Source organism: Nicotiana sylvestris, chromosome 9 (assembly GCF_000393655.2).
Source record: "Nicotiana sylvestris chromosome 9, ASM39365v2, whole genome shotgun sequence".
Lineage (NCBI taxonomy): Eukaryota > Viridiplantae > Streptophyta > Magnoliopsida > Solanales > Solanaceae > Nicotiana > Nicotiana sylvestris.
The window spans coordinates 118,277,531-118,349,619 of NC_091065.1; the positions used below are offsets into that span (position 1 = coordinate 118,277,531).

At 37.5% G+C, this 72,089-nt stretch overlaps 5 protein-coding genes and 1 long non-coding RNA gene across 16 annotated transcripts; 4 read left to right on the forward strand and 2 right to left on the reverse strand.

The window, feature by feature from the left end:
* The first annotated feature begins 2,665 nt into the window (after positions 1–2,665).
* On the forward strand, positions 2,666–23,993 carry LOC104214472 (uncharacterized). 10 transcript variants are annotated; one of them, XM_070155791.1, is made up of 9 exons: positions 2,667–2,950; positions 16,484–16,780; positions 16,875–16,956; positions 17,036–18,260; positions 21,577–21,620; positions 21,787–21,830; positions 21,967–22,105; positions 23,432–23,544; positions 23,662–23,842. In XM_070155791.1, the coding sequence occupies exons 4-7, from the start codon at positions 18,176–18,178 to the stop codon at positions 22,034–22,036; spliced, it is 243 nt and encodes an 80-aa protein (XP_070011892.1). In that variant the 5' UTR covers positions 2,667–2,950; positions 16,484–16,780; positions 16,875–16,956; positions 17,036–18,175; the 3' UTR covers positions 22,037–22,105; positions 23,432–23,544; positions 23,662–23,842. The 10 variants fall into 10 exon arrangements, 6 of the variants coding, with proteins under 6 accessions (XP_070011893.1, XP_070011892.1, XP_070011891.1 ...); XM_070155792.1 differs by having other exon boundaries at positions 2,666–2,950; positions 21,586–21,620; positions 23,432–23,842; XM_070155790.1 differs by having other exon boundaries at positions 23,432–23,842.
* Positions 21,093–25,493, reverse strand: LOC138876830 (uncharacterized). Of its 2 annotated transcripts, XR_011402094.1 has the most exons (3): positions 25,251–25,452; positions 24,684–24,745; positions 21,093–21,664 (listed from the first exon to the last, which is right to left on the reverse strand). It is a non-coding gene; the product is annotated as an uncharacterized lncRNA (long non-coding RNA). The 2 variants fall into 2 exon arrangements; XR_011402093.1 differs by lacking the exons at positions 21,093–21,664; positions 24,684–24,745 and adding an exon at positions 23,848–24,075 and having other exon boundaries at positions 25,251–25,493.
* A 581-nt stretch (positions 25,494–26,074) lies between these two features.
* Positions 26,075–26,587, forward strand: LOC104214474 (arabinogalactan protein 23-like). The gene has a single exon (XM_009764144.2). It carries the CDS (start codon positions 26,153–26,155, stop codon positions 26,339–26,341), a length of 189 nt encoding a protein of 62 aa, XP_009762446.1. The 5' UTR covers positions 26,075–26,152; the 3' UTR covers positions 26,342–26,587.
* Positions 26,588–41,082: 14,495 nt separating this feature from the next.
* On the reverse strand, positions 41,083–49,346 carry LOC104248341 (uncharacterized). The gene is made up of 5 exons (XM_009804589.2): positions 47,673–49,346; positions 46,735–46,919; positions 45,396–45,566; positions 43,632–44,084; positions 41,083–41,787 (listed from the first exon to the last, which is right to left on the reverse strand). The coding sequence occupies exons 1-5, from the start codon at positions 49,162–49,164 to the stop codon at positions 41,344–41,346; spliced, it is 2,745 nt and encodes a 914-aa protein (XP_009802891.1). The 5' UTR covers positions 49,165–49,346; the 3' UTR covers positions 41,083–41,343.
* Positions 49,347–59,014: 9,668 nt separating this feature from the next.
* LOC104227443 (uncharacterized) lies at positions 59,015–60,015 on the forward strand. The gene has a single exon (XM_009779694.2). The coding sequence runs from the start codon at positions 59,026–59,028 to the stop codon at positions 59,896–59,898; it is 873 nt and encodes a 290-aa protein (XP_009777996.2). The 5' UTR covers positions 59,015–59,025; the 3' UTR covers positions 59,899–60,015.
* A 3,471-nt stretch (positions 60,016–63,486) lies between these two features.
* On the forward strand, positions 63,487–64,973 carry LOC138878119 (uncharacterized). Its single transcript, XM_070157779.1, has 3 exons — positions 63,487–64,043; positions 64,142–64,477; positions 64,679–64,973. The coding sequence occupies exons 1-3, from the start codon at positions 63,487–63,489 to the stop codon at positions 64,971–64,973; spliced, it is 1,188 nt and encodes a 395-aa protein (XP_070013880.1).
* The last annotated feature ends 7,116 nt before the right edge of the window (positions 64,974–72,089 follow it).

Consider the following 72,089-nt stretch of genomic DNA (forward strand, 5'->3'; position numbering starts at 1 on the left):
CCCTGTTCCAGTCTCGATTCAAAGAGTTCTCAAATTCGGTCTCTATCTCACACATTCATACTTCTTACTTCGTTTGACTTACTGAGAACTCGAGGTGTGTGCTAACCCCGAGTTTACTCGTATACAGACTGTCCCCTCGTTTCTCATAGAGTTACTTTGCCGAAACGATGGGAAACGATAGATAAGCCTCGGTTCCTTCCTTCATGCATTACAACCGAGACGACGAATAAGCCGAAATGTCTCATCAGTCGGTTGGCCGCCTCCGAATGTGAAACGTCGCATATTGATTACATTTTCTCTTATAAAAGCTTCGACCTTTTATACTTCTTCCACTTTCAAATCCTAACCTTTATCTTTGAACTCTCTAGCGGCAATCAACTCTTTCAAATCTTCATCCTTTTACCTTTGATCTTCAAATCTTCATAACTATTCTGAGGTTTCTACCCAAATCTTCATCCTACCTTCAAACCTTCATACTTTTTCCTTCAAACCTTCATATCTTTCCTTCAAACCTTCATATTTTTTTCTTCAAACCCACATATCTTCCCTTCAAATCTTCTTATTTTCCAGATCACGATGGCTAAGACTTTCAAATCAGTTCCTCAGCAGGATGCCTCTTCATCTTCCCACCCGGTCACACGTACCGAGGCGGCCATTCCCGAGGTGATTTCTCTCGAGACGGCTTCTCCCGAGGTGGTTGCTCCCGAAGTGGCTGCTATCGAAGCAGCCCCAGAGCCCCCCCCACAAAAAGCTTTATTCCCGGGGGCTGTTCAATCGCAGATGACTTTAAAATCGAGAAGGCCTCGTCCAAACAAGACCGAGGTGAAGGGGAATCGAGATATATATACTCCATTACCGAAGATAACATTCCTAAAGTCCGAGAGGACTGTAAATGGGGAGGTAAGGACGTGGTAGTCCCCGGGTCTGAGGACGATATTACCACTTATGTGGAGGGGTATATAGTCGTTTACACTTACCCCTTCACGATGGGCCCGGGAGACCCGGTAGTTTCGGCCTTTTGCATGAGATACGAGGTGTGCCTTAGGCAAATCCACCCGTCTTTTTGGAGGATCGTGATCCTCCTATGTTATTTTGTGAACAACACTGAATCTCCTTGGTTCACCCTCCACCACCTACTACGTCTATACAGTCCCCAAATTTTTCGAGGGGACTAATCAAGCTCACTCGCCGGGAGCAAGGCTCCCTTTTCGAGCATCGATGAGGATCGAGATCGAGGCTGGCAGGGGCACTATCTCACACGTTCATACTTTTTACTTTGTTTGACTCACCGAGTACTCCGGATGTGTGCTGACCCCGAGTTTACCCGTATACATTTTAAAATTAAGAAATGAATATCTTCTCAATTTTGATTACTTTTCATTCATTTAATCATTTAGCTGATTCTTATTTGAGTCTCCTTGTAAGGAACTTCTGATCGTTTCTTGCATTTTCTTTTTGGTTTCTCTTCGGTCATTGATAATCTGAGGGGTTGGCACTTGCTGGGTAGCTGGGAAGGTAGGTGCAAGAAAATGATTTATTTGCAATAAGGTATTTACACCAGACAAATAAACGTATACATGGCACATATCTCACAAACATACTTATCACTAAATTATAATTAAGTTATATATTTTCTCATATTAATTTATCACCTAACCATAGTAATTTTTACTGTAGGTGCAATAAGTAGCGGACCCAAAATTTTCCACAAGCTGGTTCAATAAATGATGACGATAGCTAATAGTATAAGCGTTGTCGATTATGACAAGCCATGATTCGATAACTTTTTTCTTTTTGTTCTTAACAAAATCTCAAAATGAATCCATTTTAAAGTTGGCACTCTAAAATTTTGACAAAGTTAAAAATATTTTTAAAAAGGTACAACAAATTTCTCTACTTTCTATTTAATTTAACAAAAATTTATTAACCCTAAGATATTTAAATATTCTGTTATTACTAAGAAGTTGTTATTTGCAGAAAAAAATAGAATTAAATTGCTAAACCAATAACTAGTGAGAAAAGATACACCAAAGCAGAATATTTAGTATAAAACAATTAAGAATTAATAATTAAATTAAACTAACAGAGTATAAATGATTTTAATATATATACTTGCATGTTTAAAAAAATTAAGAAAGAAATAACCAAAATTCACTTTGTAGATAGTTTTTTTTTTTAAAGCTGATTAAACTTATGAAATCAGTAGTTTTTATTGTATTCAAACAAAGAAAATAAAGTGAACAGAAAAATGACTAGAAATGACATGAGAGTAATATTCTACTATATTAAAAGTGGGAGTGAAGCAGCTGAGGCAGACATCACTTCGTCGACATGCCAGCTTATATCAGAAGTGGGAGTGAAGCACCTGAGGCAGATATCACTTCGTCGACATGCCAGCTTATATCAGAAGTGGGAGTGAAGCACCTGAGGCAGACATCACTTCGCCGACATGCCAGCTTAGGCTGCTATATTTTTGCCACTATTTTTCTATTTTATTACGTTGAATGCCATAAGTGACTTTTAGAAAATAAAGGAAACTTCGTGGGCATTAAAAGGGCCAGTTATATAGGTAAATAAATGTGTGGGCTTTGCCTCTGTTGCTGAGTCAGTGTATTAACAGCAGAGCACGTGCACTTTTCCCTTTGACAGCTGGAGGTTATTTTGGTGCTAATCTATCTGAAAATTTGCCTTTATCTTTTGCCTTTTCTGGTCACTTTTCGTTTGGAATTAGCTACATTCTTCCTACTGCTTTCCTCACCACCTGTTACCAAAAATTCCTTCTGCTTTATTCATAATCTATCACCAAACGTTCTCCAGTAACACAATCGATGTTTGCAGTGCTTATTGGTTTGAAAAGCTCTTCTCTTTTCCCCTGGTTTAACTCTTGATCCATTTACCCTCTAATATTCTCAAGTATTGTTGGGTTTCTATTGTTTCCTCCGCGATTCAGGTAAATTACATATTTGTGTGTTTGTCGAAGCTAAATTTTCAGTCTTTAGGCTGTAAAACGAACATAAAATTGGCAAGAAAAAATCCAACCTTTGGTTTTGTGTTTCTACAATTTCTGTTTGTTCCTTCTCCATTGTGTTATCAAAGCAAAACTTCAGTCTTTATAGAAGCACAAAATGGGGATATAACACCTGAGATCATCTTTCAACTTTTGTTTTCAATTGTCGCTTTGCATTTAAAATTCTTTTCTGCTGTTGCAATTTTAACTTTACATGAAGAAGTAAAATCTTGTTAACAATATGTAGCTGTATTTAATTCTATCCCTACAGTTGCAAGGTAATTACTTGGTTAAAACAACTATTTCTTTTAATATACGATGTTATGTCTATTATGGAGATTTTGATCAACGCTTTCAAATCGATTAAAAGCTACAACAGAATAGATAATCTATCTTGAGCATGCTTAGTAGCTATATTAGCAGATACTACGCTGCTGCTTTGATATGATGAAAAGAGGAGAACCAAATTTTTGTTGCTGCTATTTAATATATTAATTGTGAAATTCATTAACTTCTCAAAATCATGTTGTCCGCTGCATTTGGGATCAAGTTTTCGGCTGCCTTGGGTTGATATCAGTGTTTTGGAAAGCGTTAAGCGCAAAAAAGCGACGAGGCCTAGCTTCACAGAAGCGAGAAACACGAAGCGAAGCGCGCGCTTTTTTCATGTGAAGCGCAATTTAACACGTAAATAAAAAATAAAATAGGCATAGATAAATGGCTAAAAACTCATTAAAATAACATATTAAGCAAATGGCTTGATGCCATTGAATAATCAAATTAAATTTACTACAATCAACAACCCAAAAAAAAATAACAATTAATTCACTGATAAATTGCATAAAACAGAAAACAAGCATAAATTGCAGAAAACAGAGCATACAACAGCATAAAATAGAGCACTTTTAATAACAGAAGAAGAAGAAGTCATTTAGGACACAAAATGAGCGCTTAAACAGTGAAAAAAATTGAAAGAAGAAGAAGAAGAAGTGGTCGTCGCTGGAGTTCGCTGGAGAAGAAGTCGCGTATGTTTGTTTGTTCACAGATGGTTTATTTGCCAAATTTTTTTTAAAAAACCCTAGCTGATGCCTTCTGCTCGCTTAATGTCACGACCCCAACCCCCGTTCATGATGGCACCCAACACACTGCTAGGCAAGCCCGACCATTCAATAACATTATCCCAAATTTTTATTCAGATTATAGATAAACATCACAGAGAATTTACTAAGTCATTACATTCAAGTGTATAATTAATAATAAAATATGCGAGAAGTTCAATCAAAATACCACACCATAGCCCAATAGAATCCGGTGTCACGAATATGAGCGTCTAATACAGAATATCCACCTATTACAAGTTTGTCTAGGAAAAATACGGAATAAAAGATAGAGATAGAGGGGAGAGATCAAGGCTGCGAATGCCATGCAGCTACCTCAATACTCCCGGATACTGCATGCTCAGCTAAACAATTCCTCACTTAGCCTGTGGTGTACCTGGATCTGCACGCAAGGTGCAGGGAGTAATGTGAGTACTCCGACCCAGTGAGTAATAAATATAAATAAAGGCTGAGAATAAGAAATCATGGAAAAATACAAAGTAAACTATAACTGGCAGTTTAGACCAACAAATAGTGAAGCAACAAGTCAATTAAATCAGAGTACCAAATACTGAGAGAAGTATAACCGATAAAAACAAATGCATGAGTGCAATGCAATGCAATGCATATAATGGTACACTCTAGTACCCACTGTGGCGTGCAGCCCGAGCCATCCATTTATTTATCGTCGACGGCGCTCACTAGGGGTGTGTGCAGACTCCGGAGGGGCTCCAACAGCCCAAGCGCAATATCAAGCCATCTCGTGACATCAAATCTAGGCCCTCGGCCTCATATCAATCTCAGCATAATCACCCAGGCTCTCAGCCTCAATATCAATGTAATCAACCAGGCTCTCGACCTCAATATCAATGTAATCAACCAGGCTCTCGGCCTCAATATCAATATAACACTGTTGCGGCGCACAACCCGATCCATGCTCAGTCCAGAAATCATCATAAGCCCCTTGGGCATTTGTAAAACAGTAGTTTTTAGCCCGAAATATCATTTAGAAATATCATTTAAGTTTTCAAATCTTAGAAAGATGGCTGAGTTTGCAAAACAGTATTTAAAACCTTGGACTGAGGTCAAATGATATGCAAAATATGCGAAAGCAGTGATATCAATCCCTGAAGGATTCAAATAATTGGCAAGAAGCCCAAATGTAACAATTAAATCCAAGTAAGGATGATTCTCAATTTAGTTCAAGTAGAAAACACGGTAAAAACATCTCTCGGGACGGACCAAGTCACAATCCCCAACGGTGCTCTACCCCACACCCGTTATCCGGCGTGCAAGTCACCTCAATATAGCGTTACGATGTGAAATTCCGGGGTTTCAAACCCTCAGGACATCATTTACATCAATTACTCACCTCGAACCGGCTAATTCTCTAGCTCGCGATGCCTTTGCCCCTTATTGATCTCTGAATGCCTCGAATCTAGCCATAACGATTCAATTCAGTTAATAAAAATTATAGAAATTAATTCCATATGGAATTCTACATTTTCCATCAAAAATCCGAAATTACACTCAAAATTCGCTCGTGGGGCCCACATCTTGGAATACGACAAAAGTCACGGAATATGAACCCCCATCCAACCATGAGTCCAACCATACAAATTTTACCAAAATCCGACATCGGATTGGCTTTCAAATCTTAAAAATTCATCTTTAGGGAATTTTAGAAAATCATCCATTTCTCTTCAAATATCATTAATCTAAAGCCAAAAATGAAGATTTAGTCATGGAATATAATCACAAGAGAGTCAAGAACACTTACCCCAAGAATTCCCATAACTTCTCGCTCAAAATTGCCCAGAATCCGAGCTTGAAAGTCCAAAAAATGAAAGAAAGTCGGACTACTCTTTCTCTACACTGTCCAGAATTTTCGGCTATTGTTCACGCGTGTTACTGTACATGGTACTGTTCACAGGGTACTATTTCTGCAATTTTCTCCAATTTTACTAAGTCCGAAATCACTCCGAGACACTTCCGAAACACTCTCGAACCCTCGGGGCTCCTAAACAAACACATACACTAACTCAACAACATCCTACGAACTTAACTGTGCGATCAAATTGCCAAAATAATGTCAGATACCACGAATTAAGCTTTAAAATCCAAGAATTCTTTCAAATTTCATAAAACATCAAATTTTCCATTTTGAGTCCGAAACACGTCAAACGACGTCCGTTTTCAACCAAACATTACAGAAAGTGCTTAAACCATATATAAGACCTGTGCCGGGCGCCGAAACCAAAATACGGGCCCGATACTATCACTTTCTAATCAAATTTCATTTCCATTTTCCTTAAATATTTTCAGAAAGCAATTTTACTCAAAAATTCATTTCTTGGGTCTGGGACCTCGGAATTCGATGATTCTTGTTCCTATGAGTCACAAATAATAATACAAACATAGCCCTTCAGTCGAAACTAAATTCGGAGCTCATTTGCTCAGTTCAATACCCATTCGTTAAACAATTAACTCATGTTTCTTGTCAAAAACCAAATCGCGACTTGATGAAATTAGACCAAACTTTCCAGATCACTCCTATAATTCATTATTTAAATTCTGGAAATCTCGAAATAAAATTTCGATCTCTAGAACTAAAAATGGACCTTTGGATCATTACATGCTTCTGCTCAAACGGCAAAAATCTTCCAAAAACTCTTCCAAAACTTATCCGAGCCTCATGGGACCCCGACCAAACATGCCAACATAATTCATAATATTATTCAAACATCTTCCAATCATCAGAACACCTCAAACAACATCAAATTACCCAAAACTCATCAAATTCAAGCCTAATTTTCTAAAAACTTCCGAAATACACTTTCGATCAAAAACCCGACCAAACCACGTCCGAATGACCTGAAATTTTGCACACATATCTCAAATCACCTAACGAAGCTACAGCAACTCTCGGAATTCCATTCCTACTCTCGGATCAAAATCTCACCTATCAACCGGAATTCGCCAAAATACTAACTTCGCCAATTCAAGCCTAATTCTACACCGGACCTCCAAAATTACTTCTGATCACACTCCTAAGTCACAAATCATCCCCTGAAGCTCACCGAATCATCGAGATTCAAATCCGAGCCCTCTAACACATAAGTCAACGTCTGGTTGACTTTTCCAAAACAAACCTTCCTTAAAGAGACTAAGTGTCTCATTTCCTACTAAAACCAATCCAAATCAACTCGTTCACACCCGACACTGATAATGAAACATAAAGAAATAGGAAATGGAGAAAACAGAGCGGTAACTCACGAGACGACGGGTCGGGTCGTCACATCCTCCCCAACTTAAACAAACGCTCGTCCTCGAGCGTACCCAGAGTTGTACTAGAAGCCAACCAATAGCTGAACGACTTTACCAAATATATACCCGTTGATGATCCCACACTACCCTATCTCGCATAGGTCCGATAACACAACATAGCTGAAATTTCACAATCCATCTAGTCCATAAACCATAGAACCACATTGCACCTTCCGAAATCATACACAAGATTAGAACTTCATATCCATACTCAGAATAAGCCCGAACCAGCTGTAATAACCCATATCTGCAACATCAGGTGCAATTATCTGATATACCACATAACTCAAACACTCGAAATGATAATTTCTATTCACAGTAGCTGCACATAATAATCGAATATCGATAGGAAATCTCTTAACAACTAAAGCCTCATTCCAACACTTTCACATACTGCCAATGATAAAGGAAACACGCAATAAATCATAACCATTTCCTATGTCAACCATTCATGAAGTCATTTCTCTCCTGGTAATTACCATAGCAAATTTTGAACCGAACCTCAATATTTACCCATCACACATACTGAAATCGAATCCGTTCGCATTCATTAATGATTTCAACGATCTCTTCTGACCAAACACACTACTCAGGTGACATGACACATCAATACATGCCTAAGCCACAACTTGCATAATACGTGCACCAATAAGAAACGGTCCGAACATACTCAATTCATGAAAATGACTCAACTGAGAGAGTTGTACCTCAAACTCACCAGTACTGCCACAACACAAGGCTGAGACCTTGTCTCACATCATAGAAACAGGACACACAAATTTGACCCGCAATGTCATGTTTCCACACAGCTTTGCTGCAACGCGCGTTCCTATCCAAATACTACTCCATAGGAAACACCTCAAGTCATTATGCTTGAAATCGACAACCATGCTCAATTGATGTCTGGAGCCAAAGCAAATCATTACACCCATGGTGAAACAAATAACACACACCACGCAAATTTGATAGAACATAACTGGTACGTTATTCACCGAGCAACACCCAATTACTCATCCCGCTCGACTTCCACTACTACAACTTCTATCGGAGCCAGACGATCCGGTGCCCAGCACCAAATTAATACCGAAATCAACAACCTCGCCCGGCGACATGCCTAGCCATATGAAACTCATCTGAAAAGTCCCCCAACACCGGAACTGAATTAATGATAGCAACCTTTGCACTGACATCCATCACGAATGCCCAATTAAGAAAGCAATCCTTCCCAACCGTCCGCTGGTCCTTTGAAATATAAACCACTCTGCTAGAACATAATCCAATGCACTTCATCACTCAACCCGTGGCATTTTCGGTATTGCCCGTAGCGCAATAGTTCAGAATCACTCAACACTAAGACAACCAGTCTGAATTCCGACATCACATCCAAAATCTAACATACCAGCAAACAAAGATCCACTCGAGCCTCCAAATCCCGATTGCCGCTAAACGGTGCCGAATACATACGATCCACCACCACAGCCTAGCCTGTACATGAGAACTCCCATTCTCCAACTCCATATGGCACACAAATCATCATACCTGATTCCAGTTTCCACCGTGCGAATACATGCACACCTTTGATACCCAATCATTCCACGACAGATACTCAAAATTTCCCATTGCTACCAAGCAAACCCGAATACCACCAGTGGACCCACCAAGAACATGTCGCAATACTACCGAAATATCATCAGTTTAATCACATTACCTTTTTCTGAGACATATACTCTCATCAAATCACTTCCAATTAGCAATACCATTTCCTTAATCATCTGAAGATCATTCACCCTAATCATCTGAAGCTCATTTCTCTAATCACCTAAAGCTGCCCGTACCGCCTAAGAATGTTATGAATTTCCATTCAAAACTGAACTGTAACCTTACACACGCAAATCTCAACCCTTCAGTACATATCACATATGCCATACCATCCTAAGGTAACATGAGGACTTCACCTTCTTTCCGAACCATGAACGTTTACGTACTCAACTAGTCCAGAACTTCCATTGATCCCATCTAGAAGAAAAATCATTACACATTCCATGCTCTGCATGACATACATAGGTCTTGTTCATATTCTTACAATACCGATACGACGGTTGAGATCTATATAAATTCATAACACCGCCGAATCAACAATTCATTGGGTCTATACTTCTGGCAAGAACTATCACCTCATTATGAACCAAACAATGGTCTTAGCCCCTTAATTTACTTCATATACTCAGATTGCACTGATCTCGAATTCAATGATCTCGTCTCACCCATTACGAATTGCTCAGGCAATAAGCCACCCCAGACATAATCAAAAGCCGCATATGATGCCCTAATATTCCAATAGGCTACCAATTCGGACGCGATACAAAAAAGAAAACGAACTCTGGAAGGAATTACCAATCCCACGCACTAATACGGACTTTCCTTAGAAAACAGGAAGCAAGGCATACAAAATAGCATGTAGAAAACTATACTCAACATCACACTGTTGCGGCGTGCAACCCGATCCAGATAACATACCCATGGCGGCGTGCCACCCGATCCACACATAGATCTCACATAAGGAGATGCACATCGAGCCAAATTTGCTCATTACAACAAAATACCGAGTATCGGTCGTAAGCATGCTAAGTGCATAATAATATCTCTGAGGGACATATAGCGTTATAAGCTACAAAACTCAAGCACAACTGAGGTGCGATGTACAGTCTGAATTTCAAGAGCCAAGATGCTCATATAACGTCATTCCTACGCGGATTCTCAACACATAGCAATTTCTCAAGCCGTCTCACAACTCACACGGCGCAATGCATCACTACGCGAAATATTTGACAACGAAACATCAACCTAACTACTCCTCAATGAGGACCGCGTTACTTAAATGCACACATCTGGCCTGATATAGAGCCATTATTCACATTAAATCTATCCACCGACTTCAAGCTGATTCTGATCACACTAAACTAGTTTGATAACCTTTTAAAGGTCCATAATAACTCCCATTTTTTTCATAACACACAAGAACAACCATCACAATCGGAGTAATCCTCCCCAGTTCACAACCCAATATGCCAAGTGCCCTCCAGGCATGAATCTTCAATTTAACGACACCATCACAAACTTCATACTTGGTTTACATCTTTAATCAATCAAGTGATCACATGCCACACTTATATAATCTTCCCATGGAAGACACTCCCACAACCTACCACAACAATATCTGGAGCGTACCTCCAAACCACCGGTCGCACCAACGCTGAAGAGCGATCAAGAATCATTAACCAGGACGCAAAACTCTCTTTACAAAACACCGATCTTAGGTCACACTGAAGACAATACCAACTTACAGTAAACATCGAAACTTATCTCCTGCTCATCCGAGCTCATGACATCTTGTCAAAAAATTTCCTTCACTCGTGCCATTCTCGGCCCAATTTCCACAACCAGAACTGATTCACCAGCATGCATCAAATCGGAACTAACATAGTACATAACCGCACAATCCGCTAACCAATAGCAAGCTCCCCAACTTAGCTCGAAGCCATAGATCACAACACACTATACTCATAAACGCATGTACTCTATTGTTGCCTCAATACCATAGTGAGGTTAAACTCAAATCCTCTGTAAGCTTGTGTAAACACATTTCATCTAGTACTTCAACTCTTTGGCAATCTCGCAACAGTTAAACTCACTCTCTTAAGTGAACCAAAAATTTCAAACTTCAACACTTACAATTCATTTGCACATGAGATCTTCTGTCATTCACATGAGGATCACACCGCCTCAGCACACTTCACGGGAGATAACCCACCTGCTTCGCCTCAATATAACATTTTCGTATACCTTCCACCGCCATAAGCATTATGCAGTCACTTGATCTTCCTGAGTCTGTACTTATACCGCAACATGAAATTTACTTCACTCCCAACTAGGAGTCATGAAAAGATTCTTCAAACGCCCATAACTCAGGCTATAACTTGAATCAAGATAGACTTCAAGCTTCTACTAATTCTTCCATCATTCAACAGACCCCTTCTCGTCGCTTCCAATTCATATGGATACGCCTCGTAGTACTAACATACTCCTCACATAGCCACAGCCGTCATTTCCACTAACGGGGACACTACCGAACATATAAGTTCAAAAACACTTGTTTACACAATCAGCACCTCGGCGCTCCAGCCATAGGCAAAGATCCAACCTCAAGTCCTTCAGACTGGCCCACCATAAACTCACAGAGATTACACCTCGCCCCTCGATCGGGGAATCACAAGCCATCGAGGCACATCTGATACTGAGCGTCCATGCGCGCATACGAACGCGTGGAGGGAATTTCAAAAGTTTCTTTTCAAGATGAATCAAGGACGCACGATAAGAATTCAAGAATGTGAAGTTTTCCTAAAAGTTCTGCAGCCTCTCGAGGATAAATACAGACGTCTCCGTACCGATCCGTGAGACTCTACTAAACCGACTCATAACTCGCGAGACCAATTAACCTAGGCTCTCATACCAACTTGTCACGCCCCCAACCCCGGTCATGATGGCGCCCAACACACTGCTAGGCAAGCCCGACCATTCAACAACATTATCCCAAATTCTTATTCAGATTATAGATAAATATCACAGAGAATTTACTAAGTCATTACATTTAAGTGTATAATTAATAAAAAAATCTGCGGAAATTCAATTAAAATACCACACCATAGCCCAATAGAATCTGGTGTCACGAATATGAGCCTCTAATACAGAATATCCACCTATTACAAGTCTGTCTAGGAAAAATACAGAATAAAAGATAGAGATAGAGGGGAGAGATCAAGGCTGCGAATGCCATGCAGCTACCTCAATACTCCCGGATACTGCCTGCTTAGCTAAACAATTCCTCACTTAGCCTGTGGTGTACCTGGATCTGCACGCAAGGTGCAGGGAGTAATGTGAGTACTCCGACCCAGTGAGTAATAAACATAAATAAAGGCTGAGAATAAGAAATCATGGAAAAATACAAAGTAAACTATAACTGGCAGTTTAGAACAACAAATAGTGAAGCAACAAGTCAATTAAATTAGAATACCAAGTACTGAGACAGGTATAACCGATAAAAACAAATGCATGAGTGCAATGCAATGCATATGATGGTACACTCTAGTACCTACTGCGGTGTGCAGCCCGAGCCATCCATTTATTTATCGCCGACGGCGCTCATTGGGGGTGTGTGCAGACTCCGGAGGGGCTCCTACAGCCCAAGCGCAATATAAAGCCATCTCGTGGTATCAAATCTAGGCCCTCGGCATCATATCAATCTCAGTATAATCACCCAGGCTCTCGGCCTCAATATCAATGTAATCAACCAGGCTCTCGGCCTCAATATCAATATAACACTGCTGCGGCGCACAGCCCGATCCATGCTTAGTCCAGAAATCATCATAAGCCCCTTGGGCATTTGTAAAACAGTAGTTCTCAGCCCGAAATATCATTTAGAAATATCATTTAAGTTTTCAAATCTTAGAAAGATGGCTGAGTTTGCAAAACAGTATTTAAAACCTTGGACTGAGGTCAAATGATATGCAAAATATGCGAAAGCAGTGATATCAATCCCTGAAGGATTCAAATAATTGGCAAGAAGCCCAAATGTAACAATTAAATCCAAGTAAGGATGATTCTCAATTTAGTTCAAGTAGAAAACACGGTAAAAACATCTCTCGGGATGGACCAAGTCACAATCCCCAACGGTGCTCTACCCCACGCCCGTTATCCGGCGTGCAAGTCACCTCAATATAGCGTTACGATGTGAAATTCCGGGGTTTCAAACCCTCAGGACATCATTTACTTCAATTACTCACCTTGAACCGGCTAATTCTCTAGTTCGCGATGCCTTTGCCCCTTATTGATCTCTGAATGCCTCGAATCTAGCCATAACGATTCAATTCAGTTAATAAAAATTATAGGAATTAATTTCATATAGAATTCTACATTTTCCATCAAAAATCCGAAATTACACTCAAAATTCACTCGTGGGGCCCACGTCTCGGAATACGACAAAAGTCACGGAATATGAACCCCCATCCAACCACGAGTCCAACCATACAAATTTTACCAAAATCCGACATCGGATTGGCTTTCAAATCTTAAAAATTCATCTTTAGAGAATTTTAGAAAATCATCCATTTCTATTCAAATATCATTAATCTAAAGCCAAAAATGAAGATTTATCCATGGAATATAATCATAAGAGAGTCAAGAACACTTACCCCAAGAATTCCCATAACTTCTCGCTCAAAATTGCCCAGAATCCGAGCTTGAAAGTCCAAAAAATGAAAGAAAGTCAGATTGCTCTTTCTCTACACTGTCCAGAATTTTCGGCTACTGTTCACGTGCGTTACTGTACACGGTACTGTTCACGGGGGTACTGTACACGGTACTATTCACGGGGTACTATTTCTACAATTTTCTCCAATTTTACTAAGTCCGAAATCACTCCGAGACACTTCCGAAACACTCCGGAGCCCTCGGGGCTCCTAACCAAACACATACACTAACTCAACAACACCCTACGAACTTAACCGTGCGATCAAATTGCCAAAATACCGTCATATACCACGAATTAAGCTTTAAAATCCAAGAATTCTTTCAAATTTCATAAAACATCAAATTTTCCATTTTGAGTCCGAACACGTCAAACGACGTCCGTTTTCAACCAAACTTTACAGAATGTGCTTAAACCATATATAAGACCTGTACCGGGCGCCGAAACCAAAATACGGGCCTGATACCATCACTTTCTAATCAAATTTTATTTTCATTTTCCTTAAATATTTTTAGAAAGCAATTTTACTCAAAAATTCATTTCTCGGGCCTGGGACCTCGGAATTCGATGATTCTTGTTCCTATAAGTCACAAATAATAATACGAACATAGCCCTTCAGTCGAAACTAAATTCGGAGCTCATTTGCTCAGTTCAATACCCATTTCGCTCGTTAAACAATTAACTCATGTTTCGTGTCAAAAACCCAATCGCGACTTGATGAAATTAGACCAAACTTTCCAGATCACTCCTATAATTCATTATTTAAATTCTGGAAATCTCGAAATAAAATTTTGATCTCTAGAACTAAAAATGGACCTTTGGATCATTACATGCTTATGCTCAAACAAAAAAAATCTTCCAAAACTTATCCGAGCCTCATGGGACCCCGACCAAACATGCCAACATAATTCATAACATTATTCAAACCTCTTCCAATCATCAAAACACCTTAAACAACATCAAATTACCCAAAACTCATCGAATTCAAGCCTAATTTTCTAAAAACTTCCGAAATATACTTTCGATCAAAAACCCGACCAAACCACGTCCGAATGACCTGAAATTTTGCACACGTATCCCTAATCACCTAAGGAAGCTACAGCAACTCTCGGAATTCCATTCCGACTCTCGGATCAAAATCTCACCTATCAACCGGAATTCGCCAAAAATACTAACTTCGCCAATTCAAGCCTAATTCTACACCGGACCTCCAAAATTACTTCTGATCACACTCCTAAGTTACAAATCATCCCCCGAAGCTAAACGAATCATCGGGATTCAAATCCGAGCCCTCTAACACATAAGTCAACGTCCGGTTGACTTTTCCAAAACAAACCTTCCTTAAAGAGACTAAGTGTCTCATTTCCTACTAAAACCAATCCAAATCAACTCATTCACACCCAACAATGATAATGAAGCATAAATAAATAGGAAATGGGGAAAACGGGGCGGTAACTCACGAGACGACGGGTCGGGTCGTCACACTTAAGCACGCTTTTTCTCGCTTTTTCTATCGTCTCGCTTCTCGCTTAAGCAAGAAAAGCGCACGCTTTTTGAATGTGAGTCGCCTTTTTAGCAGAAAAGCGCTAACCCTGTGCCTCGCCTCGCTTCATCGCTTAAAGCGAGAAGCGAGCGCTTTTAATAACACTGGTTGATATATCTACTATTTCATATTTTTTGGGATAGAACAACATTGTAAATAGAGTGATATAGTAGTATTTGTAGCTAGGTAGATAGTCAAGAGAAAAATATCTTTGTAATTGGAATGAGTAACATCAACTGTGGAATAGTTAACATACGCGTCTAAATAGGATATTTTTTATCCAATAAGTTAAGCAAAATTTTCTTCGCTTATATTGTGAACATAATAATTTCTGGTTGACCATGTTCCCAGAAAAAAGATACTTCTGCGGCAACATTCGAACATTCACTGCGTTGGATATGGAAGGTCCATGTAGAGCTTTCTACTTGATTTGATGTACCTTTCAACACATTGAGATCTCAGCTTCTGTCAAAAGATTCTACTTCTTATTTCAATCTGCTTACTTTTGTGTGATGTCTCAGAAATTAACATAGAAATACGTTGTTCTACAACCAATATAATATCTAATATGTTTGTTAGAAAACTAATACTTCTTTAACACTGTTCCTATCAATCAAAATTCTATATGTAACTGGTGAAATTTGATGGTTCATTTTTGAATCTTCTGCTATCTACTTAAGTTCTTGTCATGGATGATAACGTTAGTAATTTGTAAGTATTAGTGGTGGTGATCATAAGTGCAATTTATTAGAATGAAGTGAAAAGTAGTAGTACTTGTTAAAAGTAGGACCTCTTGCTAATTTCTTGATGTAACATTGAACTCTGCAGTTCTTTTGATTTCAAGGAAACTTGTACGCTTTATTTGTTTATCCTTTTGTTCTTGTTTTTAATTAAGCTACCTATTTTTCTTTCATTACATACGTTGCATAAAAATGGGTGTACTTGTTCTATTTATTAAAACTTAGCAACTTCCTGTCTTTTTCATTTATTTGCTTCAGTTGTAGAATTTGCTCAACTCTGCTTCTACTAAAAATATCTACGTTTTACTTTTATTGCCTGCTAATTTTCTTTATTTTATCGTACTTTACATCAACAATTCGTTAGTTTGTTCTGTGTATCGTCTCTGCAATGCATATGGGTGTTCATTGTTATGTAGTGCATACATTTTATTTGTAAGTTTTGGTTTAATTTATGTGAAACTTTCACAGATGAAATTACCAAGATGTCTAGGCTGGGCAAAAACGTGGACTCAATATGCTGAAAACGCCAATGCTCTGCAGAAAGAGGCACCAAAATAAAACAAAGATGCCGTGAAATATATAGGGCGACATCAGCTGATAGAAGAGAATTGAACTTATTGCAGGGACGATCGACATATCTTCATTCTAGAACGCAGAAGCCAATCAGTAGTTCCACTGAAGTATCAATTTCTTATCAATTTAATGGAGAGTTTGTTGAACAAGCAGTTGCTCTAAGAGAAGGCTCATCTTCTATTTTGAGAACAGGTTTGTAAACTAAGATTTTGTTATCCTGAACTGAACTTTGAGACATTAAACATTTACATATTTAATACGTTCATAACACCTTTTTTTGTCTTAGAAAATATCTCCACAGTTCAGGATTCCCCCTATTTCTAATAATGTCAGAGATGTACGTGATAGCTTCTATATTTTTGAAGTTGGTAAGTGTGAAAGTATGGTATTCAAATATGTAGAATGTTTAAACCACCAAACTTATATGTTTGATTCCTTATATCTTAGGGTCCACATCGGGAACATGCGCTGAACAGAATGATATTACTATGCATAACACTGCAAATAGAGGTTTGGTTTCTTATAACTTTAAAGTCATTTTAGTCATTTATTTTTCAAGATTGAAATTTTTTCCCTTTGGTTAACCCCAAAAAACACAGGTCGTAGATCTAAAAAACTGGGTCAGTCGAACACTATTAACTTGCCCAATAGCCCTTATAGACTGAAAACTGTACCGAATTGTAAATTTTGTAGAGTCAAAAGATTTCAATATGAATCGCTGAGATTTTGCTGTGATAATGGATCAGTGAAATTGATTCACTATGGACTACTTGCTCAACTCTTAAATCTTTATTTAGGAAACTCTGAGGAGTCCAAACATTTTCGCACTTATGTTAGATTGTATAATAATATATTTGCATTTACTTCTGTTGGAGTGAATTATGACAGAGATTTAGCAAGAAGAAATTGTGGTATTTATACGCTTAGAGTTCAAAGGAAAATGTATCATTTCATAAATGACCTCCTACCTTCGAGCCAACCAGCCAAAAATATACAGTTGTATTTCTATGATACTGATAATGAACTAGCAAATCGCATGGCATTCTCTGACAAGCTTAACGAATCGGTTATCAGGACTTTGATGGACACATTAAAAGTTAATCCATACTCTATCTTTTTGAAATCTTTAATAGATATCCTAGAATTATCAAAGTTCTACATTACGCTTAAGTCTGACTCTGGTTTAGATCAAAGAACATATAATTTACCAACATCATCTGAAGTAGCAGCAATATGGATAGAAGATGAAAGTAGTTCTAAGATTTCTCTACCACATATTCGAATTTATACACATAGTAATAAAAGCCAATTGGTAAATTATTACTATGGTTGTTATGATCCATTGCAGTATCCATTGCTATTTCCTTATGGACAAAACGGATGGCACTGTGGTATTAAAAAGATTACTCGAATGAATAATACTATTAGCCACAGAACTTATTGTGAAAATGAACAGCTACCAAGTGTACAAAACATGTGTTCAGTTGACATGCTACTTGACATTGAAGCAGAACTTCTGAAAAAAAAGAAACGAAAAAGAAATACTGTCATGCCGTGAATATTATTGTTACAAGCTCTAAATGAGGGATGGCGAAGAAAATGGAGTTTTACATGCTGGAAGAGTATTCCAACAATACCCAGTTGACGAATTCATCAAGCTTGAGACTCAAAGGTTAGATTTCTATTCATTTAATCAAGATTTATTTCGAATTGATGCGCTAGCGGGGATTCTTGATGTTCTAAAACATGGTGAGCGAGAGGCGTGCAACATAGGCAGACAAAGTTTTTTACCGGCAAGTTTTATAGGAGGTCCTAGAGATATGCGCCAACGATATATAGACACTATTGCGTTAATGCAAAATTTTGGGAAACATGATATACTTTTAACAATGACATGTAATTCATCATGGCCAGAGATAGAAGAACATTTATTGGTAACAGATGAGGTACAAAATAGACCCGATTTAATTAGTCGAGTATTTAGAGCTAAGGTAGAGGAGATGAAAACAGATATACTAAAGAGAAATACATTTGGAAAAGTTGCTGCTTTTGTGTACACTATTGAATTTCAAATGCGCGGTCTTCCACATGCTCATTTTCTTATCATACTCAATAATGAATATAAATTGTTAACTCCGGAAGCTTATAATAAATTTGTTTGTGCTGAACTGCCCGAATCTGATAAGAATGACTAGCTGTATTCACTTGTTACTAAACATATGATGCATGGACCTTGTGGTAGCTTAAATCCTAAATGTCCTTGTATGAAGAACAGAGAATATTGTAAGTTCAAATATCCAAAAGAATTTACTGATCATACATATAAGGGGGAAAATGATACCCAATTTATAGAAGGCGAAATAACGGTAAATTTGCAAATATTAGAAACCAATTTCTTGACAATTCATGGGTTGTTCCTTACAATCCATATCTATTGAGCAAATTTAACTGCCATATTAATGTCGAAGTTTGTTCTGATATTAAAGTTGTTAAATACCTTTATAAATATATTTGTAAGGGACATGATAAAATTGCCTTTTTCGTCCATGCTGACGATCCAAATATTGAAATAGGTGAGATCAAAGAATATCAATCTACTAGATGGGTTTCTCCACCGGAGGCAACTTGGCGTTTATTTGGTTTTTCCATTAGCGAAATGACTGCATCTGTTTACCATCTTCAGCTACATCTTGATGGACAACAATTTATCTCTTTTAAAAGCACACAGACCATAAATTCAATTGTGAATAACCCCATGATCAGAAAAACCATGTTGACAGAATTCTTTGTGATGAATAGAGAAAATAAGGATGCAAAGAAGTTAAATTTACTCTACAAGGAATTTTCAAAATATTTTGTATGGTCCAAGCAATATAAAATGTGGACACGTCGAAAGCAAGGTGCTTTTATTGGACGTATAGTCACATGCCATCCAATAGAAGGAGAAAGGTACTATCTTAGATTGTTATTAATGAACATTAGAGGACCAAAATCATACCAACATTTGCTAACCGTAAATGGAGTATGTTGCACTACATTTAGAGAAGCAGCAGAAAAACGAGGCTTATTACAATGTGATAATAACTTAGTTGATTGTATGTTAGAAGCTGTAAGATATCAGATACCTTATAGTTTAAGACGTTTATTTGCTACACTTCTTGTATATTGTAATCCTGCTAACCCGAAAGAACTTTGGAATCAATTTGAAGATTCTATATCCGAAGACTTCAAGATTTTGCCAAACTTAAACTCAAAACAGATTCGTCATATGGCCTTAAACCATATTAATGACATTTTGCATTCAATGGGTCGTGACATAAATGAATTTACACTCACACCAGAAAGAATATTAGCTTCTTCTGCTGCTAGGGAGGCTCAAGATTCTCATTTTGAAAGAAATATAATTGTTAGAGAAGAAGATTTGTTACTAGAAACAAAATTGAACGATGATCAGCGAAAAGCATATGATATAATCCTCGATAGAATATTTAAGAATAAGTGTGGAGCTTTTTTTATTGATGGTCCCGAAGGAACTGGTAAAACATTTTTATATCGCGCATTATTGGCTACTATACGATCAAAAGGATTCGTAGCTCTAGCAACAACAACATTTGGTGTCGCAGCTTCAATTCTTCCCGGAGGATGAACTGCTCACTCCCGTTTTAAATTTCCTGTTGATATTGATGAACATTTCTCATGTAATATCAGTAAGCAAAGTTCACTTGCATCATTGATACAAAATGCCAAACTAATTGTGTGGGACGAAGTATCTATGGCCAAAAAACAATTGATAGAGGCATTTGATTTACTACTGAAAGATCTAATGGATACAAAGACACTCTTTGGTGGAAAAGTTGTCGTCTTTGATGGTGATTTTAGACAAACTCTTCCAGTTGTTCGGAGTGGAAAAAAAAATTTCATACGAGAAAGTTTATTATGTTCTGAAATTTGGAACCAACTCGAAAAATTGCAATTATCAATAAACATGCGGCAAGAACAGATCCTGCTTTCTGCGACTATTTGATGCGAATAGGGAGCGGAAAAGAAAAACTAAATTCTCAAGGTAAGATTGAAATTTCTGATTGTTTCATGTTCCTTTTATAAGCGAAAAAGAATCATTGAATCTGTTATTTAGAATTACCTATCCGGATTTATACACATCTACTTGTGATATGTCTTCGACAAATTCTCGTGTTATTTTAACAACAAAAAATGATTTTGTTGACGAAATAAACGATATGCTCATAACCCAATTTTTTGGTGAATCTAGAACATATGTAGCATTTGATGAAACTATTAAAACGACTGATCAAAGTCAATATGAAGATTTCTTTCATACTTTACACCCAGCTGGCTTACCTCCGTATAAATTAACCGTGAAAATAAATTGTCCCGTTATTTTACTACGAAATTTAAACCCCTGCGAAGGTTTATGTAATGAAACACGACTTATATGTTGTAATTTTGAGAGGCATGTGATAAGCGCAAAAATTGCAAGTGGTGATTCAAAAAACACGAACGTATTTATTCCAAGAATACCGTTGCTGTCTTCACAAGATGAAAAACTACCTATTCCTTTCAAAAGAACACAATTTCCGATTAGATTATGTTTTGCTATGACTATTAATAAAGCTCAAGGTCAAACATTGGATTTTGTTGGAATTTATTTACGAGAGTGTTTTTTCACATGATCAGCTTTGTGTTGCTTTAACGCGAGCAAAAAACTCAGGTGCAGTGAAAATGTTGATCCGACCACCAATAGCTGATAGCAACGATGATCATACAACACAAAATATAGTATATGATGAAATCATTGAAGCGTCCTTGTTGTGAATTGACAGTTATACTATGAGCAGTCATTTGTTTGAGATTTAACCTACAACTGATCAGTATTCTGCAAAAATTTGATCGTCAATGCTTTAAAAGTTAAGTTATTATCATTTAGATGCTTACTGAGATTTCTCTGTATGCTGAATCCTTGCATGGAGATTCTGAAGTTGTAATACTGCTTGGAGAGAGCATCAGCTGTCAGGTAAATGATTTTCCTCTTGAATAGATGCATCTAATACTTGAAATCTTGCAATTATGAAACACGAATACAGAAGGCTCAATAAATATTGATGATGAGACGTTATTCTATTATTTTTTCCTTCACATAAAAAACTGCCTTGTCTGTTCTGTTTGAATTTTTTTGGAAGCCCGAACAGCAAGAGAAGAATGTGAAAGGAGCAGAAGAGAAGTGGTCAGTGACAAACATAAAATAGAAACAACAGGATAAGTGTTTCACATGTCCACGAACACGATATGCTCTATTTTTGTTCCTGCTGAAAGGGGTTAATATATTTTGATATCTAACCTATTAATCATTAATCTATCAGTTTGTTGGAGCGTTGGGGATGTGGCAGCATACGCTCTTTCCTTAGGATTGAAAATATTTGTTGGTGTTGATGAGACACCAGACCGATGAGAATGAGGCTCTACCTTTGATATTTGATATACCAAATAAGGCTATTGCAGGTACTCCCACAAAATTTTATATTGCTTTATGATTATTCTTTTGTTGGTAAGCTTGTGGTTAATAATATTATATTGATAAATAGTTACTTAATTAGTAGTATTTATAATTTTAACTTGGAGCCAAACAACAAGAAGATGGTTAATGGTAACTGCACTGCACTGCATTTATACAACAAAAATGGAATAAGAAAGTCAGATTAAACAGAATTGAGAAAGTGAATTGTCTGTATTACTTTTCTGAGAGTTTCGAAGGAGGTGTAGAGCATTTTAAGACTTTGCGTTCATCATCTGCATCTATTCCTTTCAACATTCACCTCTTTGTTATTTAGTGGAATCTTTTTCTATTAGATTATGGTGAGCTTTACAACATACCAAAGCCATTGGATTCTGTAAAGAGTACAACCATTTGCCTGAAGTCCGAAAGTAAATTATTTTGTTAAATAATTCTGTTACAATCAAGGTCTGTCAGCTATGATTTCCTTATCCTACTGGAGTTGTCTTATTTATAGAGGTACTATTGAAGATGGCGAAGTATACTAGCAAAATATTACATGTCGAGATGACATATAGTATGTCCAAATTACTGATGATAATTTTTTATGACTTGTACTATATATAAAGATGATGACATTTTCGTTATGTTTACTGGCAAAAATATTAAACTTTACTATTAGTGCTAAAATTTACTTCCATTATCAAACTTGAGAGACAAGGCCAGCTAAAAGAAAGAGAACAAGTAATATGCTTCTATTTTCTAGCACGAACTATTTCCAAAGTATGATATGTTAAATTATTTTTTTGCATTAACTATATTGCTTAATGTTTTTCAACTTTTTAATGCTTCGATATCAGAATAGACTTGTGATGGGCCACAATGGTACAATATGCCTCTGAGAAGGGCAAACTAAATGAGATTTTCATATTTCCTAGGTTTACTTAGATATATATCATCTATTCTTTTCTCTGGTAGAAATTACCAATTCAAGTTAAAACTTTTCTTTCACAAAATTATGCTTTCTGCACTCTTTTTAACATTCAAAATATGACATTGAGTTTTACTGAAACATGTGCTTAGGAGATAACTATCTATGGCTGGTTTGGATGTTTCTGCACTTATTCATCACTTGTTTATCTACGACTGTGTGCGCTACATTTTCTGTATGAAATTAGAATGTCTGCAACACTGGAAAGTTCGCTCTGCTTCTGCTGTGGACATACGGCATTGTTGCTCTGACAGTTTCAATGTTGCAACAGTATGCCTCTATTCCTCGGGCAAACTGGAAATTATTTAACTTACACCTTCTTGTATGATTTGTCGTTTTACAGCAAGTTTTTCTACAGCAAAAGGAAGTGGGCCAAAAAGCTCTGGAAATTCCCCTCTCCATTTGCGATACTATCAATATGTATGGTTTTACCGTTAATCTAGGTTACAAAGAATGGTAAGCTAAAGCTAAAACAACGTTTGGCTCATATTTTTTCTTTTAATTAAATATTTTTAGAACATAATAATTAGATCTGCGTTTCCCGCATATATATCTAATCTTGTATCATCTCAGGAGCAGATATTTATTAGAATCTCAGCAAGTCATACGCCTCTAAAGGGAAAGGCCTACAAACAAATGATGGAATAACTAGGAATTACTAATCTATTTCTTTCTTGTGTTACCTTTAAGACTTAGATCAATGTGGCAATGTTTTGTCTCTTCTCTTAATAAACTACTCTTTTTATCTTACGCATCACCTTTGTATAATTAGCTTCTTCTTTTTCTTCTGCAAACAATGAAGTTGTTCAACATTACTCTAGACTAGATAGCTACCTGATGAAATTTCTAATTTCTTAACTATGTAATCTCAGGACAAATATACAAACAGAATTGTCATTCTTGCAGCAGCTTTGCCCTTATTCATTACTACAAACATATTACACTCCAAGTCACCATGCAGATTTAGAGCTGCCACTCTTTTGACTGCTGCACAAATAGAGACCACTGATAGCATCAGCAAAATCATCTGCTAATCTTTTGTGACAAATCAAAATAAGTTTAGACTACAAATTGTTAAAATTATCTAGTAAATTTAGAAGGGGAAGTTGGTTGATTTGAAAGACAATTTGTCTTCGCCTACTGTATCGTATGGTTAATTTGCACACACGCCGTTTCAAATGCAGACAAAATAAAAAATGGAAATATGCACTGTATCTGTATGGATTCGAAACCGGCTATCCATTATGATTTTGAATCCTCTAGACCGAGATTTTGCTTGGCTTAAGTGGGTTCAAATATTATTTCTATGCTCATCTTTTCCATTTTGAATATAATTTAATTATATACACAATATAATTTTTAAACGAAGCGGATTCAATTAAACTCCCTTGGCACCATGTGGGTCCGTCCCTGGGTGCAATATACATAAGTTTTGGTTCTATCCTACAAGCACTTGATATCACGGTTGTAGACGCATTTATACTTTAGGTGGAACATTTTAACTAGATAATACATTTCATTAACCTCGACGATCATCCTCGTGCAATTAGATTCATACAATCCCTATACTAATAAATTTAGTCTGTAGTACTTACAGTTTCATGTTTATAATTCTAGAAGTTTTTTCCTGTCAATCTGTGTTGTGATCTTCAACTTTCTAAAAACAAAAAGAGATAAAATTAAAATCAAACACAAAAAATATTAATAAATGTAACGACAATATGTCTATACTTTAAAGAATAAAAAGTTGAATACTTTTATCTAGTGGTGGGTCCATCCTCCAGGACTCCGAGTAAGGGTTTCAATATTATAAAGAAGTGAACAGTAAAAATTTAATCGAATGAGTTCTTCGAAATTTGTTGAATCTAAATATAATGTCAAACAGATTCATAAAAAAATAAATCTAAATGGGAATTAAACTATCGTCGAAACTCATGCTAACGTTATGTTGGATTAAAACTAATACATCTGTTTGTTTTGAAGTAATTATTTTCCATAAGTTTATCAAAGCAAATGCAGTAGAAAACTCAATAATTTACATTATTAAAGTCTACAAATTCAAGAATCAAGAAACAACTAACAAGAGTCATTAACCTAAATTAAGAATCAACAATAAAACACTAATAAAATTCTGAAAAAGTTAGAAAGAACAAGGACTTTACCGGGGATGCCAATACCATGACAGAAGAATAGCAAGCAGCGGCAGCGAGGCAGACAGATCGAAGAGAGAGAGAGGGAGTGGAGTAAGGCAACGAAGAGAGAGAGAGATTTAGGAATTTTTTTTAACCCAAAATCAGTCACTTTTTTTGGGGAAAACATATTAAAAGAGACGAAGAGAAACGACATCGTTTCGTTTAAAATTTAAAAAAACGTCTGATGAAAAAAGAACTAGATTGCAACTGACAGGAATTGAACCAACCTTCTACAAAATCTAAACTCCCTTGACCACTAGCCAAACTTTTGGCTTGTGTAGAGGGGGTTCAACATATTATATCTATACGTAAAAACAAAAATTATCCCTATATAAATAATGTAATTTTCCGACGAAGGAATTCGGCCCTTCCGCCCCCTAAATCCATCCCTGCTTTTACCTGACAGAGGAACAATCTTAAAACTAAATATGATAAATAATGATAACATATACTAATATATAGCGGAGACAACTATAAGAACTTATAAAAGAACTAAAATATTATATAAAATAAAATAAAATAAAAATAACAACCCTTAAAATCTAATGAACTCTTCTAATATAAGCGTTAAAAATTTGTCAAAATATTTTCATGTTTACACTTTCTTCTGACCTCAAAAAACAGGACAAAACAAGACCAGCAGAAACGCTAAATTTTAGAAGTATGAAGAAATTGAGAACTCTTGAAATCTAACAAACGATTCTCTAACCATAAACGCAAATGTGGTTCAAATTATCCAAGTAAAATTCTACTAAATATCTCTACACACACCTATATATATAACCTTTTTCTCAACCATATTCAATTCACCAAAGCAACAAATAATCAAACACAAATTTTTAAGAAACACTTTTTTTTTTCAAAACAGAAAAATGGAGATGAAGAAGATTGCTTGTGTCACCCTAATTGTTGCAGGCTCAATTAGTGCAGCTATGGCTCAATTGCCCCCAATTTCTGCACCTGCCCCTGCACCAACAAGTGATGCCACTGCTGCATTACCTGCTCTGGGAACTTTGGTTGGGGCTACTTTTTTGTCCTTCTTCGCTTATTACATGCACTAATTAAATCTGTTCACACAAAGTGAGGGGAAAATGGATTATAATCATGGTGGGGACAAGAAGATCAATTAGTAAGGTAAAAAAAGGGAAGATGATGAACAATTGAAGGAAATTCTCTTTGTGTAACAAATTATATATATATATATATATATATGATTATCACCAACAAAATAAAATCATTATTTTGTGGTATATTATTATATTGTTATTTTGAGTTTTTGCTATGAAATGGTTAACTGCGTTTTATCATTTTGCATTTATTTAAGATTGATGGCGAGATATCGATCAACCCTCAAAACTATCAATGGGATTAATTAAGGTGAATTGTTGTGTCTGAATCACACCCCAAAAAAAAAAAAAAAAATTGATGACCAGAAAAAAAAAAGTTTTTTAAGAACTCTTTGGAATTGCATTGAACATAATTATTCATAATAATTATTTGGTGTGAATAAGTTTTTATTCGCAAGCACTTGTCATTAATATTGCAGATCAAAACTGTGAAATAATTCATGGAAAAAAAAATACCAATAATATAGGGGCCTCTAATTTATTTTAGTTACATAATAAATTAAGATAAAATGTATATTGATTGACAATAATCGAGTGATAAATTTTATACTAAAATACACTTATTTTTCCTAATTACCTATTTCTAAACCCTCTTCACCAATTTTTCCATTTAAAAACGATTTTTGCTTCACTAGTTGCTGACGATACCCCTTCGGTCCTACCCTCACCTTGTGGGCTGGGATATTCCATGAGATTAGCAATTCATCCTTTTTATGAGATAAATAATTCTACCATTTTAATATAAAATAGTTTCTGATCAAATCAATTAACACAAGAATACAAACAAACAAACAAAAAAATTAGTTGAATTCCACAAGTAGAATATAGGGAGGATAGTGTGTACACAGACCTTATCCCTATCCTCGGAAGGTAGAGAGGTTGTTTCTGATAGACCCTCAACTCAGGAAAGAAGAAATAAAGCAGTAACAACAAGCAATAACAGTAGCAAGATACTGAAAAAGACCGAATCGCGTCTCGTCAATCAGTACAATTTCATCCGCGAATAACATACACCATGGCACCTCCCCTTGAATATAGCGCGTTGATGTGTCCATCGCTAAGGCAATAAGAACGGGCTAAAAGCTGAGCCCTATAGTGCAACCCCATCACAACAGAAAAATATTCTGAGTCTACTTCCATAATCCTCATTCGAATTTTAGCTTCACGGTACATGTCCTTAATCACTCTATGTGTGCTACATGAACACCTTTAATCTCCATAGAACCTCCTAGGGACATTGTCGTATAGTTTCTCTATATCAATAAATACCATATACAAATTAATTAATACTAAACCAAATTTAAAATAAAATAATTTTATTATCCCGAAATTGTTATCCCTTAGCTTATCCCACCAACCAAAGTACAAACTAAAATAGAAAAGAAACAATTAAGTACAATTTCCACAGGGAGAGCCTTTTGTGAAGAACAATATTGAAACGGGAACAAAGCATAAATTCGATTGATAATTTAGCAAAACGTGTCAAACCTTACCCTATAATAATATGACACCCATTTCTCCAACAAGAATTCCCACTAGCCATATGGCATACATGCAAATAACAGAATCTGTACCTCTTCTTTGTTGTCACTCTAAAATATCACACAACCATGAACTTCCAAACTTTGTTTCGCTATAAACATACTGCCTTTCTCCAATCTCCATCACTTTCTACCCCAAAAAGAAAGAAAAGAACATTGTCATCAATGGCTTGCCTTAGGGTTTCCTATATTTTTCTTCTTATGATTTTGATGGTTATTTGCTTGAAGATGACGATGGCTCAGGACGTGGGGTCGGAGGACAACATTGCACCTTCACCGGCGATGGTGGCCGGCGATGGTTTTGCGCCGGCGATCTCTGCTGGATTTTTCTTTACCTGCTATGTAATTAATCTCCTCATTATGCATTGAGTTTTACTATGATGTATGGTGCTTCTAAAGTCACTTAATATGATTTTACTCTACCACTTTTACTTATTAGTATTATGCATTTGCATGTTGCAACTTTAATTTTCTTATGTAGTTGTCATTACTGTTTTCTACTTCATGTTTTTCGATCTCCTTTTTCTTAATTAATTAAGTAAGACGAAGTAATGTTTTCTCTAAGTCACGTCTAAATTTCTACTTTCTTGGTCTAACATGAAATGGAGCAACATGTTCAACAAGGATTTCTATATAACTCAATTTGGAATTGAAGTGGTTGTTGTTATACGGATGGAAATATGAATTGTTATTTTTCCAAAGCCTCATCATGGGAACTGTTACGCAACGCCTTCCTGATGATCTTTGGAAGGGCAACGTAAGGCTAAGCAACCGATGTCAGTGCGGTTGCTGTCCGCCAATGAGGTCCTCGCCGCACGCTAGACTAGATTGTCAGTGCCGTGCGGGAAAACCAATGTCGTAAGCAAATTGCGGAAGCTGAGAGAGAATTGGGTTTTGAATGATGATGATGATTTTATTGCTGAATGAAAATGATGATTACAATGATGTGGTGTCGAGGGGGAGAGACACCAGAAAATGCTGATTGAAATGTTTGATTGTTTGGTCCCCCTTAATAATGCTTAAAAAAAATAAACCAACATTACAAGACTAGTCCTAATAAAGCTGTAGAAGCACACTGAAATGAAAATGATGTAAACTAGCCTATGATTACAATGAAAAGGACTTAGATTATTACAAGGAAAAACTAAGTCCGATGGCAGCATCTTTGTCTTGCGGGTCAGGGTCTGCGCGCGCGTTGCTGTGGGCGCGCGCGACACTTGATGTGCTGGCCTGAGGCTGGGCACTGGTGCTTGGCATCAGGGTCTGTGCGCGAGGCGCTGTTGGAATGGGCCTGCAGCTGGGCGCTGGCGAGGCATCAGGATCTGCGCGCGCGGCATTGTCAGGGCGCGCGGCGCTGTTGTCAATGACCAGCCCTTGGGCGCTGGCGAGAGGCATCGGTGGGGCGACAGAGGCACATGCGCGCTTGTCACTTGGCGCAGCCAAGACCACGGGGCCGACCATGGCGCTAGGCATTGTGAGGCTTGCTAGGCCGCCATGGGGCGCGGCCAAGGGGTCATGGGGCATGTCTGGAAAGCAGCCCATGACATTCTCCCCCACCTGAGTTGGCGCCGTCCTCGGAGCCTTATGATGATGATGATGATGATGATGTTTCTGATGGTTGTTGGATGGGAGGTCTGCGCCCTCTGTTCTTTGAGCTTGCTGTTGTAGCGAAGCAATGATTGCATGCGGCTGACATGGAAGACTGGATGGATCTTCCACCAGGATGGAGTTTTGACCTGGTATGTGGACTTCCCAATGCGTTTTTCAATGGGCAGGGGCCCGATGTATTTTTGTTGCAGCCGAGGGTCATGGGTCCTTTCTGCAAACAAGTACTGCTTTGGGATGCGTAGCATTACTTTGTCCCCTGGTTGATGTTGGGAAAAGCAACGCTGTTGTTCGGTGAACCTTTTTGCCCGCTCTTGGGCCCTGGTGAGATAGCTCCGCACTATCTCCATGTTGCGCTCCCATTCGCTCGAGAAGTTGGCAGCTCGAGGAGATTTCGGCATGGTTGATGCATTCACCGTCTGCGGGAGAAGCGGTTGCTGTCCGGTAACAATTTCAAAAGGGCTCTTGTTTGTATGATGGCTCTTTTGAGAATTGAAACACAGTTGAGCAGCATCCAGGAGCTTCACCCAATGTTTCTGTGATCCGGTTGCGAAGTTGCGGAGATATTCCTCCAGCATGTCATCGAACCGGTCTGTCTGGCCATCCGATGGTGGATGGATGTCTGTGTTGTGACTCAATGTTGACCCAAAGCACCTGAAGAGATGGGTCCAGAAGTTGCTAGTGAAGCGTGAGTCGCGCCTACTAACAATGTTTTTGGGCAGGCCCCAATGTTTGACAATGTGCGAGAAGAAGAGTCGAGCTGTATCTTCTGCTGAGATGTTTTGCGGGGCTGCTATGAAAGTTGCATAGTCTGAGAACTGATCTATGACAACCATGATGGATGCAAGATTGCCGACTTGGGGCAATCCCGTGATGAATCTGAGGGAAACACTTTCCCATGGTCTCTGAGGGACATGTAATGGCTGCGAGGGTCCCGGCTGTGATGAGTGATCCGACTTGTCCTTGTGGCATGGCTGACAAGTCTTCACACGATGATGAGCGTCACCAGTCTTTTGAGGCCGATGACATGATGACTGATTGTTGCTGCGAAGGGTAGCCTGAACCTGAGGTTCATGTCTGTTGACTACCTTCTCCAACTGCATGGCCGAGATGTTTTCAGCGGCCATCTTTATGGGAAAGCATGGTATGGTGCAGGGCTTGGCCCCTTTTTCTCCCATCATCAGGAGCATGTTGGCATATGGTACCGGAATGGTGTTGGTTTGCCTCATGAAATCCAAACCCACTATGATGTCGAAGTCATCTATGATTGCGATGCGCAGGTCGATGCTTCCTTTGTATGGGCCAAGTTTCACTGGGACATTTGTAGCTGTTCCACCCAATGTCTGAGGTGGTGAGTTGATAGCCTTGACGCGGCCTTTGCTCTTTTGTACAACAAGACCTAGGCGCTCTACTTGTGTTGATGACAAGTAGTTGTGGGTGGCACCCGTGTCTATCAAGGCGTGAAGGGGCTTGCCGTTCACTTTCAATTCGACGAACATTAGGGTCCTCGCTTGTTTAGGAGGTCCTTCGTCCATCTTTTCTTTCCCTTTCCTGGTGATCGGGACTGATGTTTTCTTAGGAGGAGATGCACTGGTCCCCGCTAAGGCATGAGGGATAGAGCCAACAATTGCATTGAAGGCGCCTACCTGGTCGTCGTCTGATGAGTCTGATGTGTCTAACTCACCCTCGACCGTCTGATGAGCATTGACCTTGATGTTTGGGCATTCATTGTTCCAATGTGCCCCGCCGCAATGACGGCATTCTGAAGGAGGCTTTCTCCCCTGATTGTTGTTGATGGATGCAGCACTGTTGCTGTTGGAGGGAGGAGTCTTAGTTTTTGATGCACTCCGATCTCCCCCACTTTTGCTTGGGCCACCATTGCTGGGATGGTGCCCGTTGGATCCCCCTCGGACAGACGGCTGGGGCCTGTCGTTCTGAGTTCCCAAATGATAGTCGCCAAGGCATTCTGCAGCTTGAATGGCCTTGGGCAGGGTGTCTACCCGTTGTCGCTGTAGTTCCATACGGGCATGAGGTTTCAAACCTTCTATGAATGCGAAGAGTTTGTCTTTGTCCCCCATGTCGCGTATGTTTAGCATGAGTGCGGAGAATTCGCGCACGTACTCCCTCACTGATCTGGTGTGGCGGAGGTCCCGTAGCTTTCTCCTTGCGTTGTATTCCACATTTTCGGGAAAGAACTGCAGGCGTATGGCTACCTTCAATTCGTCCCATGTCTGAAGAGTATCTTCACCGGCCTTGATGGCTTCGTGTTTGACCCGCCACCAAAGTTTGGCATCGCCCTGAAGATACATGGCAGCAGTCGCTACCTTTTTGGATTCCTCCAAATGGCCCACGGCATCGAAGTATTGTTCGATGTCGAAGATGAAGTTTTCCACTTCTTTAGCATCCCGGGATCCGTCGTATGGCTTTGGCTCCGGTATCTTAAGCTTTTGTGGAATGGGGGTGAGGTTTGCTGCACCCCTGATGTGATGGTCGCCTTCTCGAAGTAGGCTCTGTAAGGCAGCATTGACAACGTTGAGCTTGTCAGTCAAGTCGTTTATGGTTTGCTGCATGGCAGTTAGTCTGTCTGCCTCATGTTGCTGATGGGCTAAATCGTCGGCACGCTCCTGTTGGAGGTCCTCAAATTTGCCATGAATATTGGCAGTTTCAATGGCTGCCGTTTGTCGGTCCTCGTCGGAGTCACGACTGATGTTTGCAATGTCATTTTCGGCCTGCCGCATTCGGCGGTCCAGGTCGTCCAACCTTTGCACTAGGTTGTTGCTTTGATCAGGCACCGTTTCTACGATGGGTCGTAATCGGTCAACCGTCTCCTCTAGGGATGCTAGACGCTCCCCATGATTCACCATGGTCAGAAATGGTGATGATGGCAAATGTTTTCCCTCGTCCGATGTCGAGCCTAGGCTCTGATACCAACTGTTACGCAACGCCTTCCTGATGATCTTTGGAAGGGCAACGTAAGGCTAAGCAACCGATGTCAGTGCGGTTGCTGTCCGCCAATGAGGTCCTCGCCGCACGCTAGACTAGATTGTCAGTGCCGTGCGGGAAAACCAATGTCGTAAGCAAATTGCGGAAGCTGAGAGAGAATTGGGTTTTGAATGATGATGATGATTTTATTGCTGAATGAAAATGATGATTACAATGATGTGGTGTCGAGGGGGAGAGACACCAGAAAATGCTGATTGAAATGTTTGATTGTTTGGTCCCCCTTAATAATGCTTAAAAAAAATAAACCAACATTACAAGACTAGTCCTAATAAAGCTGTAGAAGCACACTGAAATGAAAATGATGTAAACTAGCCTATGATTACAATGAAAAGGACTTAGATTATTACAAGGAAAAACTAAGTCCGATGGCAGCATCTTTGTCTTGCGGGTCAGGGTCTGCGCGCGCGTTGCTGTGGGCGCGCGCGACACTTGATGTGCTGGCCTGAGGCTGGGCACTGGTGCTTGGCATCAGGGTCTGTGCGCGAGGCGCTGTTGGAATGGGCCTGCAGCTGGGCGCTGGCGAGGCATCAGGATCTGCGCGCGCGGCATTGTCAGGGCGCGCGGCGCTGTTGTCATTGGCCAGCCCTTGGGCGCTGGCGAGAGGCATCGGTGGGGCGACAGAGGCACATGCGCGCTTGTCACTTGGCGCAGCCAAGACCACGGGGCCGACCATGGCGCTAGGCATTGTGAGGCTTGCTAGGCCGCCATGGGGCGCGGCCAAGGGGTCATGGGGCATGTCTGGAAAGCAGCCCATGACAGTAAGTATGAACAAATTCAGACTGTGAAACTGCGAATGGCTCATTAAATCAGTTATAGTTTGTTTGATGGTATCTACTACTCGGATAACCGTAGTAATTCTAGAGCTAATACGTGCAACAAACCGTTGAGTTTTTGTTTAAGATGAAATAGTCTTAAAATTAGAGTGAATGAGAAATGGGATTTGGATTCGGATTTGGTCAAATGATCGATCGATTGATTAATTTTTTGGACCAAATTTATTTGTTAATAGTGAATATTAACGTGATATAATCCGTGTTTGTAACGGATATTTTCCAATCCGTGTATTGTGTTGCAACACTAAGCAACAATGCAGCCTAGTGCACCTCCCACAATGGTGCAAGTGTTCCTCCCACCAAGCAAGTGTATATACCACCATGTAAGTGCTTTCTCCATGATCTAGTGCTTGTTGCACCATGGAAGGGGCAGATTTCTCTCAAATAACTGCTATAAATAGAGCATAAGTTGGAGAGAAAGAAGAACACATCGGAAAAAAACACTTGAAACACTCTGTATACACTTAATATACACTCTGTATACACTGGATATACACTCTGCATATACTGGATATACACTCTGTATACACTGCGTATACACTGGAAAAACGAATTGCAATTTGATATTCTCTTCAGTAAGAATTCAACATTGGCTATACTTTGCATTCCTTCCTCTCAGAATTTCCATTCGACTTCTGAGTTGTCCTCCTTATTCTGCATTGTTTTTAACTACAAACAAAGCATCCATAAGTGTGATTTGTTGCCGAACTTTGTGTTCGTTGAAACACTGGGGTTTGAAGTACCGCTACACCAGTGTGTAATTCGTTCTATCCTGGGAGGAAATAATCTATAACCTTGGGTACTAGGAGGGGATTAAATTCCTTAAGGAAACACTGTGAATTCAGTGGGCTCGAATTAATTTCTGTTTTTTATTTATATTTACGTTTATAAGCTAACGTTCTAATTTCCAGAATCATTATTTACAAGTACAGAGGAACAACAATCTTAAGGAATTTAATAATTTAATAATTTAATAATTTAATTTCTGTATTTGTGTTACTTTTATTATTCTGGAAACTATAACCTTGTTTCCAACCTTTGTGGTTTTTTGTGTACTCCCGTTTGGAGAGTTAAGCCTTCGTTGCGGTTTGTTGGAGATTAAAATCTACGTGATTTTTACTCCAGTTTTAAAACCTTCGTGGCATTTTGTTGGAGATTAAAATCTACGTGATTTTTCACTCCAGTTTTAAACGTTTATTAAACGTTTGATTGTGTCATTTTTACAGTAAAAATGGCGAATGACGGAAATCAAACTGTTCCGATGATGACTGCCAACGCATCGACAAGTCGAACTCCGGCGTTGGCACCGGCAGAGAAACCCGGAAAATTTTCCGGGATGGATTTCAAGCGCTGGCAGCAAAAGATGTTCTTCTACTTGACTACGTTATGTCTACAGAAGTTCATCAAGGAAGATGTTCCTGATCTTCCAGATGAAACTCCAGAGAATGATAGCTTTCTCGTGATTGAGGCATGGAAGCATTCTGACTTCTTGTGCAGGAATTATATTCTTAGCGGGCTGGAGGATAATCTGTATAATGTATACAGTGGCGTGGAGACGTCAAAAGAATTGTGGAATGCACTTGAAAAGAAGTACAAAACTGAAGATGCCGGGATGAAGAAATTCGTCGCCGCAAAATTTTTGGACTACAAAATGGTAGATAGCAAGTCTGTTATTACCCAAGTCCAGGAATTGCAAGTGATTATTCATGATCTACTTGCTGAAGGTATGTTTCAAATAAATACTGATATTGAAAGTAAATTTTTTAGTAATTTTACTAACGGAATTTTCATTGAAGGTCTTGTCATCAATGAAGCATTCCAAGTAGCAGCAATAATTGAGAAGTTGCCTCCATTGTGGAAGGACTTCAAAAATTATTTGAAACACAAACGAAAGGAGATGTCCCTTGAAGATCTCATTGTTCGATTGAGAATCGAAGAGGACAACAAAGCTGCTGAGAGAAGAGGCCGTGGAAATTCAACAATAATGGGAGCAAATATTGTTGAAGATAACAAAAAGAGAAAGAAGGCTTCTGGTCCGAAATACAACCCAAGCAAGAAGCGGTTCAGTGGAAACTGCTACAACTGTGGGAAAACCGGACACAAATCTACGGAGTGTCGTGCTCGGAAGAAAGACAAGCAAAGGGGTCAAGCAAACATGGTAGAAAAGCATGATGATGTTGATGACTTGTGCGCCATGCTTTCTGAATGCAACCTGGTAGGAAACCCAAAGGAGTGGTGGATTGATTCTGGAGCCACTCGCCATGTTTGTGCTGTGAGGGAAGCATTTTCTACATATGCTTCTGCTGGACCCGAAGAGACGCTCTCTATGGGAAATGCTGCTACAGCAAAAATTGAAGGATACGGTAAGATATTTCTCAAGATGACTTCTGGCAAGGTCATGACTTTGAACAACGTCCTTCATGTTCCCGAGATTAGGAAGAACTTAGTCTCTACTGGACTTCTTGTAAAGCACGGTTTCAAGTGCATTTTTGTATCTGACAAGGTAGTGATTAGTAAGAATGAAATGTTTGTAGGAAAAGGTTACCTTACTGAGGGCCTTTTCAAGCTGAATGTAATAGTTGTTGAAACTAATAATAAAACTTCAGCTTCTTCTTACTTACTTGAGTCAAATGATTTATGGCATGTACGTTTAGGTCATGTCAATTATAAAACCTTGCGAAAAATGATAAACTTGGAAGTATTGCCTAAGTTTGAATGCGAAAAATCAAAATGTCAAATATGTGTGGAATCTAAGTATGTTAAACATCCTTATAAGTCGGTTGAAAGGAATTCAAATCCTTTAGACTTAATTCACACAGATATTTGTGACATGAAGTCAATACCATCTCGCGGTGGAAAGAAGTATTTCATAACTTTTATTGACGATAGTACTCGATATTGCTATGTTTACTTACTTAATAGTAAAGATGAAGCAATAGACGCATTCAAGCAATACAAAAATGAAGTTGAAACGCAACTTAACAAGAAAATCAAAATGATAAGAAGTGATAGGGGTGGTGAATATGAATCTCCTTTTGAACAAATATGTTTAGAATATGGAATTATTCATCAAACAACAGCCCCTTACACTCCCCAATCCAATGGGATTGCGGAAAGAAAGAATCGTTCATTAAAGGAGATGATGAACGCATTGTTGATAAGTTCTGGTTTGCCACAGAACTTGTGGGGGGAAGCCATTCTTACGGCCAGCCGAATACTAAATCGAGTACCCCATAGTAAAACACAATCCATTCCATATGAAAAATGGAAAAGAAGGAAGCCCAACTTGAATTATTTTAAAGTGTGGGGGTGTTTGGCAAAGGTGCAAGTTCCTAAACCCAAAAGGGTAAAAATAGGACCGAAAACAGTTGATTGTGTTTTCATAGGATATGCAACTAATAGTAAAGCATATCGATTTCTGGTTCATAAATCAGAAAATCCCGACATTCATAATAATACGGTTATAGAATCAGATAATGCTGAGTTCTTTGAAAATATATATCCGTATAAAAAGGAATGCGAGTCGATTGGTGAAGTATCTAAACGACCTCGGGAAGAAACAAAAGAAAGTACATTTAATCAGGGGGATCCAAGACGTAGTAAACGTCAAAGAACGTCTACTTCGTTTGGACCAGATTTTGTGACTTTCTTATTGGAAAATGAGCCTCGAACATTTAAAGAAGCTATGTCTTCTTCGGAATCATTGTTCTGGAAAGAGGCAGTCAATAGTGAAATAGAATCCATATTGAACAACCATACATGGGAATTGGTTGATCTTCCTCCTGGAAATAAACCTTTGGGTTCTAAATGGATTTTTAAGAGAAAAATGAAAGATGATGGCACTATTGATAAATTCAAGGCAAGACTTGTTGTCAAAGGGTATAGACAACGAGAAGGTCTTGACTACTTTGATACATACTCCCCAGTTACAAGGATTACGTCCATACGGATGTTAGTAGCATTAGCTGCAGTGTATGGTCTTGAAATTCATCAAATGGATGTTAAAATGGCCTTCTTAAATGGAGAGTTGGAGGAAGAAATTTATATGGAACAACCTGAAGGGTTTGTGGTTCCAGGTAAAGAAAATAAGGTATGTAGACTTGTTAAGTCCCTTTACGGACTAAAACAAGCACCCAAACAATGGCATGCGAAATTTGACCAAACAATGTTGTCAAATGGTTTTAAGATAAATGAATGTGATAAATGTGTGTACATTAAAAATGTTCCAAATCACATAGTCATTGTTTGCCTATATGTGGATGATATGCTGATAATGAGTAATAACATTGCCAACATAAATGCTACTAAGCGTATGCTAACTAGCAAGTTTGATATGAAGGACTTGGGAATTGCAGATTTAATTCTGGGGATTAAGATCCAAAAGACTCCTCAAGGCCTGGCATTGTCACAATCTCATTATATTAAGACAGTACTTGAAAAATTCAAGCACTTGGGCTTTAAAGTTGCAAAGACTCCAATTGACGTGAATCTTGCACTAGCAAAGAACAAAGGCCAAAGCATATCACAATTGGATTATGCTCGTGTGTTGGGATGCTTAATGTACATCATGAATTGTACACGACCAGATATAGCTTGTGCTATAAGTAAACTAAGTCGATACACGAGCAATCCAGGCCAATCTCACTGGATGGCAATGAAACGAGTTTTGGGATACTTAGAACATACCCAAAACTTTGATTTGCACTACAGTAAATATCCTGCGGTGATTGAAGGATATTGTGATGCAAATTGGATCACCGGTTCAACTGATTCGAAGTCCACAAGTGGATATGTATTCACTATTGGTGGAGGAGCGGTATCTTGGAAGTCGTCCAAACAAACATGTATTGCCCGCTCTACAATGGAGGCTGAGTTCATAGCCTTAGATAAAGCCGGTGAAGAAGCTGAATGGCTCCGGAATTTCTTGGAAGATATTCCATTTTGGCCCAAACCGTTGGCACCAATATGCATACACTGTGATAGCCAAGCGGCAATTGGAAGGGCTGGGAGCGTTATGTATAACGGTAAATCTCGTCATATACGACGAAGACATAAAACCGTTAGGCAACTTCTCTCTAGAGGAATTATCACGATTGACTATGTAAAGTCAAGTGATAATGTGTCAGATCCACTTACAAAAGGCCTAACTAGAGAGGTAGTTGAGAAATCATCGAGGGGAATGGGACTATGGCCAAGAACAAGTCATTGTGGCGGTAACTCTACCTAGAAGACTGGAGATCCCAAGATCTAGGTTCAAGGAGATCAAACAAAGTCATTAATGACGGTTCAACATTGTCAACAAAATTTGTTTTAGTCCATTCTCGTGATGAGACAATGTTCAGTACCAAGGATAAAGCATTAAGGCTTTTTAATGATTTCTAAATTTGATACAGGGTATATCAAATAGTGTATCTATGAGATGACACGTTTAGGAATCACCTATGTATGTGTGAAGTGTTAGCCGCTTCAAGGAGAATTTTGCAAGGCCAATTCTCTACGCACTTATGAAACCAGGCAGTGTTCATGGCTGAAACGAACACAACAATGAGAACCAAAGACGGTTAAGGGATTGATTGTGTGACTTATGGTTGTCTAGGTATACACTAAAGTTCGACGGTTCAAAGATATCAAATCTACCGATTGACCGAGTATATCCGACATAAGTTCACTACGGAAAGTTCAAAGGGAAACCTACTTATCCAGATGCAATTAATTCTTGTTTGCAAATCACACAAGTTTTTCATGCATACTTCCATGATATAGCCATTCCCCATTCATGTGGGGGTTTGTTGAGTTTTTGTTTAAGATGAAATAGTCTAAATTAGAGTGAATGAGAAATGGGATTTGGATTCGGATTTGGTCAAATGATCGATCGATTGATTAATTTTTTGGACCAAATTTATTTGTTAATAGTGAATATTAACGTGATATAATCCGTGTTTGTAACGGATATTTTCCAATCCGTGTATTGTGTTGCAACACTAAGCAACAATGCAGCCTAGTGCACCTCCCACAATGGTGCAAGTGTTCCTCCCACCAAGCAAGTGTATATACCACCATGTAAGTGCTTTCTCCATGATCTAGTGCTTGTTGCACCATGGAAGGGGCAGATTTCTCTCAAATAACTGCTATAAATAGAGCATAAGTTGGAGAGAAAGAAGAACACATCGGAAAAAACACTTGAAACACTCTGTATACACTTAATATACACTCTGTATACACTGGATATACACTCTGCATATACTGGATATACACTCTGTATACACTGCGTATACACTGGAAAAACGAATTGCAATTTGATATTCTCTTCAGTAAGAATTCAACATTGGCTATACTTTGCATTCCTTCCTCTCAGAATTTCCATTCGACTTCTGAGTTGTCCTCCTTATTCTGCATTGTTTTTAACTACAAACAAAGCATCCATAAGTGTGATTTGTTGCCGAACTTTGTGTTCGTTGAAACACTGGGGTTTGAAGTACCGCTACACCAGTGTGTAATTCGTTCTATCCTGGGAGGAAATAATCTATAACCTTGGGTACTAGGAGGGGATTAAATTCCTTAAGGAAACACTGTGAATTCAGTGGGCTCGAATTAATTTCTGTTTTTTATTTATATTTACGTTTATAAGCTAACATTCTAATTTCCAGAATCATTATTTACAAGTACAGACGAACAACAGAAATTCAGAATGTACTATAAACGATCAAAAAGAAGAAAAGAGAGAAAAATGAGACGAATGTCTCGCATTGAGGAGTAAAGTGCTATGATGAAAGTAGCCGCTTAAATGTCTTTGTTAAACGTCACTGTATGTGTTTGTATTCGGTATGTTATTTGGTTACTAAATGTAAATAGTTTTTGTATTCGTTATTTGGTTACTAAATGTAAATAGTTTTTGGCGGGTTAAAAAAAAAAAAAAAAACAAATTCGTAGTGTTAGCAGATATTCTTTCTTGGGCTAAGCCAAGACTAGAGTAAATAGCCTTTTTATTTCAGAAACTAGACTGGCTGTTCCTTTTTTTTTTTTCTAGTAAAGAATAAAAGGTGAAGATATTTAAAGTGACAGATATCTATTTATGAAAAGTACAAAAAAGATTGTCAACAGGTTTGACAAGATTATGTCAAATTTGAATAGAAGAAAATAAAAAGATTGCCACGAAACGAAAGGAATGAGGAACGAAAATTGGAAACTTGATTGTGAAATGATACAATTTTCATGTGAGTTAGTTTTTGCCGCAAGTGCTGCATGACCCCAAAAAAACAAATTTGAAGTCACAGGAATCCCGAATGGCAAACAGTGGAATGGATGATACGATGAGCAACCCAAACCCACACCTGCTAATTCACAAACTTAGTGATGGCAAACAGTGGAATGGATGATACGATGAGCAACCCAAACCCACACCTGCTAATTCACAAACTTAGTGATGGGATGTGATGGGATGCGGAGAGGGTAGGATGTATGCAGCCTTATCTCTACCCCTATCCTGGAACGGCAGAGTGCGGTAAGAACATCAGAAAAAGTGGAAGCAAATCATCTATCACCAAAGAAAACAAGCCAGATCGTGCTCCTTTCAGCGACTTCTCATTCAAGTTCACTATCCATTATAACAGCGCAGATATCTATAGTTGAACTCAGAATGTATGATTGCATTAACTGCACTTGAGGTTGCTAAAGAAGGAACTAACATAAAACATAATAGGAAAACACAAGTCTACGCGACGCATTAAATGATGAATTCTTGCAGTGTAACACTATAACTGCCATCCCGTTTTTAGGGATACAGGATAAACAGAAGTGTGTATTGAATAACAAGTGATTTTCACAACCTCCATGGGCAAACTCAAGTTACAACAAACTAACATTAATTTACAGGATTACGAATGCACCTAGTAAGTTTAAAATAAGGTCAAAATTTTCGAGTCCAACTAGTGCAGTAGAAGAATACAAACAACCTCTAAGAGCCTTGTCTCCTTCGTTTTATTCTTTCTAGAGCACCAAGATGACCATCATTATCTTTGTTCTTGGCAGCAGAGTCGTCCTCTGCTTCGTCACCTTCTTCCCTCTTACGGATTAAACCTCCAAAAACTGCAGCAGGGACATCCTTCTGCGCAATCTCAACCTTCTCTTCCTCTTCAGAGTCACTTTCCTCAGGTAGCTCAATATCCTCATTGTTTGTTGTCACTTTCTGTCCATTTGATTCAACTACTCCTGCACTTACAAATCCAACTACCCGACTCTGTTCTTTGCCCTTTGTTTCATCTTCTGGGGGCACTAACTGCCTCTCAAGAGCTGCCATCTCATCATCAGCAACACCAGCTTTTTTCAACACATCCTTTGCTTCCTCAAGGGTCTGCATCTGATCCTTTTGCATGAGATACTCAGGTAGGATAAAATGTGTCTGCAGGTATAAAAAGCATTTCAGTATGGTCCATCAACAGAATACAAGAAATGCAGAAACGAGAAAACATAATCACATCAAACTCTTAAAAAGAATATTATACCAGGTCCATGAGCTTCGTATACAACAATACTTAAAAACTATATGCATGACGAAAAGGTCACAAATGTGCAACAAGCAGGAAGCAACAGAAAGTATTCCCTATGATTGTGGTTTCACTCCAGGGATCTGCCTTAAACCCATATCATATTAAAACTCCATGATGCATACTATAATTATACCCACAAAAAATGATGCATGCTATTTGCATATGAGTTTGTGTTATTGACAAAACTAGCAAGAATCTCAGCCAAAAACTAGAACTACAGAGAAACTGAGAAAGCTAGTATTCTAGAGAGTAAGGGTTAGTTGAAGTAAGACGAGTAGAGGAACTACAAGTTATAATAACTACTACGAACTCAAATGTATTCTTTTTGATAGGTTGGATAATTCAAATATCTAAGCAATCTTCCCAGAAATACAATGGTAGATAAAGATAGAACATACAGAACTAAATTAGGATAATTCAAATGGAGGAGCAATAAGGAATGAACATTGGCTCTCAAAAGCCGATATATAGGTATCGGTGTTTCCTAAATACAATTGTTAAGATGAATATCTGATCATACATGAAAATAACTAGAAATGATCAAACTAATCTAGGAACACAAACATGTGACAGAGATGATAAAAAGAAAGGTTGGTTGCCTAAGATGGTTCGGCCATGTTTTACGTAGATATCCAAATTCACAGATCCATTAGTGTCACATGTGATGATCTGAAGTGCTAAAGGGGAAAGAGGTAAACCTAAAATAAAAAAATAAAAAAGAAGTCCCAAAAGACCTAAAATCTCTCAGAAATGCAGACTTCGATAAAAAAAACACTGGTAACAAATGATCAATATGGGTAATACCAACCGGTTGAGATATCTGTTACTTCCATTAGATTTGTCAGAAGTCCTTTAGTTTGGTTAAAGACTTTTATACCACTGAAGGGAAAAGTGTGAGATTTAGAGAACCTAAATTCACCCTTAAAAGACAAGTAAATTTTCAGTATTGGAATGCAAGGACTGGAATATAACATAGAGGATCCACATAACTAACTCCACTTCTTTGATTTTAAGGTGTAGTTGACTGATTTGATATATATAACATTACCAAGTCCGTGAGAGTTTATATACCAAAAAGTTTAATATAGTAGTTCTCAGCTAAGTTGCCAAGTAGCTAAGAACTACATTATGCTCTTTCCTATTTTCAAGAAGTTTCCTGGCATATAACATAAGTAGTTCTGGTACAATCAGTTTCCCAGTTGCAAAATTTAGCTGTCATCTTCCAAAGTTAATTATACGCCATGTTGGATTATACACGTTGCAAAGTAATTGTTTTATTTTGATTAAGTTGGTAGTAACATTAATCTCCATTCATCTGACCAGATCAATCCTTCTTATCCAAGCCCCCCAACCCCCCCCCCCAAATAGAAGCCATTAAGTGCAAAAACAATTTCCCTTATTCACCTTCTTTAATGCCGCGGATACTCTTTTTTTGTGACCTCCCATCAATCCTGCACTTGTGGCTGCAGCCATGCAGCGGATCCGGGACCGCATTAGCGTCCTGGAAGACAGGAAACGGGCCCACCTCCAAGAACAGGAAGACCTAATTGTGGGTGGGGGGGGGGGGGGGGTGAGGTTATGCCACAGGTACTCTTTGGTCCCAATTCTTTGTGAGAATGCTATTGTGCTCCCTATTTACTCATCTTAAGTACATCATAGGTAACTAACTTAATGATTAATTGAACATGTTTTTTACCTGGCTGTAGCTTGCAGATACACTCCTCTTCACACGGAGCATCTCGCGGAAGGTATCCTCGTTTCCATGCTGCACCTCAAACTCATGCCACTTATTCCAGAAATCAGGGTCTGATCTAGGGTCTGCGAATTGTGATGAGTGTTTGTATAGTGCACGGGCACGGTCGATCTCTCCTAGGCTCTTCTCCAGTTCAGCATACTTTAAGCACATAACTTTCACATCCTTGTCTGGAAGCCCAGACTCAATTGCTTGTTCATATATCTCCCTTGTTCTTGGAACACCAAATATCTCAGCTGCCCGGGCTATGTAAATCTCGTACATGCTCAATTTCTCATTTGCTGGAACAGCTTTTGTAGCTTGATCATACACTCTCATAGCCCGCTTGGCAAGACCATGGTCTTCCTCTAATTTAGCATATTGAAGATACAATGGCTTCACAGCATCAGCAGGAGTCTGGTAGGAATTGAAACAGAGACAGTATGAGGTGAGTATCAAAACATACCTAGTCAAATATAAATTATGGAGCATGCTTTGAGATGCAACTATGGAGTATGGAGAGAAGAGGTAGTTAGAATTAAATAAGAGCCTCTACAAACAGCAGTAAGCAAAATTTCTCCCATAATTTGGAGGTGCAATTATTATCCAAGAGATGGCCACATATAGGTATTCTAGACCAAAACAACAGGTTTCTGTGATATCGACAAACTACCGGAACATAGGTGAAGCTGTGTGTATATTTACTGTGCAACAAAAATAAATATAAGATGCACACAGGTAGACAGGGAAAGATGTCAAACTAAACCTAAGAAGGAAAATCAAGAAGCACAGCAGACTGCATAAAATGATTCAATGAGTGGTCTACACATAAGTGACGCCCGTATTCTAGACCAAAACAACAGGTTTCTGTGATATCGACAAACTACCGGAACATAGGTGAAGCTGTGTGTATATTTACTGTGCAACAAAAATAAATATAAGATGCACACAGGTAGACAGGGAAAGATGTCAAACTAAACCTAAGAAGGAAAATCAAGAAGCACAGCAGACTGCATAAAATGATTCAATGAGTGGTCTACACATAAGTGACGCCCTTATCCAGGTAGAAATACTAAGATATTAAAAGTAGAGGACGAGGAAGGCCAAAGAGATAATTTAGAAAGTAGTTGAAGAATAATGATAAACAGTGGCTGATGGGAGATGGATGTCCTGACACTTTCTTTTACAGAAACAGATGGCACACACAACAATATAGGTAGCCAATGATTTCTCCCATCAGTTAAAATCTGTTTTTAAAAAAAGATTCGCCAATTATTCTTCTTTCATTTACAATGTTAGTTGATTGATTGACACTAAATTGGACCCCAAAAAGAAGTGGATGTTCCTGCTGTACAAGAGGTATGCAAGTCCAAGGAGTTCTACAGAATATTCAAAAGAGTGACTGCTGCCCTTATGGATATTCTACATGCATAATCATATGATACTGTTAATGAGAAGCGAATGTTCCACTATCAGAGAGATTGGTAACATCTCTACAAATTCATGAAGGGAGATGGAGAAAAAACAAGGAAAAACTCAGGAGATTTTTATACATAAGATGAGAACCATATCAATTAAAAAAACGAATCCTTGAACTCTAATAACGACCATTAATAAACTTACCTTTCTGGATTATAGTAGGATTCGATTTTACAGTTCAGAATTATATCATAGCAAATCAAAGTTTTATTTGTTGACTAAACACAAATGGTACTGTCATATACATACCTCTTCCACGGCATGCTCAAATAACTCTCTAGCTCGTTCCAGCTTTGACTTCCCATATCTCTTCACAAATTTGGAAAGATAGGTAACCCATATATCCTTTACATGTGGGTACTTGAAGATCTTCACACCCCTCTCATAAACCTTGAATGCATCCTCAAAGTACTTATGATCCTATACAAATGAATACGAGACATTAGGTTAAATCCAATTGCGCCAGGGAACAAAGAAATCTTATATTCTTTTCTAGAGTTCTTTGCATTTTGCACCTCTAATGTATGCATCTTTTTTCCCTTAGTCTTCAATTTATCCTCTTGTTTTTTATGATTTACATCTTAATATTTTAATTTCTCTGTGAAATAATAAAAGAGTCATTTTGTGATGGATAAAATCATAAAATAGTAATTAAGTAATCAACAAAAAAGCAGAGTGAAGAGAGGGAAAATGAAAAAATGGGGGATCATTAACTATGCAAAAGGCTCCTTCTAGATGGCAAATCAATAACAGTTAAGATTTCCAGGTCATAAAAGTAAGAGTGCAAGGATTTCATGCTTTAAGGAGACATTACGATACCATCGTGCAGCATAAGGACATCACTCCACTACTTGGATTGGTGCAGAAAACACTATCTGATATTTGTTACAATATCCTTTTGGGGGAATTAAAAAGAAATTTCGCCTAGCAAGCCACAAATCAAATAGTTAGTATTTCTTTAATAAAACTCAAAGATGTTATTTAGCTTCAAAATGGGGAGAAGTGATGGAATGGAAAATTCAGTACTCTAGGGGAGAAGATTTAAAATAGCTGTTGAATCATGGAAGCTCTAAGTTACGTACACAATGAATGTTCTTGGCCAGTTATTTACAGAGATGTCAAGTTATCAAGCACTTCTTAGTGACAAATTAGTATCCTCACGTGTCTTGTCAGATATGCTATCGGAGATCCTTCTAATCTGATGAAAGAAAAAAAAAGAGGTCATCGTAATCTGGAGATTAGTAGCTTGCTCATGTTCCCTTCCATCTTTCTCCCACTATTGCCCCTTATGCCTTTTCCTTCTATTTTCACCTTTCCAACTCCACTTTTTTGTCTTCGGGTAATTTAATCCCTATTTTGCCCTCACAGAATTATCTCTTCTAACGCTTTGCAAAATAATCAATAGGTTAGGGGGTAGATCGTATAAAAAAGAAAAAGAGGAAAAGGTGCAAACCAAGAAATGGTTCATACATTAGGGATGCAAAATGCAAAGAACTCCCCATTCTTTTAAGAGCATGTGAAACAGTAGGATGATACAAAGGTAAAGATGAGAAAAAAACTCAGCAGTCATTGTGAGTAAAATGCATACCTCCAGAAGTACTGCATAGTTTATTATAATCTGGGGCGTAGCAATTTTCAGATCCAAAATTCTCTCATATACTGCACGAGTTGACTCTAGGGTTCCTAGACTCTCCTCCAAATCCACATACAATAACCAAAGCCTTAGAGATTTGTGTAGCTTCATCTGCACTGGTTCATTTCCATCAGCAGCAACTGCATATTAATATAATTTATGAAGAGAGCACCCAAGAGTTAGCCCAAATATCCATACAGCATTAATCGATTGGAATGAAATTAGAAATCTTGATTCCTCAGTCATGATATACTATATGTTATATTAAAAGTTTTCAACTGTATTTTTATAGACTGAGATTGATTGATCATGGAACTCCAAAAAGACAATTAAAAGCATATGGTGAGTTCTATAGACAGAAGGGTCCAAAGGTAGAGACAACTTTTACTTTTTGCTATATTTCAGTTTCAAGAGAAATTGTCTTAGAATCCTCTATGGGCTGTCTAAAATATTTCCAATTGCAAGCTTTTTTCTCACTAATTGTTACTTCTGTTGATTGTTTTACTTCAAAAGTAACACGAGACCCAAATTTATTTTTATCCAGCAGGCCCTGGCACTTCTCTTATTTATATATAATGCTATACCTACAAAGAGGAATTAATAATACTAAGAACAGAGTATCATGTTTGCCACTGAACCTGTAGCTGCATTTCAACTCCGTTTCTGCTGTTGTATACTGTCATTTCAGGTTTTTTATATGACAAATTTTCAAAATTTAGTTACTGATAAATGGTAATACCAATATAGTACTATATTTGCATTCCGTGACTCAGTTAGATCTAATGTTGAACTATTACTTAGGCTTGATGGGCTAAATACTTCAACAAGCGACTAGAATAAAGAAACAAGCATGAGAGAAAAGGAGCTCAGATACGAAGGAAGGCCAGAGTTACCTCTCCGCTTGACCTCAACAGTTGGTTCAGCAGTGGCACGTCTCATCAGTTCCAGAGCACCCTTGAAATTCCTGTGCCGTAGTTCCATCTCTGCCCATTCACACCAAACACTAGCCAGATGATCCACAGTTTTGTAGTTCACCTGAACTGCCTTATCAAAGATGACTCTTGCATTTGCAATATCCTTATGGTTTTCATAAAGTTTTGCAAATGCAACCCACAAAGTATGTGGCTTTCCCACAGCCTTCATTGGGTCAATAGTTCTAACTGCCTCAGTGTATGTTAATATTTGCTTCGTCGGATTCCCTTCGAAAAGTTTTACCCTTCTATGCCATTGTTCCACGTTATGTGGATTTTGCCTTAGTAGGACACTATTCGCGAGTTCCGGCCTCCTATCCATAAGATGTTCTAGCCTCGCTAATCTCAAATCAACATCCTTATCATCATTTAACCAAAACCCTCTAAGCTTCTTTTCCAATTTTGCCACATTCAACCGATCATCCTCCTCGTCCACATCTTCCTCCACCCCAACCTCACTGTTAGTCTCTTCATCCTCCACCTCGCTGTCACTCATCTCCTCCATTTTCAAGGCAAGCATACTTTCCTCAAACTGCGAGTATGCATCAAAAATAACACTAAAATCCCTAACAGTGACCACAGTGGTCATCCCTTCTTCGAAAATATCCCTCGCCTTCTCAACCAACTTCCTCCTAATGTAATAATCCGCCAATGATGTCCAAAGCCTCCCAACCTCATCCGTAAACTTCTTAATCCCTCCTCGAATAATCGCATCCACATTCAAACCCGAAATTTCAGTAGCATGCTGTGTTAACAAGTCACACAACTCCAACCAGAGCCTATGTTTAGTCTTCCCTTTAATAGAATAAAACTGATCATCATTCAATACACCAGCTAACCTCTCGGCCGCCTCCTGCCACAGCTCGGAATTCAACAAAAACTCGAGCAAATCCTCAATATGTGAAGGGTCATACTTCAAGTACCTCCTATAAACCCTAAGTGAAGTTTCAATAGGAATTCCCCATTGACTAACAAACACTAAATAAGGTTCCCAAATCCTATCATGCTGAGTAACAGGCAACGCACACAATGCTCTATCAAAAGTGCGTCGGGTTCGGGTAACGAGCTTTTGCTCAGTTAAACTTACCAGGTACATGATCCAAATCCGCGGCATTTTGTGCATCGTAACGAGAGCTCTCTCGAAAGTGTTGTTTAGGGTTTGGAACTGCGAGTGAGTAACTGGAAGATTCCGAACTAATTCGAGGCGTTCGCGGAGATACGCGTGCCATAATTTGTAACTTCCGGGTAGAGCTTTTAGAGCTCGTTCGTAAATTACTGCTCTTTTCTTGAATGGCGAATCTGCTCGTGCCACTAAATAACGCCACCACAGTTTCAAGCTGAACGGGTTGCGGAGGAGCTCTTCCTCGTACGGAAGGTCATCTTGGCTAGGGTAGAGCTCTTTGGGGATTGACATTTTTGGCTGTTATTTTGAAATGGGATTTTAGATTGAATAAAGCTTTGTTTAGGAATGAGAGTATTATATAAAGAGTTCAGAAAGAGGACCGCCGGAGCGAATACTGGGTTTTTTGCAGGGATGAAAAACCCTTATTCAAAACAGATCGAGGATAAGGAAGATGAGAGACCGAACCGGCCCAAAGCTCCGGTCTCTTTTTTCCTTTGAGATTTTTCTTTTAAACTATCGGAGATAGATCACTTTCATCCTCCGTTAATTTTTGTATCAAAAAAGTTCCTGCCGTTAGTTTTTTGGCTCACTCTTATCCTTCACACTAATAGACCTCCAACTTGGTCTAAAAAAACGGAAAATGGCCAAAAATATCCTTGAACTATTGATAATAGATCACTTTTATCATTCATTAGTTTTTGGTACCACAATAGCCAGCAAAATTACTTCATCATCTTTCAAAGTACTTACATACCTGCAAATTACTTCTGCATTTTTCATCTTTGATTGTTAAACAAAAACCTACAACAAATCGCTTTATAAATTTTATTGCAGAATCCTAAAACTATAGATGAACATCTAGAATGACTTTTATTCAACTTTTGGATGAAATTAAAAAAAAAGTTATTTTTAATATTCAAAACCATAGCTACCACCACAGATGATTGAGATGTTAAATTTCACCATCAGATTTTGCAGTAGAAAGCCTATGGGGTAAAAATGTGTTAGTGGACGGAGAGAGTGATGAGCAAAAGGAGATGACCAAGTGTTGTGGTAGTTATGGTTGTTCTGTTGCGGAAGCCAAATGTATATAGTGTGAATAAGTCACAACTACTATATCAAAAATTATGACAGCCACCAAATAATAAATAAGACAGTAAAGCAACAATAAAGGGAACACCAGAATTTACGAGGTTCGGCTAATTTTTCCTACTCCTCGGATACAACCAATATTTTATTTCACTCCAAAAATACAAGTGAAATAATACTAAAGAGAAAAGATACAAATGCCTTAAACAGATGAGAAGGCAAATGAAAGGTGTGTTTAAATCCTAAACATTAAGCCTTCTTTTATAGGGGAAAATCCCCCAACTATTGCTAACCCACCGATGTGGGAAGCTGAAATATTTGACATTTCAACATGTTCTTCATCGTGAAAGGCTGAAAGAAGAGAAGAGGTGGGAGATGGAGTCATCAAGTTGTATCGTTATTAAAATAGTTGAGAATTGATTCTGGTTTATACATGAATCTTGTTTGAATATTGAAAATAACTTTGTTTTTAAAATTCATCCAAAATTTGAATAAAAGTCACTCTAGATGTTCAACTTTAGTTTTTAAATTCTGCAATATATTTATAAAGTGGTTTGTTGTAGGTTTCTGTTTATCAATCAAAGATGAAAAATGTAAAAGTAATTTACAGGTGTGTAAGTATTTTGAAAGATGACGAAGTAATTTGCTGGCTGTTGTGGTATCAAAAACTAATGGAGGATAAAAGTGATCTATTATCGATAGTTCAAAGGTATTTTTTTACCCTTTTTTATTATTTTCAGTCCAAGTTGGACATCTGTTAGTATGTGGGAGGGGGGGGGGTAAGAGTGAGCCAAAAAACTAACGACAATGATTTTTTTGATACCAAAAACTAATGGAGAGTAAAAGTGATCTATTTCCGATAGTTTAAGGATATTTCTGGCCCTTTTCTGTTAAATAAATAATATTCATCCAAATATTTAGCCATCACTTAAAAAAAGTTAACGCAGACGATACAAATAAAAATTCACAATCCCATATAAAAGTATGATAAATTGATACTAATCAAATTATCGTGTAAATTGAATGCCAAAAAATAGGGTGAAAATCATGCCTCACTTTGACAATATATATTTTCTCACTCCTATCTCAATTGACCTTTAAATGTCTATTTTAACTTTATTTTTCTCCGAAAAAATACTTATATTAACTGATAATGAAAAAAATACTTATGCATTAAGAACTATGATGTCTTATGTTCAAATCCTAACGAAAATAAAAATACTAAATTTTTTTTCTATTTATTCAAACTTTGATAGATAGAGTTACATATTACCTGATGCTGGTGGAGTAGCAAGTCATAGAACTAGTCAAGGTACCTCATGAAATTAATCGAAGTGAGCGCAAGTTAATCCAGGTACCGCAATTATTTAAAAAGACGAGTATGGTGATGCAGGAATGGCATTATGTCCTTCTGAGTTTCTACTTAGCTAGCATTTGGTCATAGATTCCCAAATTTGTTCTAAAAAATCTAATTTGGGTGAAATTTGGTTTGAAGATGAAAGTCTGTTTGGACATAATTTTTCAAAACGTACTTCATTTTTTTTTTTTGAAAAAAACATGAAATATGACTTATACCCATAAACTTTAAAAACTATAAAAATACGTAACAACTCTGAAGAAAAATCATACAAAACAAGCGAAACAAATCTGAAGAAAATTCATACAAACATTAGTAGATTTTAGCAAATTACCTTCAAATTTTGTCTTTGTGGTAGATTGCCACAAATTGGCACAACAACTTTGGAGAAGGTTTTCTTCTGTTTATAGAGAAGGGCCAAGCCGTGTGAGTTTAATGAGGGAAAAGTGGGTAGATATGAATTAGTTGGGTCATAATAATAGAAAGTGGACTTTTTTATAAAATACAAAAGTTTGGGGCTGTAAGCACGTGATTTTTGCCCTATGAAAGAATTACTCCCAAAAATTCAAAATAAAACAATTTTCCTTTGTGTGCAATTTTTGTTATTTTTGTGGTATTTTTGTATAATTATTTGTATTTTTATGAGTGCATGTTTATTTGTTTTAATTAATAAAAATATAAAATATATCACATTTTCATTTAGTATTTAATTAAGTTTGTTTTACAAAAAATGAAAGTCACAAAAATAGGAATATTTTGCATTGCATTATTAGCATTTAATGTCAAATTATGCAATTTTGTTTTAATTGGTGTTTAATTGTGTATGATAATTGTTGTTAGGAGTTTAATTAGTATTTTTGGAGTTAATTTAGTTTGTAGCTCAATTTAGAATTTTAGTTTTATCAAAAAAAAGGGCTACAAAACGTTAATATTTGAATTGAGTCTAATATAGCTATTTTGACTATTTTACTTTATTTCTTCGCAAAAGAAAAATTACAAAAAAAAATATATATGTAAATTTTAGCTTATGTATTTCTCATAAACTTGAAAAAATACAAAAAAAATAGTACCTTATTTTTTTGTACTTTATATAATTTCGAAAATTATAAAAAATGTAGTTTTATTAATGTTTTGTAGTCATTTTAAACTTAAAAATATAGAAATAGTACTTTATATTTTTATCGTTGTATAATTCCGAAAATTACAAAAAAAGAGTTATTAACGTTTTGTAGTCATTTTAATCTTGAAAAATACAAAAATAGTACTTTATATTTATATAAAAACGAAAATGACAAAAATAGTTTTATTTATGCTTTGTAGCTATTTTAAAAATAGTTTTGTTTTAAATGTTAGTCTTATTTTGGTAGTTATTTTGATTGCATAGGATTAATTGAATAACATCGTGTTCTATTCTCGGGTCTGGACAAAGAATAATATTTGGGTTCAAACTACCCGTTTTTAGGCCTAATTTTCGGACCTAGCCCGTAATAATCCGAGCCCACCACACATGGGGGACACGCGTGGAGGACACAGACGGAACACAATGCGATGGGCTCATATTTTGAGACACTTGTCTCCCACGTTTTTTACACATGAGAGCCTCTCACTTTTGGACTTACACGGAAGATTTGTAAAAAAGGAAAAGAGGGATACACGGACCAAAGGAAAAGAAAAAGGAGAATTTCTGCAAAATAGGCAGACAACTGTTCATCATCTTCTTCTTCTTTTTGAAGAAGAAGAAACGAAACCAAAAAATGCTAGCCCACTGCTTCCTTTTCTTTCACGTCCAAAATGACTCGCTCACCCTCAGCTTCCGTCCAACAGCACTGTTGCGTCGCCATCGTCACTACCAAACTACCAAGCGTCGACCACCCCCGTCGCCTTCTTCACGTCCAAACAAACCCCACTGCCCCCCCAGTCGCCATAACCAGCACTAACAACCCCGTCGACCATTGCTTCACGTCGACGCCACCAGCTGCTGCCACGAACACCTCCATAACCAACGACCCTATTGCTTCAGCTGCTCCACGCCCCCGCTGCTGCTTCCCGTCGACCGCTGCTACTCCTCACCACCAAACCCCACTGTCCCGTCGACCACCTCACTGCGTCACCAGTGCAGGCTCACCCCCGTCAAGCAGCAGCAACTGCTGCTGCGTCGTTCGCCATCATCACGTCCAAACGACCCCCCCATGCCTCAGCTTCTCCCCAGCTGCTCCCCGTCGACCATGGCAGTAGCAAATCCAGCTGCTGCCGCTGCTACTCCTCACCACCAAAACCCCGCTGCCCAGCTGCTCCCCGTCGACCATGGCAGTAGCAAAGCCAGCTGCTGCCGCTGCTGCTCCTCGATGCCTCACGACCACCCTCGTCCCTCCATGCTAATCCACCACAGTCCAAACGACCAGCTTCTACTTCGTCCTTTTCCAACACTCACAAAACAGTCCGTTCGACCTCCAATAGTTCAAGTCCGAGTTTCGACTTGGGTTCGTTCAAGTTTCAGATTTTTTCGTTCAAGATTATTTAGTTCATTTGATCTATTTTTCTGTTATGGTTTTTGGTTTTAAGTGTTGTTTGTAATCTTGTTTTGTTCGTTCTATTTTTCGGATTATTGATTCTTTGTTTAAAGTGTTATTTTTGTAATCTTGTCTTGTTCATTAGCTCTCCTTCTTCTTCAAGACCTTTTTATTTGGTCAAAGTTTTTCTTCTGTTTGTTTGAGTGTGCGTTGTAAGCTACATTCGATTTGAACAAACTTCGTCGAATAGTTAGTTTATGACTGCTTTGTTTGGACGAGTACAACTCGAATCTTTTCGTTGGTCTGTTTTGATGCTTGAATCATTTGTGTGAATTTGATTTAAGGATTGGTAGTAGCTGTGTAGTGATTTGGTGTAGTTGTAAATCAGAGAGGTTTAAATACAGATTGTTAAGAGTGAGGGCAATGCAATAATAATAGGGGTTTTCAGGGGGTATTTTTGAGTGTTAAAAGATTTAAAATGTTTAGTGTTAGTAGTCTGCCAGTTGAATATTCAGTGTACAATTAAATTAGTGAATTATTTAATGAAAAGGGAATTAGTAGTGCAGAATACACCCTGTCTAGTATCTTTAAAGGTGGGAAATCAGAAAATAAGCATGGGATTAATGATAAAAGTGTATAGATGCACATGGGAAGGATTATACAGGCTGAAAGTGAAAAAACTTTGAATAAATAATGTTTAGTTCTAGCCTATAAATAGGAGGAGTTGATATAGAGAAGAGGACTGGAAAATTTAGAGAAGAAAAAATTTTCAGAACTTCAAAGTGAGAAATAGGCTAATTTTTTCAGAATTAAAAGTCAGTCTTTGAGAGCTAAAAATTGAAAGTGAGGTCCTTTTCTTTACTACTGAAATCAGAACTTTGTTACTGCCTCTGTGGATTGCGTTTAGTACTACTGATTTTCAGTCAGGCTTTCCGGGGTTTTTCAGTTTGGCTCAGACCATTGTTACATTGGTTATTGTTGGTTTTTGTTGCTGTTATTTGCTGTGGGATTATGTTGCTGCGCTACTGCTGTACATTGTTGCTCCTGACTTCTTTTCTTTCTTATTGTAATTCGAATTCCAGGTACACATTCGAATCTTGTAGTGATAAAGCTTTGAAGTTGAAATGCAATAATAAAAATCCAACAGCTTCAATAAAGTAGATAGTAGACAATTTGGTCTATTTAGTTTTTTTTTTCTTTATGAACTGTTTTAATTTTTTTGTATAATTGGACTGAAAAGAGAAGGAATTGTATAAATGGTCATGCGCTGATATAACATGAACCTGTCAATTTTGTTAGATTAATGGGGTAGATCATGATAAGCAGCAATTTTCCATTGTTTTTACAAGTTCGAGTACAATTTTTCGTTAGCATCTGTTGTAATCTATTAATTAAATAAGTTACGGTTTTTCCAGCATGTAATTAACTAGGATTTTTTTTTATTTAGAGACAAAAATGAAAATAGAAATGTAGTTTTTTTTAAAAAAAAAAAAATGAGACGAGCTTCGTCAAAATAAAAACAAAAATAATAATAATAAAAAATAATAAAATTTGTAGGACCCTCAGTAAAGGTTTAAGAAATTTTTTAGAAGTCGGGAAGGGCCGTTTAGCGAATTTCACGACCCTCCTAAAAGATAATAACGCGCTAGAATCTTTAAGCGCGGCTTTAGTAAATTACATTCCTAAATATGGGTGGGCATTTTATGCGGCCCGAATCCAAATCCTAAGACGTTGAATAGAGTATGCCTAAGATTGCGGGTTCATGTGATGCGGCGCAATCCGAAAACATACTTTAAACAGCGTTCACTCTCTCGAATAAATATGTATATGTAAAAGCAATAAAAAGTAGAATCAGCACATAGGTTATTCATGTAAAAATCAGATAATAGCTAAACGCAACAGTTGAGCGACCGTGCTAGAACCACGAAATTCGGGAATGCCTAACACCTTCTCCCGGGTTAACAAAATTCCTTATCCGGATTTCTGGTTCGCGAACTGTTAAACAGAGTCATTCTTTTCCTCGATTCGGGATTAAATTGGTGACTTGGGACACCCTAAATCTCCCAAGTGGCGACTCTGAAATAAATAAACAAATCCCGTTTCGATTGTCCTTTAATTGGAAAAACTCCTTCACCCCTCGCGGGGGCGGAAAAAGGAGGTGTGACAGGGGCAATTTTTGAATTTTTTTTAAAAACCAAACGGTAATATTTTGGGCCAAAAACAATTCTTGAGCTGGTTTTGAGATTTGAAAATTTGCCAAAACATGAATAAAATCTATAAACAAACATGTACTTGGCAAAATCTATTATCAAACAGGGGCTTAAAGTGAGTGAACTCTACGTGTTTAATTTTTTATAAAAACTGTTCAAATTTACCATTCAACTTTTAATTATGATTTTTTAGTTAATTTTCCATTACGGATCAGTACATAAATAAGAATTTTCCCTAACAATTGATTTACATTAGATCAAAAGTTTAACAAAAAAAAAAGTTGCTCAGTTTCTCATGGTACCGGGTCAAATTTGGAATTTGAAACAAGAGGGGTTGCTCTGATGGTAAGCAACCTCCACTTCCAACCAAGAGGTTGTGAGTTCGAGTCTCCCCAAGAGCAAGGTGGGAAGTTCTTGGAGGGAAGGATGCCGGGGGTCTATTTGGAAACAGCCTCTCTACCTCAGGGTAGGGGTAAGGTCTGCGTACACACTACCCTCCCCAGACCCCACTAAGTGGGATTATACTGGGTTGTTGTTGTTGTTGTTGTAAACTTGGCCCTTTTCCCTTCCTTTTAACGGAGTCAAACTTCAGTCATTACTCATTGCAGAAAAGGTACATAGTCCTAAATATTTAGAGCATGTTTGGCCAAGGTTTTCGGACGTCCAAAATACTTTTTTCTTTCAAAAAAGTATTTTTAAAAAAAATTTAAGCTGTTTGGCCAATACAGAAAAATATTTTTGGCTAGCAACAAAAGCAGTTTTTCTGCTTTTGGGAAGAAGCAGAAAATTCTAGCTTCTTCCAAGAAGCATAAACAGAAGTGAAAAATTAACTAATTCAAGACAAAATTATCCTCACCATAAATTTATACTTTTTAAATTATCCCTTACTAATTTAATTTTTTTTTCATTTTTGTTTCTAGTTTTTACCATTCTTTTAAAATTAAAGATATCATATACATGAATCATATTGTAACTTTCCAAATTCTTTATTGGCTTTTCTTGTTTTGATTTTTTCTTTGTGTAATGTCTTGTAACTTTCCAAATTATCTTCTTCTTTTTTCACACTAAAGCAAATTATCTACACCCTTCTTTGGATTATCAAATCTCTTCCTACAAATAATCTTTTATAATTTCTTCTGTTATATGCTATTAATTCCCGAATTTGTAAAACAGTTATCAAATCTAATTTGTGAAAATTACTTACAAATATGTAATAAATTTACAATTCCATCGCATAATCTATCTATATATTATTAAAAGAAGAAAAAAAAACATCACGCATTAAGCCAAATGGTAGCCTGACAATAGGCCACTTGGTAATTTAGTACAAAGTTAGTAAGGTTAGGTAATACTAATTAGTTTCTTTTTAATTTAAACTTTAAAAAGAATTATACACTATGTGTTGTTAAATTAGTTACTCTTTTTTAGTTTGAGTTTAAACATACTTACCTATTTTTTTACAAAAAACAATTATTTTTATATATTTAAAATTATTTCTGTTTTACGCTCAATACCATCTTTCAAGTTTGACACCCAGAATCATCTAGTTACAATTATCATGGCTATACATAATTTCATTCAACGTCATTCTTCTACCGATAAGGAATTCAATTATTATGCTAATGAAGACATTATTGCAGAGATTGAGGAAGGAGATGTGCCTTCTAATATTCCTTTAGAAATGCAAGACAAGTCTTCTACTAATATGGAGGCGTTGTGTGATAAACGTAGAGATGAAATTGTTGAGAAATATTATCATGTGTGAGTGACTTTACTTATTATTTTATGGTAGATTATTAATATATAGTAATTTGTGGAATAAACTTCTACTTCATACTGAATGATGTATTTTGATGATTCAAATCATTATGTAACAATAAGTAATTATACTAGATAATAATAAATGCTTTGGTATAACTATATATGTAAAATTGATTTAAATCTTTAGTATGTTTGTTTACTTTATGTTGTATATTTTAATTAAATAAAATAAAAAATAATAAAAGTCACTTACAATAAATATTTGAGTTCATTTTTCTCTTTAAAAAAATTATAAGACCTTGGTACTATTCTTTTTGGCAATTTGATACTCAAAAGCACTTTTTAGAAAGATTGACCAAATACAATTTATCTATTAAATATTACAAAAAGTACTTTTTAAATGAATTGACTAAACGCAATCTGTTTCTTTTCAAAAGTACTTTTGAAAAAGATACTCCAAAAAAAAGTATTTTTCAAAATAAGCAGATTTTGGCGGCTTGGCCAAACGGGTTCTTATAGCCTGTTTGGCCAAGCTTCTCAAGAGGCCAAAAGTGTTTTTTTTCCCAAAAGCATTTTTTCCCCAAATAAGCTTGGCCAAACACCTCAAATAGCAGTTTCAGAGAAGCAGAACAAAATAGCTTCTTTCCAAAAGCAGAAGCAGAAGCAGTTTTGGCTTTTGTTCTTACCTAAAATACCCTTAACAAAATATAGTATATACCAAAATAACCCTTAAACCTAATACTTAGGATATTAATTTATAAATATTTCTTCTTATTTTTAGGAAAACTTTCTAATATATAGTGACTTTAGGGGTGAATGCTTTTATATTTGTTGAAGGAATTTTAATATATTTAACTTATATTAAAAGAATTAAGTACTTTTTAATTTTATTTTCATATTTTACTTAAATAAAATGATTTTTTTAATTATTGCATGTAATAACAAAATTTTGATATTATTTATTTACTTACTATAATATTAGTTATTAAGTAAATCTATTCATGTCCTTATTCGTAATTTGACACTTAAAAACACTTTCTAAAAAGTTTCGCCAAATACAAATTATTTTTCAAAAGTGCTTTTCAGACTGATTAGCCAAACACAAACTGCTTCTCCTCGAAAGTACTTTTTTCAAAAATGCACTTCTCAAAATAAGCTGATTTCTCCGGCTTGGACAGTTCTAATTGTCCCACCTTTCAATTTTTCGCAAGTTATGGCTTCTGCAATGACTCGTACCAAGCTCCTTAAGACACCTCTTGTGTCTTCTTTTCCATCTTCTTCTCCACTCTCATACCTCACCAACCATAGGTCTCATCAAATTGACCCAAAGCTCTCAACTTCCCTCTGTTCAATCTTGAACCACAAATCCAATTTCAATTCCCCTGATTTTCACATCCTAAATCCTTCACTATCTGCCTTGAATCCATTGTATTCCACTGTTTTTAAGCCTCAATCAGCAGTACAAGAAAAACCCGTTAAATCATCTATCAAATCAACCTCTTTTCTCCAAATTCAAAGCCAAACTCATTTTCTTGAAAAAATTGCACAAAACACTAATCCATTCAATTCTTGCTCCAATTTAAGGTACTTTTCAACTTCTGATGACGGAAAACATCGAAACTCAAGTGAGTATCCTAGACAAAATCCGGAATTTAAGCACCAGGAGATCGAAGGACCGACTGTTGAGCGTGATCTTTCGCCACTTGCAAATGAGACCCGTGAGGAGCTCGAGAAAATGCTCAAGAGAATGTATAGTTTGAGCAAGGCATTTGCTGCGCTTGGTCTTGTTCAGCTTGGTTTGGGAGCTTGGCTTACTTACATGACTCAGTCCTCGCCCGTTTATGAGATCTCTATACAGAGTTTCTTGGCCTTTGGACTGCCATTTGCTTTGGCATTCATGTTGAGGCTGACGGTGAAGCCCATGTACTTCTTTAGGAAAATGGAAGAACAAGGTAGGCAGCAGATTCTCACACTTACTCTTCAGGTTGCCAAGCAATTCAACGTAATGTTTCTACGGTTTCAAGGTGTTTCTTACTCGTGTATTGTTGTTGCATTTGTTGGATTAGTCCTCGTTGTTTTCTCTAAGTTCAGCAGTTAATTTTTAGCAAGTAATAAGACATTTCTAATGATGGAATTTATTCCTTTATGTACCTTTTTTCTCTCTATGGGGTGATAGTGAAGCTTAAAATGAATCTCTATGGTTTTAAATATGTTGTAATCTTGGTAGATTGAGAAGTTTTTCGTGGCTAATGGATGATCATAATGAATGTGAAAAGTTGCATACTTGTTAAGGTATTCACTGGGAAAAAGAAAGCTTTGTGTTCTTCAGTTCAATGTTAATTCAGAAAAGAAAGGTTATTTCAGCTCCAATTTTGCCATGTCTGATTTCTGCTAGTATTTGCTGATCCATTTTTCCATATGCTTTTTTCTTTAGTCATCTGTTTAATGTTAATATGGTATGGGATGCAGCATTTGGTTAAACTTTCAACTTTTAGCAGCACAGCAAATCTTGAGTATTCCTCTTCTTCTTACTTCTTTTCCAATATCATATCTCACACGTCCTATAGACCACTGTTTAAACCCAAAATCTCAAGTTCCTTTTCTACAATCTTCAATCACAATTACAATTCAACATTCCAATAATCTTCTTTTGAAAACCCTTCAAAACCCCGTGTGGATTCATCACCAAAATCATCGCCCCTCCTCCTCCTACACCATAGTAGCGCACATTTTGTAGCAGGGGCAAGGCACGAGAACCCTTCAAATTTAAATTTAAGACGGGTGTCGTGCGAAAAATAAAAAGTTTCTTAATCTATTACCCAAGGAGCTCTATAATAAAACGCCAGAGGAGTTCCGTGGAGAACTCAGATATTGTTAAACTCGATGGAATATTAAGATACCCTATATCCTTTAGATGCATCATGTTTTTATTTTGGGGTGTTATATATGCGAGGTAGAAATACCGATTGTCTTGATGTTTCGGTCGTAATATATTTCCAAATTAATAGAAACTAAGGCAATGGAGCAGGTCAAACTATTAAGGACCCTGCAGGAACAAGAGTTCGAAACCTAAATGCCAACTTTTTGGACTCAAAATATATTTCTACTGCCTAAAAAAAGATACTTTTCTATATATAACGTAGTATTACACCGCGTTATGTATAGCGCGGTATAATACCGCGCTATACCTGATTGTGAGCCCACCAATTAGTCTCCTGCATTTAACTAACATAACTGTAATTCAAATATGTATAGCGCGGTATTATACCGCGCTATACCTGTTTGTGGGCCCACCAATAAGTCTTCTGCGGTTAACTGACATAACAATAATTCAAATGGGTATAGCGCGGTGTAATACCGCGCTATACATAAAAAAAATTCAGCCCCTCGAGCTAGGCATTGCCTTATTTAAAGGCGTTAGGATTTTATGAAAATTCATTCAAAAAATATTCTAACTTCCGTTCAAACTTTTCTTCTTGTTATGAAGCACTTTTTATAATGTTTGAAGAGCTAAAAATAAGGGTTTCATTATATTGGAGGGGGGGGGGGTGAGGGGTGAGGTTGTAGTGGAGAATAACTCTGCGAGGTATAGTTCATCTCCACAGTGTCATGTTAAATTGCCGCTTATAATGGAGTACGATAAATTGGTATCATTGTTACATAAAAAAATGAGTGTGAGAAAACGTTCGATGAACCTTAAAGTAACCGGTAGATTTTCGTATTCTATGACTCCGCAGGGGTTTGCTTGTTATTCTGAGTTTAACATCGAAGATAATGAAACTCTTAGAGATTTTTTGCGAATTCCGGATGAATACGGGGAATTTATTGTGATAAAATTGTTGGAAATGTACGTCAAGGCTGAGTACGCTGGCAATAATGAGATTGCGCAAAGCAGGGATAACCCCAGTCATCGGGTGGTTATTCTAGAGCAATTTTAGCCCAACAGGTTCCTGCTGAAAGAGTTTGGCCGGATCTTAACTTATATCCGCGGGCGAACGAGGAGCGAGGAAATAATTTCTCTCCTACTTTACATAATCCACAAGACGACCGGTAAACTTCAATTTTCCTTTTTGTTACAATGTTTATTTTTTGTTGAATTGAATTTGTATTAACACTCATATTTTCTACAGGGGATACCGTCCGGATATGAATTTTATAAGTTATGACCCCATGCCCAGTTGGAATATGCGTAGTTCTGGCGTGTTGGATCACGGTGGTCCATCCGGGAGTCATCACTAACAGGAAAATATCCATCATGGAATGTCAACGCAGTACGACTTGTAAGTGAAGTGATATAGCTATATGTAAAATATTTATCAATTTGAGTAGCCTATCATTTTGTTCTTTTTGTGCAGTGAAAATGAGCAACTTGATGGTCCTGACCTCACTCAGTTGTCCGTAGACAACGTATTTACTCGTGATTTGGCAGATGCACAGAGTCAAAAAGATAATAGTGATTATAACAACAATTTCGATGAGTCTGGAGATGACACACCCTTCCCTGACGAGGGTGATGATGAGGAGGAAGTGAATGTCGAACCTGAGCTGACGAGGGAGCATGCTCCTCCGCCTCCCGTTAGACTAAGGGTGTATGAGTCCCACGTGCCATTTCATGAGCGGAATATTCCCTACCTTGATAATTTGCCAAGTATGACGGATGTGGATGCCCTCACAAGGGATGCTGACGATTTTCGGTCAGCAATGTGGGATGAGTTTAGACAAACGGTGCTGGCAAAGGGCATGTATTTTCTCGATAAAGCTCGCTTAACTAGCGCTGTAAAAATGTACAGCGTAAGAGAGTGCCGTGAAAACATTTACCAAAAAATGTTGGACAAGTGCAGTGTGGAATTACCAGCCTTGTGCATCAAAGTTCAGTCGGTATTCAAAGATACCCAAAGCAATGCTTACACGAAAGGGGGCAGAACCTATTTTCTAAGAGTAGTGAAAGTGTGTGATAGAGTTTTTAAGAAATTGAGTTGATAGGAGAAAACAGAACATGATCCATATATGATCAGTTCTTGAAAAAATAGAAGAGTATGACAGTTTTTGTAAGGAGATGAGTAAGACAATCTCAGAATCAAAACATCACATAGTTCAGGGAAACAAACACAAACAGGGGACAGGGGGCATGGGGACAAGTAGTTCACATGTAAGAGCATAGTTGCACATACATAGTCATCAGAGAAAAACATTTCAGAACTTAGGTAGTCACAACATTTTTACCAAAGAGGTTCAGGGTTACATGCTGATAATTGTACTGGGGTAAGGAAGAACATGCATTAGACAAATAACGGAAGTAGTAGGCATGCTGAATTAAAGGAAAGATAGACACATCAATTAACACAGAGACATGCTAATTGCAATGAGAACAGCAGAACCATAAGTAGAAGCAAAAAAAAGAAACAAGAGGAAGTGCAATACACATAAAAACATGTTGTTTTGGAAACTGTAAATCAAATAGGAGACATACCAATCAAGAGTAAGATAATATAGAGCAGTGGTGTGCAGGGAAGTAGAGCAGGAGTGTATGCAGACCAAGAGAAGGAGAGCATGAGAGTCAACTCCGGAGGTATACAAGGTCAAATGCCGTAGACACTTTATGTGTTGTAACTGGATGTTGCGTGCGATCAAGAAGGAAACAGGGTTGTGGAAAGTGGGTAAATATATTAGCACACACAGATGTGAAATGGATACATTCAATCTGAATCACTTCAACTTGGATGTAGACTTGATTTCTCTTGTCTTGATTCCACACTTGGAAGTGTCCATTAGGTACAAAATCAAAGAGTGTATTACATCCGTCCACCAGGAATATGGGTGTACTATAACCAAAAGAAAGGCATATCTCAGGCGCAAATGTGCATTTGAAATTATTTATGGTGGCTGGGATAAGTCATTTTCATCTCTACCCAGGTACATGGCCATACTGAAATACTTTAACCCCGGGACTGTTGTTGAATGGAGGCATGAGCGGAGTCCGGGAATACTGAAATATATTTTCAACTATGTGTTCTGGTCATTTAAACCAGCAATTGATGGTTTTGTGCATTGCCGTCCTGTAATTTCTATAGACGGTAGTCATGTCTATGGAAAGTATGATATTAAGCTTTTAATCGTAGTTGCAGTAGATGCCAACGTACAAATATTTCCACTAGCCTTTACTATTTGTGCGAATGAAAGCGTAGAGACGTGGATGCTTTTTTTTGAACCACTTGAAGCAACACGTTTTCAAACAACGTTAAGGTATTTGTCTAATATCTGATCGGCATGGTGGTATTTTAAGTTCTATACGACATTTGCCTGAATGGCAGGAACCCTTCATAATATCGTTACTGTGTGAGGCACCTAAAGGCCAATTTCCAGAAGAAATATCCCGACAAGGCCTTGCATGATTTAATGTGGATGGCTGCAACTGAGCACCAGCAGTGCAAATTCACAAGGCGCATGAAAGCGATCAGGCAGTTAGACGAAAGAGCCTATAATTGGCTGATGGGACATGAGCTTCACAAGTGGACATTGCATACTGATGGTGGAAGACGATGGGGAGCCCTGACTACAAATGTGTCGGAGTCATTCAACGGCTTATTGAAGTCTGCACGTGGATTGCCTGTCACTGCAATACTAATGAGAATATTTGAGAAATATAGGAGGAGAGCACATTGGCATTCATATTTATAGTATGATCACGATCGGGGTGTTTTTGAAGTTCGCACTGCTATCCGCGGACACCAAGGGAATAATCTACAAATCGTGAATGAAACCAGCAGGTTGTGTTCATGTGGGAAATGGACCATCTACCACATGCCGTGCGCACATGCCATGAAGTGCTTTCAACAAGTTGGTTTAGGGACAACCAACTATGTTGATAGGCAATACAGTGTTGCTGCATACGTAAACACATATAGTGGGCAGTTGCAGCCATTGGGTGTTGAGCATTATTGGCCGTCGAAACCATTTAAAATGTTGTGTAATAAGGATTATTTGCGCAAGCTGCAAGTGCAAAAGAGAATGCGTATACGGAACCAAATGGATGTTAGTGATCCCGTTTATGCGTGTAAACGTGGCATATGCTCGCAAACAGGACACGACTGTCGTAAATGTCCTTCAGCTGGTCTGGGTGGCGGTGGTAATCTAGCTCTTGGTGCAAGTTCGTCTAATGTACCCAACTATTAAGGATACACATAGTGTTTTGTTTTCCTAATATTTTTTGTAATAAGTGTCTGTACTTATTTATGTTGCAATATCTATCAAATAAAATTATGTTCCACAATCTTGTTACATCTTATTATCTAACATGACCTTTTGAATTGGGATGATGATATGATAGTTCCTCCATTTAATTTATTGGTGTTAGTAAAGAAGACCAATATGAAGATTGAAATTTCATAACATAATACTTGAAGAGAAAAAAGCACAACGACCATAACTAAAACAACATACATAAAAATAAAATATAATAAAAAGATAAATCAAGACAAAGCTGTTTCATTTCAGAAAATTTAATATGTATAGCGCGGTTAAATACTACATTTTGTGTGTTGTCTTGTCGTTCTGAAAAGCTGGCCGACTGCGAAAAAGCTATTTCGTTTCAGAAAAAGTCAAATGTATAGCAAGGTTAAATACTACGTTTTGTGTGTTGTCTTGTCGGTCTGAAAAGATGACCGACTGCAAAAAATCTATTTCGTTTCAGAAAAATCAATATGTATAGCATGGTTAAATACTACGTTTTGTGTGTTATCTTGTCGGTCTGAAAAGCTGACCGACTACGAAAAAGCAGTTTCGTTTCAGAAAAAGTTAATATGTATAGCGCGGTTAAATACTACATTTTTTGTGTTGTCTTGCCTATAAATAACACACATTCTAGTTATTTTCTGTGCGTAACAATAATTAATAGCAAATATTTCCATAAAAGCAAGTTTTTTTTTACGCTTTAACAAATGTCTGAACCCCTTTATGTGCCAAGGTGCGAGTGCGGCAAAAAATGCATGATGCAAGATTGTTGGGATGATGGTGAAGCTGGACGCCGCTACTGGATGTGTATGAACAAGTTTTATAGGGTTCCCGACGAACATGTTTGCAATTTTGAGGTATGGATTGATGAACCATATCAGCAGGAATACTACAAAAAAAAGTTGCAGCATCTTCATTATTTGTGTTTGAAACAGTGGGAAAGAGAGCGACAATCCAAACGAGAAGTTGCGAAGTTGAAGGAGAAACTCAAAGAGGTGGAAGAAGAAAAAAATAAGCGGGAAGAAAAATTTAAGTGGTTGGAGCAGAGAATACTAGGCGGCGGTGACTAAATAATGACATGTATGTCTTGAGCGTATAGTGTATCTTTATGTTACCCGTGTCATGTATTTTCATTAGTTGTACTGAATTTAAGTTATGTTAAGTTTTTATGTTTGTGTTTGTGTTGTACTGTTAAAACAAAGAAGAAACGGGGTATTAAAAATATAATGTGCATATTATGTAAGCATAAAAAATTGTTGTTATTTACATAATTTATTATTTACATAAAATACAAAAAAAAAAAAAAAAGAAAATCAATTAGTCCCACAACCTTTTGTGCTTCAATGCAGCCGCTGGCCTGAGGCACATCCCCTCCCGCCCGGATACACTATCAGTATCATCCTCATCAAGTCGCCTCTTTATATGAGGATGCGCTGCAACATGATCGTCAGTTGGGCTGGCAGGGTCGGTAGAAGGGGCCATCGGTCCATCAACAACCTACAAAAAAATAAGTAAGCTTAGTGTCGCGCCCTCTTTTTCTCGCGAAATCGGGTTTATGACATTTGGGAGGACAACTCATTCCTTTTGGGAATTGGGTTTGACTTGAAGAGTCGCCACCTAATGATTAAGGTGCATTGGGACACCAAGAGGGTTTAATTTGAGTAACTAGAGATTGGGTAAGGGCTTGAGATTATCCCAAGGGGAAGGTGTTAGGCACCCCTCAGGATCCACTAGTGTGGTTTCCGGCCAGACTATTATTGTGAATTTAGGTGCAAATAACATGTAGGCAAATGAAACTTCAAATAAGAGGAAATTTTCACGTAATGGTTTACAAATAAACAAAGTTGGAAAGAACTGATTTTTTTAAAAAGAAATAATTTGAAATCTTTAGAAGAAACAAAGAAACAAAGGGAAAGGGGGAGGGGGGGGGTCCTAGGTTTATTAATAATATGGATCACCCCACACAATGCTCGATAATCACTTCCTCAATGAGGGGCTACACGTGACATTACCGTGTGGTCATCATATCCATATCTACCCTTCCCACCCCGTTAAGGTATTAAAGCGCGAAATGGTCTCGATTACTTATTGCATGCTATTACCCGTCCCAATCCTATCAGTCCCGGAGGCATTTAGGACTACTAATCCTAAAGGGGAGGGATATTAGGCTTATTTGTAGTTTCAAATGCAAAAATTCTAAGGCGACATACAAAACACGTATTGCAAGTTAAGGAAAGCACATAACAAGAAGAGGCTCAGATATACCTCCTTACACAAAGAAGCATGTAATTAGCATGACTTACATATACGGTTTAGGGTATGATTAGATACTAAACATGGAAGAACTTAAAGGTTGAGGCAGACTAATTTATTACACAATTCAGATAAGAAACCTGAATGAGGCCTGCCTGCTGGTTGTAGTTAATAGAACAGATTCAGTTTATAACTTTACCCTAAGGCTTGCCTAAGCATTGGACAAGGATCTTATAGGCATGGTATCTACTGAATTCAGAAAGCAATGAAATAACAAGGTCTAAAATAACTGAATACGTACTGGTTAAAAAGGGGCAATCAGATTATTAAAAGAAAGGCAAGTTTTAACGAAGGTTATAAGTTCTGAAACTGATGGTACCTGTTATTACTGGCTTTAGCTCTATACGTGAATGAAGCGATTCAGATTCGATTAGAAATTCCTATAGACATGCTTTCTACTCGTAGTTGATTTTGAATTTTGTAGACATGGTATAAAAATGCAGAAGACTCGTTTTAAACCTACGAACATGATATCTAGACGCTGAATGAACATGATATCCAGGTGCAATTGGATGTTTAAGTCCTATGAGCATGATATCTAGGTGCAGAAATTTGTTTAAGACCCATAGACATGATATTTAGGTGCAATTGATCGTGCAGATTTAGACAATCATGTAGGCATGATTTCTATATGAATATAGTAGCCCTATGATCATGATTTCTATATGAATTTAGGATATACAGAATTCAGAAGGAATTATAGGCATGATTTCTATTTGCATATGGAGATTTCCAAACACCTATAGGCATGATTTCTATATGCAGATTCAAAATTCCTATAGACATGGTATCTACCCTTTTTGCATACATAGTTACCTTCCCCTTTTTCACTAACCATTCCCAAGAGTTTATTACAAATTATTACAGCCCGGAATAAAGTAAAAAAATACATCAAAAAATATAAATAAAAGTACAACCAAAGGAGAGCTTGATTCAGACTTCATGTCCGAAATATGAGGTAAACCAACTCCATGAGATCATGATCCAAAGCCTTTCTCCGATTTGAGTGTGTCAAAGTTCCCTAAGAGCCTCAAAGGGACTCCGGGCGAAGCTCACACCCAAATGTATAATCAGATTAGGACAAGTGCAGTGTGGAAGGGTCAGCCCTCAAGTGTCCAAGTTCAGAGGGAACTCAAAGGGTCCCAAGGCAAGGCTCACAAGAGGGGGGCAGAACTTAAAGAGTAAGAAAGTGTGCAAGTGCAAAATAAAATGCTAAAGGGGAAAATGAGAGGGAAGCAACTACTAATAAACACACATAGTGGGGTTCAGGGGAATGGGGAGATTGTAAAGAGCCTATTGCTTAGGCAAGGGCAAGCTTCAAGCATGCTCAGCAATGGAGGATGCTAGCATACTCTCAAACCTTCCAGAACACACTATTTAGAGGCTAGGATCCAAAGGGATCGAGTTTGATTCATGGACAATAACTTATAGTATTGTCATGCCTCAAACCATAGATTAAACACATAGGGGGAAGGGGTTTGGGATTCATAATAGAACATGCAAAAAGAAATCAGTAATGTTGAACCACACAGAAGCAGTAAGTAGACAGGGATACAAAAGCTGTAAACAAACACATTGTTGTGGTGCTAAAAAGCTTAAATCAGGACATACCAGTTTTCAAAGAAGCAAATAAAGAAAGGCAAGTAGCAAGTCTTGTAAACAGGCCACAACACAAGCAATAAGAGAGAGTACTTTTGAGTGTAAGTGTAAGTTCAGAAAGACTACCAGTGATGGATGTTTTTGCATTTTCAAAGAAGCAAATAAAGAAAAGCAGGCAGTAGGTCTTGTGAACAGGCCACAGTACAAGCAACAAGAGAGAATACTTTTGAGTGTAAGTGTAAGTTCAACAAGACTACGAGTGATGGATCTTTTTGCAATTTCAAAGAAGCAAATAAAGAAAGACAGGCAGTAGGTCTTGTGAACAGGCCACAGCAAAAGCAACAAGAGAGAATACTTTTGAGTGTAAGTGTAAGTTCAGCAAAACTACGAGTGATGGATGTTTTTGCTAATGAAAGAGTCGTGTATTTATAGTGTGAAAAAACAGGCAAAAATATGGTAAGAAAACAATTAAGGAACTGGATATCAATTAAAAATCAATCAATACAAGACTTCCTTTAATTAAGAAATTCAGACTTAAATGGTAAAAGTTCTTTAAGGAAAGAAATCAAATAAGCATCTTGTGCAAAGTAGTCAATTAGGGGTAAATACATAGGGGTTTAATTAAGGGAAGAATTTTGAAATACACGGTTAAAACAAATAAGGTAAGGATCAATCAGTATACAGTAAATCAAGGGGTCAGAGATTTTTGTAATCATTGGTCCATGAATGAACCGAGTCAGAAAAGCTAAGGAAAGTTTTTGACTCAAATCGAGTAACAGGGAAGTCAGCAGACAAGGAAGGAAATCAATCAAACTTATACAAAGGAAGTCTGATTTTCTTAATCGTAAGCCATTTTTAGAGGGAAGTTCAGCACATATAAAGAGCACACAAATATGCTAGGCTGAATTTAGGGCAAAGAAAAAAAACGCAATGCCATTGCAAAATCAGTAGGTAATAGCATGTAGGATCATGGTAGTCATATAGGTCAGCAATGTAGAAGAGATAATATCAAATAGCATACAAAGGGTCCAGTATAAGGACCTTAGAAGAGTTTAGTAGAAAATCAGAATCACTTAAAGAAATAGAGATTTCAAGACTCGGTTCAGAGACTCGAAATAGGCCTAAAGAAGTTAGGGTTCTGGAATCAAACAAGTTCAAGCAAATCATATAGCCAATGGTCTCAAAACTAAGATGAACCCCAAATTCTAGAGTTTTTACCATCAATCGAGTGCAGAGATGAGAGGACAAGTAATCAAGAAAAAAGATACTAATCGAGACAGATTCAGAGGTCTCAGAAAGGAACTGAGACCTTGGATATGCTCTTTCAGTAGCAGGAACTCATGAGAAGCATAGTAAAGAACAACATGCGACACACAGTAAAGAAACATAGTAGAAGAAACTAATAAGAAACCTAGTAGAAGAAACTAACAAGAACACAACAGGAGAAACATATAAAGAAACATAGTAGAAGAAACTTAATAAGAACACAGTAGGAGAAACATATAAAAACACAGTAGAGGAAACTGATAAGAACATGGTAGAAGAAACCTAACAAGAACACAGTAGAAGAAACATAGTAGAAAATACACACAAAGAACACAGTAGAAGAAACAGAGTAGAAGAAACACACAAGAGAAAAAGAAAATCAGAGAAACATCTAAATAACTCAAAATCCTAGATCGGAAAAAATAAAGGTTTTGAAAGCATAGTTTGAAAGAAATATCAAGAAATCGTTTAAAAGTTTAGGGAAAACATGGATCTAGAACAAATCTAAAGAAATCAGAAGAACCTCAAAAGCTAGGGTTTCAGAGGAACCCAAACGGTGAGAAAGGCTTGGATAGTCGTTGATCTAAGCAGGAGGAGTCGAGGCCAGACTCGAACAGACATGACTTGCCGGAGCAAGGCCGGAGATGGCCATGAAACTTGAATCAAGCAAGGTCTGGACCCAGCATCTTCGTGGTCAGGTCATGAGACTTCGGTAACCAAGCGTGGAGGAGCCATAAAAGGCTGGTGGGTGGTGAAACCACCATGGATTCAAGCAAGAAAATGGCCGGAGAAGGTGAGTGAAGCTCATCAGAGTGGAGGGGGATGGGGGAAGGTTCTAGAGAGAACCAAAGATAGAGATAGAGAGATGAAAGTCGATTGAGTGAGGAATGAGAGGGGTTTGTGGGGGGGGGGGTCGTTTGGTTTAATTTGGTAAGAACGAATCTGGGCCGTTGATCAAAATTGATCAACGACCAAGATTTAATCCGGTTGGGTCGGGTAGATTTAGGGATTGAGCTTAGGTCTTTGGGCTGGTTTAATTAGGTGATTGGGCTAGTTTAATTTGGGTTGGGGTCTGTTTGATTTTAGGCTAAATTTGGCTACAAGTTAAATAGCCCCTTATTTTCCCTTTAATTTATAGAAAAAATAGTAAATAAATTTATGAAAACAAATTGAAAGCACTAAAATGGTTTATAATATATAATTATCAATTTAAAAATATAAGATCCCATTTTATAAACATGAGATGAATTTAAACCTAATAAATGGCTAATATTGCAATTATGCAATTTTAACTTTAAAAATACTAAATAAATTTGTAAAAGAATATGTAAAAAAAATATCTTAGCTATATATTAGTGTAAACATGAGACTTCAATAAATGAATCACCAAAATGATAATTTTGGGAATAATTATTGGGTTTTTCTTGATAAAATAGGGCAGTGAATTGATTTAAAAATCTTTGAAAAAAAATTAAGGAAAAAGAATGTAACCTTGGGATATAGTTATATATGCATATATAGGCTATTTTGAAGGTATTTTGCATATTTAAAAATACAGGGAAAAAGTGGATATCAACACTCAGTATATGAAAATGTATATTAGTAATGTACGTGTTAAGTCAAAAATATTTTCTTACCATGGTCTCGTCGGGCTCTTGAATATAAGCATTCGTGGTGTCCTCAACATCGCACAAAGTGGCCTCCATGACGGGCTGAGATGAAGCCTTAATAAGAAAATTAAAAATTAATTTATGGCAAATCATTGAGAAAAAAAACAAATTAAAATTTAATAGTAATACAAATATACATACGCCTGTGATAGATCCGCCGCACCCGACGACGATGAGCCAAAACTCAACCTGCGCCCACCATCCATGTCTC

What these genes read in the sequence shown, in the direction of transcription:
- LOC104214472 (XM_070155787.1), top strand. Translation starts at nt 19,245, where the DNA reads ATGACTGCATCTGTTTACCATCTTCAGCTACATCTTGATGGACAACAA.
- LOC104227443 (XM_009779694.2), top strand. Translation starts at nt 59,026, where the DNA reads ATGACTCGTACCAAGCTCCTTAAGACACCTCTTGTGTCTTCTTTTCCA.
- LOC104248341 (XM_009804589.2), bottom strand. Translation starts at nt 49,164, where the DNA reads ATGTCAATCCCCAAAGAGCTCTACCCTAGCCAAGATGACCTTCCGTAC. An exon ending in TGTTGAGGTCAAGCGGAGAG is followed by an intron (nt 46,920 to 47,672) that starts GTAACTCTGGCC and finishes ATTAATATGCAG; the next exon opens with TTGCTGCTGATGGAAATGAA. An exon ending in TATCTGCAAGCTACAGCCAG is followed by an intron (nt 41,788 to 43,631) that starts GTAAAAAACATG and finishes TTATACCTGCAG; the next exon opens with ACACATTTTATCCTACCTGA.
- LOC104214474 (XM_009764144.2), top strand. Translation starts at nt 26,153, where the DNA reads ATGGAGATGAAGAAGATTGCTTGTGTCACCCTAATTGTTGCAGGCTCA.
- LOC138878119 (XM_070157779.1), top strand. Translation starts at nt 63,487, where the DNA reads ATGGATACATTCAATCTGAATCACTTCAACTTGGATGTAGACTTGATT. An exon ending in CGTTTTCAAACAACGTTAAG is followed by an intron (nt 64,044 to 64,141) that starts GTATTTGTCTAA and finishes TTACTGTGTGAG; the next exon opens with GCACCTAAAGGCCAATTTCC. An exon ending in CATTGGCATTCATATTTATA is followed by an intron (nt 64,478 to 64,678) that starts GTATGATCACGA and finishes TAGGCAATACAG; the next exon opens with TGTTGCTGCATACGTAAACA.